The 62013-nt window shown below is 49.0% G+C and overlaps 2 protein-coding genes across 2 annotated transcripts; one reads left to right on the forward strand and one right to left on the reverse strand.

The window, feature by feature from the left end:
* The first annotated feature begins 889 nt into the window (after positions 1-889).
* MRPL45 (mitochondrial ribosomal protein L45) lies at positions 890-34687 on the forward strand. Its single transcript, XM_039476735.2, has 8 exons — positions 890-997; positions 2524-2701; positions 3868-3985; positions 13276-13374; positions 29249-29297; positions 31411-31560; positions 33588-33761; positions 33975-34687. Exons 1-8 carry the CDS (start codon positions 932-934, stop codon positions 34059-34061), a joined length of 921 nt encoding a protein of 306 aa, XP_039332669.2. The 5' UTR covers positions 890-931; the 3' UTR covers positions 34062-34687.
* Positions 34688-36557: 1870 nt separating this feature from the next.
* GPR179 (G protein-coupled receptor 179) lies at positions 36558-56771 on the reverse strand. Its single transcript, XM_003931199.3, has 11 exons — positions 55808-56771; positions 51789-51897; positions 50245-50332; positions 49589-49824; positions 48722-48790; positions 48267-48376; positions 47391-47629; positions 47064-47202; positions 46000-46105; positions 45323-45469; positions 36558-43460 (listed from the first exon to the last, which is right to left on the reverse strand). The coding sequence occupies exons 1-11, from the start codon at positions 56599-56601 to the stop codon at positions 38397-38399; spliced, it is 7101 nt and encodes a 2366-aa protein (XP_003931248.3). The 5' UTR covers positions 56602-56771; the 3' UTR covers positions 36558-38396.
* Between the last annotated feature and the right edge of the window lie 5242 nt (positions 56772-62013).

Raw genomic sequence — 62013 nt, forward strand, 5'->3', positions numbered from 1 at the left:
TTTTTTTTTTTTTTGAGACGGAGTTTCGCTCTTGTTACCCAGGCTGGAGTGCAATGGCGCGATCTCGGCTCACCGCAACCTCCGCCTCCTGGGTTCAGGCAATTCTCCTGCCTCAGCTTCCTGAGTAGCTCGGATTACAGGCACGCGCCACCATGCCCAGCTAATTTTTTGTATTTTTAGTAGAGACAGGGTTTCACCATGTTGACCAGGATGGTCTCGATCTCTCGACCTCATGATCCACCCTCCTCGGCCTCCCAAAGTGCTGGGGTTACAGGCTTGAGCCACCGCGCCTGGCCTTTCTTTTTTTTTAAAGATGGGGTTTCCCCATGATGGCCAGGCTGGTCTTGAACTCCTCACAGCAGGTGATCCATCCGCCTCGGCCTCCCAAAATGCTAGGATTACAGGCGTGAGCCACCGCGCCCGGAAATTTTTCTTTAATTTTTCTACTTTTAGTAGAGATGGGTTTCGCCATGTTGGCCAGGCTGGTCTCGAACTCCGGACCTCAGGTGATCTACCCGCCTAGGCCTCCCAAAGTGCTGAGATTACAGGCGTGAGCCACCGCGCCTTGCCTCCTTCTCATTTTTTAACAAATGGAATAAACAGCAATGTGCCAAGCATACAGCAATGCCCATTTCTCGGCCGCCAGAACGCCTCGCGCGCAGGCGCAGCTCGCGTTCAGGCGCTCTTCTGCTGGCGCGTGACAGCGGTGCGTTCCACCCTGCGCCCTGCGCCGTTTCCTCGCGCACGCGCGGCCGTACTCCACCCTCCTCCACTCCCGCGAGCACGTGCGCGTCCTCGCTGCTCACATTTCGGCGGTGGGCGCGCTCCCTGGAAAATTCCACCCCTGCGCTAGCTCCACCCTATGCGGCTTCTCTTCTACCCGACGCTCTTCAAGCTCAGCTCCCTTCCCGGTAACCTTTGCGGGAACAAGATGGCTGCCGCCATAGCTCAAGGGTTGTCGCGTGTATCGAGGGTTTTGGGTTGGTGGTCTCGGCAGGTGGGTAGGAACGGGGCCGATAGGACCCTAGGGGCTAGAGGAGGAGGACAAAGTCGAGGGAAATATTATCTGTGAATTTTCTTTGGTGAGCTGGGACAACACAAGTGAGACCTAGGCCGGGGAAGAGACTGAGGTGGACAGGACCCAGCTACGGAACTCAGTGGCTGAATGGGGAGAGCTTAGAGAGGACCGTGAGAACGGGTGAATTAACGGTGATTATGTTTTTCCCGTTTGGTTTGGGTCTGTCCGTCGAGGAGATGATGAAAGGGAGACAAGTAATGGCTTGGAAGGTGGACTCCCTAATCTTGTAAATGATCTACATTGAACAGTAGCTGAAAATTCGCGAAGTTCCATATTGTTACTGCCTCTGTCTGAGCAAACCGAATGATCAGAGAGAAAAGGCCTCCTGGTCATTCAAGAGTTTATTGGTCAGTTGGGTGATAAAACGGCAAAATAAAGTTTACAGCAAGACTCATAATAGAATGAGCAAAATAATGAGGAATAAATATGGAGCAGATGCCCACAAGAGGACTTTACTTATGCTTTAAGAATAATATTCGGGGCCGGGCACAGTGGTTCCCAGTTGTAATTTTAGCACTTTGGAAGTCTGAGGCGGAAGGATGGCTTGAGCCCAGCAGTTCAAAATGAGCCTGGGCAACATAGTAAGACCCTGTCTTTACAAACAGTTTAAAAATTATCCGGGTGTGACGGCACATTTCAGTTGTCCCAGCTACTTGGGAGGCCGCTGTGGAAAGATAGAGCCCAGGAGGTAAAGTCTGTAGTGAGCCGTGATGGTGCCACCACACTCTGGGCTGGTGATCTGTCTCAAAAAATAAAAATAATGGGCCGGGCGCGGTGGCTCAAGCCTGTAATCCCAGCACTTTGGGAGGCCGAGGTGGGTGGATCACGAGGTCAAGAGATCAAGACCATCCTGGTCAATATGGTGAAACCCCCTCTCTACTAAAAATACAAAAAATTAGCTGGGCATGGTGGCACGTGCCTGTAATCCCAGCTACTCAGGAGGCTGAGGCAGGAGAATTGCCTGAACCCGGGAGGCGGAGGTTGCGGTGAGCCGAGGTTGCGGTGAGCCGAGATCGCGCCATTGCACTCCAGCCACTCCAGCCTGGGTAACAAGAGCGAAACTCCGTCTCAAAAAAAAAAAAGAAATAAAAATGAAACAATGAAGAACAGTGTTCTGCTCATTTCAGTATTGGGTTGATGTTTCCCCATCAGTTCTTTGAAACTTGCTTTAATCAACTCAGTATCTGTAGGAGTTAGCATAGTCCTGTACTGTAGAAAGTTCTAAAAGAAAGCCCTTAGTAAATGTGATGTTAATAAAGTTTGCTGTCTTCTATTAGAAACACCCATAAGTATTAAGGTCCTAATGCATTTTTCCCTGTGGTTATTGTTTTATGATTGTTCCTGAAGCATTCTTTGCATATGCCCTTTCTATATTGCTTTGCTTAAAGATTGTTCAAGAAAGTAGATCTTTATTCTAAGTTCCTAACCTTTCTCTCACCTTCCAGCCAGTTCTGGTGACTCAGTCCGCAGCTATAGTTCCAGTAAGAACTAAAAAACGTTTCACACCTCCTACTTACCCACCTAAATTCAAAACAGAAAAGGAGTTTTTGGAACATGCCCGGAAAGCAGGAGTGGTTATTCCTCCAGAACGTTTGGAGCGTCCTATACATTTGGCCTGTTCAGGTGAGATATTTCTGGGACCCTGACCCAGGATCCTTCTGTCAGAGAGCTTCTGGAACTTGGGATGACTTGTACTGTGATTGATTATTATTATTTTTTTTTTTGAGACGTAGTTTCGCTTTTGTTACCCAGGCTGGAGTGCAATGGCGTAATCCCAGCTCAGTGCAACCTCCGCCTCTTGGGTTCAGGCAATTCTCCTGCCTCAGCCTCCTGAGTAGCTGGGATTACAGGCACGCGCCACCATGCCCAGCTAATTTTTTGTATTTTTAGTAGAGACAGGGTTTCACCATGTTGACCAGGATGGTCTCGATCTCTTGACCTCGTGATCCACCCACCTCGGCCTCCCAGAGTGCTGGGATTACAGGCTTGAGCCATCGCGCCCGGCCTCAATTTTTTTGTATTTTTAGTAGAGACGGGGTTTCACCATGTTGACCAGGTTGGTCTCGATCTCTTGACCTCGTGATCCACCCGCCTCGGCCTCCCAAAGTGCTGGGATTACAGGCTTGAGCCACTGCACCCGGCCAATTGATGATATTTAATTAAGCATGAAGTTAGTGTGACCTCAATAATAATTAACCTTATATACACTATATATCATGAAATTGTTCTTTTTTTTTGAGACAGAATTTCGCTCTCGTTACCCAGGCTGGAGTGCAATGGCACGATCTCGGCTCACCGCAACCTCCCTCACCTGGGTTCAAGCAATTCTCCTGCCTCAGCCTCTTGAGTAGCTGGGACTACAGGCATGCGCCACCATGCCCAGCTAATTTTTGTGTTTTTAGTAGAGACGAGGTTTCACCATGTTGACCAGGATGGTCTCGATCTCTTGACCTTGTGATCCACCCGCCTCGGCCTCCCAAAGTGGTGGGATTACAGGCGTGAGCCACTGCGCCTGGCCTTATGAAGTTGTTCTTTGAACTTACTTTCACACTGTCCCTGGAAGGCAAGAGTGAATTTCCCCATTTTGTGGCAGTAGAAACAGAGGCGCTGAGAGAATACTTAAATTGTTCTGTTTTTGTCTAGGGTAACATAGTTCTCTCGACAAGGAAATCTGTTTCATTAGTCTGCTTTATATCCACAATCCTTCCCAATTTTATGTTACTTCAATTTTATATGACTTTTTCTCAATCTTTCAACTCTTTCTTAATTTTTTTCTTCCCTCATTACAGCTGGTATCTTTGATTCCTATGTTCCTCCTGAGGGTGATGCTCGCATATCATTTCTTTCAAGGGAAGGACTGAAACAGAAAACTGAACGAATGAAGAAGACTATGTCATCACAAATGGCGTAGGTGTCTGAGACAATCGGGAGTTGGTATTAGAATAACAATTCCTTGTTGCTACTTTATCCCAAAGAGAACTTTCTGGATTAATTGGATTGGGTATCACTCTCTTAATAACCTGATGGTATTTTTTCCTTTGTAGTAGAGTCTTTATTTAATGCAGAATAATGTGGGTCTTCTGATTCTTAGCATCCCTGCCTTTATTGATAATTTTTGTCACATCAGTTAGGGAGTTGACTTTGGAATGTGTAGGATCCTTTTTTAATTGTATATTTAAAATAATAAGAGACTATATTTATGTAAGAAGTACCTTAGAATTTAAACTTCAGAGAGGAATAAAGGCCAAAAAGAGTCAAGAGGAAAGACCTGTTCTAGGGAGCTAACTGGGTCTTAGCTAAGGAGCTGAAACCTTAACCTTTTTTTTTTTTTTCTGAGACAGAGTTTCTGTTGCCCAGGTGCAATAGCACGATCTTGGCTCACTGCAACCTCCGCCTCCCAGGTTCAAGCTATTCTCCTGCCTCCGCCTCCTGAGTAGCTGGGATTACAGGCATGCACCACCATGCTGGCTAATTTTTTTTTTTTTTTTTTTGAGACGGAGTTTCGCTGTTGTTACCCAGGCTTGAGTGCAATAGCGCGATCTCGGCTCACCGCAACCTCCGCCTCCTGGGTTCAGGCAATTCTCCTGCCTCAGCCTCCTGAGTAGCTGGGATTACAGGCACACGCCACCACGCCCAGCTAGTTTTTTGTATTTTTAGTAGAGACGGGGTTTCACCATGTTGACCAGGATGGTCTCGATCTCTCGACCTCATGATCCACCAGCCTCGGCCTCCCAAAGTGCTGGGATTACAGGCTTGAGCCACCGCGCCCAGCCATGCTGGCTAATTTTATATTTTTAGTAGAGATGGGGTTTCTCCATGTTGGGCAGCCTGGTCTTGAACTCCTGACCTCAGGTGATCGGACTGCTTTGACCTCCTAAAGTGCTAGGATTACAGGCGTGAGCTACTGCATCCAGCTCAACCCGGGTAATTTTTAAAATAATTTTTTTTTTTAGAGATGGGGTCTCACCATGTTGCGCAGGCTGATCTCGAACTCCTGGGTTCAAGCAGTCTTCCCACCTCAGCCTCCCAAAGTGCTGTGATTATAGGTGTGAGCTGCCACACCCAGCCTGTCTAGCTCTGATTGTATCTTTTTTTTTTTTGAGGTAGAGTCTCACTCTCGCCAGGGTGGAGTACAATGGTACGATCTTGACTTATCACAACCTCCGCCTCCTGGGTTCAAACAATTCTCCTGCCTCAGCCTCCCAAGTACCTGGGATTACGGGCATGTACCACCATGCCTGGCTAATTTTGTATTTTCTTAGTAGAGACGGGGTTTCTACATGTTGGTCAGGCTGGTCTTGAAGTCCTGACCTCGTGATCCACCCACCTTGGCCTCCCAAAGTGCTGGGATTATAGGTGTGAACTGCTGCATCCAGCTGGGTCTATCTTTTTTAAAAGTTTGTAGTGTTCCTTGCAGAGCAGGGCTACCCCATAGGCCAGTGTGCCCAGAGTAGCTGCTCTGAATATATCTAAATCATAGGTTTCTTTAGTATTATGTATAGGTTTATGTGCATAAGTATATTGAGTCAGTGTTAATTCTTCACATGACCATGACTTATTTCTCTTCATATACTATCACATCACCTTCTCTGCTTAGAACTCTTTTATGGCTTCCGGTGCCCAAAGAATAAAATCCAGATATCTTCAATGGTATGCAAGGCTTTTGTAATCTGGTCCTTGCCTTTTTCTTCACCAACATCCTGTGTTCTCTTTTTTTTTTTGAGACGGAGTTTTGCTCTTGTTACCCAGGCTGGAGTGCAATGGCACGATCTCGGCTCACCGCAACCTCTGCCTCCTGGGTTCAGGCAATTCTCCTGCCTCAGCCTCCTGAGTAGCTGGGATTACAGGCACGCGCCACCATGCCCAGCTAATTTTTTGTATTTTTAGTAGAGACGAGGTTTCACCATGTTGACCAGGATGGTCTCGATCTCTTGACCTCGTGATCCACCCGCCTTGGCCTCCCAAAGTGCTGGGATTACAGGCTTGAGCCACCGCGCCCGGCCGTCCTGTGTTCTTATTCCATTTTTCTCATCCTAAATTTTAGTATTTCCAAACTAATTGCCAGTTCCTTGCAGTACTATCCCATCCATGCCTCTTTGTCTTTGCACATCCTTTCCTTTGCCTGAAATATCTCTTCCCCCCGCTTCTTTTCCTGGTAGCTCATTCCTCAAGATCCAACCCAAACATTATGTTTTTTTTTTTTTTTTTGAGACAGAGTTTCACTCTTGTTGCCAGGCTGGAGTGCAATGGTGCGATCCTGGCTCACCACAACCTCCGCCTCCCAGGTTCAAGTGATTCTCCTGCCTCAGCCTCCCAAGTAGCTGGGATTACAGGCACGTGCCACCACACCTCGCTAATTTTGTATTTTTAGTAGAGATGGATTTTCATCATATTGGTCAGGCTGGTCTGGAACTTCCAACCTCAAGTGGTCCACCCGCCTTGGCCTCCCAAAGTGCTGGGATTACAGGCGTGATCCACTGTGCCCAGCCATCATGTTTGTTTTTAAGCCCCCCCTGACTATTTTTCATGCTGCCTTTGCTATAATTGTAATTGCACACTTGTATTTATTATTTCTAATACTCTGTACGGCAATGTTTTCTTTCATGCATTTCTCTCCTGGACTGTGAGTAGGGTCCATGGTGATGATAAACAAAGCGTGTACAGTTTTACCATGCTGTTCTCTTCTAGGGGAGGAAAACAGTCATTAAATACTGATTGCACACAATTAAGTAATTATGGGTGTAGTGAAGTAGGATTTCCATGGGAGCATATAATAAGGAAAGATAACTTGGCCTGGGAGATCAGGGAAGACTCCCCTGAGGAAATGACATTTAAAGTTGGGATTGTGGCTGGGCACAGTAACTCATACCTGTAATCCCAGCACTTTGGGAGGGCAAGGTGGGCAGATCATCTGAGGTCAGGAGTTCGAGACCAGCCTGGCCAATGTAGTGAAACCGTCTTTACTAAAAATAAAACATTAGTCAAGTGTGGTGGCGCATGCCTGCAATCCTAGCTACTCGAGAGGCTGAGGCAGGAGAATCGCTTGAACCTGGGAGGCCAAGATTGCAATGAACAGAGATCATACCACTGTACTCCAGCCTGGGCGACAGAGCAATACTCCATCTCAAAAAAAAAAAAAAAACGAAGGGGGAGATTGTTTTGTTTGGAGTTAGACAGGTGGAGATATGTAGTGAGGAATAGCATTCTAGGAAGCAGAACAGTACAAGCAAGCCTTTGAGGTTAAAAGAGTATAAAGGGGTGTCAGATTTTGTCAAATCCTTTTTCTGTGTCTATTGAAATGATCATGTGATATTTGTTCTTTATTTTGTTGATATGATGACATATATTGATTTTCTTTTTCTTTTTTTTTTTTTTTTTTGAGATGGAATCTTGCTCTGTAGCCCAGACTGGAGTGCAGTGGCTCCATCTCGGCTCACTGCAACCTCCACCTCCCAGGTTCAAGTGATTCTTCTGTCTCTGCCTCCTGAGTAGCTGAGACTACAGGAGCACACCACCATTTTTGTATTTTTAGTTAGGGTTTCACCATGGTAGCCAGGCTGGTCTTGAACTCCTGACCTCAGGTGATCCATCCTCCTTGGCCTCCCAAAATGCTGGCATTACAGGTGTGAGGCACCGTGCCAGGCCTTATTATTAATTGATTTTCAAATGTTAAACCAACCTCACATTTCCGGGATAAATTCTTTTAATATACTTAAATTAACATTTTGCTTAAATCAAATTATCTATTTACATTTTTTTTTTTTTTTTTTTTTTTGAGACGGAGTTTCACTCTTGTTACCCAGGCTGGAGTGCAATGGCGCGATCTTGGCTCACCACAACCTCCGCCTCCTGGGTTCAGGCAATTCTCCTGCCTCAGCCTCCTGAGTAGCTGGGATTACAGGCACACACCACCATGCCCAGCTAATTTTTTTATATTTTTAGTAGAGACGGGGTTTCACCATGTTGACCAGGATGGTCTTGATCTCCTGACCTCGTGATCCACCTGCCTCGGCCTCCCAAAGTGCTGGGATTACAGGCTTGAGCCACCGTGCCCTGCCTTACATTATTGTAACTTGGAAAATGCTGTTGACAGCTGAGTTACATAGTAGTACATTATGAATACTTTTTCTTTCCTGCATAATGTTTCCTGAAGTGTGTTATTTTGCTGGTTTGCTTATGGAACTATTGTTTATGTAATTTCCTCTCTGTGCATTCAAAACATTGTTTTTTGTTTATTTCTTGAGATGGAATCTTGCTGCATTGCCCAGGCTGGAGTGCAGTGGCTTGATCTCAGCTCACTGAAACCTCTGCCTCCTGGGTTCAAGCGATTCTCCTGCCTCAGCCTCCAAAGTAGCTGGGACTACAGGCATGTACCACCATGCCTGGCTAATTTTTTATATTTTCAGTAGAGATGGGGTTTCACCATATTGGTCAGGCTGATCTTGAACTCCTGACCTCATATTCCACCTACCTTGGCCTCCCAAAGTGCTGGGATTATAGGTGTGAGCCATAATGCCCAGCAACATTAAATATTTTATTAATTTCATCTTTTTCAAGAAATCCCTCCTGGAGTCTTCTTGCCTGTTCTGGTCTGGACTAGTTAGTTGCTCTTTGGGCCAACTGTACATCTTAGGATGTAATATTCCTCTTGCCTTTCCTTTTTTTTTTTTTCCTTTTTTGAGACAAAGTTTTGTTCTTGTTGCCTAGGCTGGAGTGCAATGGCGTGATCTCAGCTAACTGCAACCTCCGCCTCCCAGGTTCAAGCAATTCTCCTGCTTCAGCCTCCTGAGTAGCTGGGATTACAGGTGACTGCCACCACGCCCCACTATTTATTTATTTATTTATTTAGTTTTGAGACAGAGTCTTGCTGTGTTGCCAGGCACCAGGCTGGAGTGCAGTGGTGTGGTCTCAGCTCACTGCAACCTCAGCCTCCCACGTTCAGGCAATTCTCCTGTCTCAGCCTCCAGAGTAGCTGGGACTACAGGCATGAGCCAACATGCCCAGCTATTTTTTTTGTATTTTTAGTAGAGATGGGGTTTCACTATGTTGGCCAGGATAGTCTCGATCTCTTGACTTTGTGATCTGCCCATCTCGGCCTCCCAAAATGCTGGGATTACAGGTGTGAGCCACTGAGCCCGGCCCCGTTTTTTTTTTGTTTGTTTGTTTGTTTGTTTGTTTTTTGTTTTTGAGACGGATTTCCACTCTTGTTACCCAGGCTGGAGTGCAATGGCGAGATCTCAGCTCACCGCAACCTCCGCCTCCTGGGTTCAGGCAATTCTCCTGCCTCAGCCTCCTGAGTAGCTGGGATTACAGGCACGTGCCACCATGCCCAGCTAATTTTTTTGTATTTTTAGTAAAGACGGGGTTTCACCATGTTGACCAGGATGGTCTCGATCTCTTGACCTCGTGATCCACCCGCTTCGTCCTCTCAAAGTCCTGGGATTACAGGCCTGAGCCACCGCGCCTGGCTTTTTTTGTATTTTTAATGGAGATAGGGTTTCGCTATGTTGGCAACACTGATATTGAACTCTTGACCTCAGGCGATCCACCTGCCTTAGCCTCCCAAAGTGCTGGAATTACAAGCATGAGCCACCAAGCCTGGCCTTGCCTCCCTCTTATGATATATTCCCTGTTGCTTGGATCCTATGTCTTTATGTTTTCATGATTTATTTCATTACTTGGGTGGAGCACATTCTCTAGCAGCTACCTGAGAAAGGCTGCATGATGGATAAATGAGATCTTGCAAGTCTAAAAATAAGTCTGTCTTTTGTTCTCCCACTTCATTTATAATTTTCCCAGGTATCCAATTCTGAGATAGAAATAATTTTTTTCTCAGGCCGGGCGCGGTGGCTCAAGCCTGTAATCCCAGCACTTTGGGAGGCCGAGGCGGGTGGATCACGAGGTCAAGAGATCGAGACCATCCTGGTCAACATGGTGAAACCCCGTCTCTACTAAAAATACAAAAAAAGTAGCTGGGCATGGTGGCATATGCCTGTAATCCAAGCTACTCAGGAGGCTGAGGCAAGAGAATTGCCTGAACCCAGGAGGCGGAGGTTGCGGTGAGCCAAGATCGCGCCATTGCACTCCAGCCTGGGTAACGAGCAAAACTCCGTTTCAAAAAAAAAAAAAAAAAGAATTTTTTTCTCAATTAAAAGTATTGCTCGGCTAGTTGCCTGAAACCAGATTTCAAGGTGGCTCTACCTTAAAAAAAAAAAAAAAGAAGAGCCGGGCGCGGTGGCTCAAGCCTGTAATCCCAGCACTTTGGGAGGCCGAGGCGGGTGGATCACGAGGTCGAGAGATCGAGACCATCCTGGTCAACAAGGTGAAACCCCGTCTCTACTAAAAATACAAAAAGTTAGCTGGGCATGGTGGTGCGTGCCTGTAATCCCAGCTACTCAGGAGGCTGAGGCAGGAGAATTGCCTGAGCCCAGGAGGCGGAGGTTGCGGTGAGCCGAGGTCGCGCCATTGCACTCCAGCCTGGGTAACAAGATCGAAACTCCGTCTCAAAAAAAAAAAAAAAAAAAAAAAAAGAAGAAGTAGTATTGCTCAAAGTCTGGACGTGGTGAATCATGCCTGAAATCTGAACACTTGGAGGCTGAGGCAGGAGGATCACTTGAGCAGGAGTTGAATACCAGCTGGGCAACATAGTGAGACCCTGTCTCTACAAAAACTTTAAAAAAATGTGAAAATTGGCCAGGCACAGTGGCTCACGCCTGTATTCCTAGCACTTTGTGAGGCCATGTTGGGTGGATCACCTGAGGTCAGGAGTTCAAGACCAGCCTGGCCAACATGGTGAAACTCTGTCTCTACTAAAAATACATAAAAAATAAGCCAGCCATGGTGGCAGACGCCTGTAATCCCAGCTACTTCAGGAAGCTGAAGCAGGAGAATCACTTGAACTTGGGAGTTGGAGGTTGCAATGAGCTGAGATCATACCACTGCACTCCAGCCTGGGCAATGAGCAAAACTCTGTCTCAAAAAAAAAAAAAAAAAAAAAAAAGTGAAAATTAGCCAAATATGGTAGTGCACACCTATAGTCCCAGTTACTTGAGAGGCTGAAGTGGAAGGATTGCTTGAGCCCCAGAGGTCAAGGCTGCAATGAGCCCTGATGGTTCCACTGTGTTCTATCCTGGGCGACATAGTGAGACCCTGTCTCAGTGAATGAATGAATGAGTGAATGAATAATAAAAGCACTGCTCTGTTGTCTTTGTAACTTCTAATGTTGCTGTTAAGAAGCCCAGTGTTATTCTGACTCTGTTTTTTGAAATGGAGTCTCTCTCTGTTGCCCAGGCTGGAGTGCAGTGGCGTAATCTTGGCTCACTGCAACCTCTCCCTCCAAATTCAAGTGATTTTCCTGCCTCAGCCTCCCGAGTAGCTGGGATTACAGCCATGCGCCACCAGGCCCAGCTAATTTTTGTTATTTTTGTTGTTGTTGAGATGGGGTCTCGCTCAGTCATCCAGGCTGGAGTGCAGTGCCGTGATCTTGGCTCACTGCAATGTCCGCCTCCCAGGTTTGAGCAGTTCTCCTCCCTCAGCCTCCCGAGTAGCTGGGATTACAGATGTGCATGACCACACTGAGCTTATTTTTGTGTTTTTAGTAGAGATGGAGTTTCACCATATTGGTTAGGCTGTTCTCAAACTCCTGACCTTAAGTGATCCACCTGCCTCAGCTTCTCAAAGTTCTGGGATTACAGGTGTGAGCCACCGTACCTGGCCTATTCTGACTCTTGAGCATTTGTATGAAACCTGTTTTTTCTTTTTTTAGTGCATGTAAGATGTCATCTTTCATTCTCGAATTCTAAAATTTCACTATGAGTAGTCTTGGTCTTTTTGTTTTTTTTCCTTAAAGAACTTGGAATTCAGTCTTGGTCTTTCTTTTTTTTTTTTTTTTTTGAGATGGAGTTTCGCTTTTGTTACCCAGGCTGGAGTGCAATGGCGCCATCTTGGCTCACCGCAACCTCCACCTCCTGGGTTCAGGCAATTCTCCTGCCTCAGCCTCCTGAGTAGCTGGGATTACAGGCACGTGCCACCATGCCCAGCTAATTTTTTGTATTTTTAGTAGAGACGGGGTTTTACCATGTTGACCAGGATGGTCTCGATCTTTTGACCTCGTGATCTACCCGCCTTGGCCTCCCAAAGTGCTGGGATTACAGGCTTGAGCCACCGCGCCCGGCTTTTGTATTTTCAGTAGAGACGGGGTTTCACTATGTTGACCAGGATGGTCTCAATCTCTTGACCTCGTGATCCACCCACCTCGGCTTCCCAAAGTGCTGGGATTACAGGCTTGAGCCACCGCGCCCAGCCTGGTCTTTCTTTAGAGGGCTTGGTTTAAGAGAGAGAAAGTTGAACTTCCAGGACTTGACACATAAAAAATCAGTTATTGAGTAAGTGGGTGGACATGAATGTAGGCTGTTAATTATGGAATTGTATAGCCGGGCGCGGTGGCTCAAGCCTGTAATCCCAGCACTTTGGGAGGCCGAGGCGGGTGGATCACCAGGTCGAGAGATCGAGACCATCCTGGTCAACATGATGAAACCCCGTCTCTACCAAAAATACAAAAAATTAGCTGGGCATGGTGGTGTGTGCCTGTAATCCCAGCTACTGAGGAGGCTGAGACAGGAGAATTGCCTGAACCCAGGAGGCGGAGGTTGCGGTGAGCCGAGATCGCACCATTGCACTCCAGCCTGGGTAACAAGAGCGAAACTCCGTCTCAAAAAAAAAAAAAAAAAAGCCTGGGTAACAAGAGCGAAACTCCATCTCAAAAAAAAAAAAGGTTTTCCTCATGAGACATTTCTGAAAAAGTCTCCAGTTAAAAAGATACTTATGCCAGGCGCGGTGGCTCAAGCCTGCAAACCCAGCACTTTGGGAGGCTGAGGTGGGTGGATCACCTGAGGTCAGGAGTTCAAGATCTACCTGGACAACATGGTGAAATCCTGTCTCTAGTAAAAATACAAAAGCTTAGATGGGTGTGGTAGCAGGCACCTGTAATCTCAGCTACTTGGGAGGCTGAGGCAGGAGATCTGCTTCAACTCAGGAGGTGGAGGTTGCAGTGAACTGAGATCATACCATTGCATTCTAGTCTGGGCAACAAGAGTGACTGTCTCAGAAAATAAATAGATAAGTAAATAAACAAACTTATTTCACTAAAAAAAAAAAAAAAAAAAAAGAAGTAATAATACTCAGGCTTAATTTTACAGAATCAAGAGGATAAAACAACATGATGCCAGTTTTAAAATAAAGGACTTCCCTGAAAAAGCTAAGGATATCTTTATTGAAGCTCACCTTTGTCTAAACAAGTAAGTGAACTCCCTGTCCTGTACCCATTCTGTTCTCAGCAGGTAGCTATTATTTTGGGCACAGTTTTTTTTTTTGTGTGTGCAGATTTGTTTTTTGCCTTCAAGTAAGAGATCTAGAGTGAGAGAGTGAGAGAACTTCCTCTGTTGGAAGTAGTTAATGACTGAAGCTGTCTTTCACTCCCATCTCTGCTTCTGGGAATTTCTACCACCTGCAAGTGTTGGGACCTTGTGCTAGAATGGCTGCCTTTTTCACCCCATCTCATCCCTGAATTCATCCTGATCTTTTTTGTGTGTTTGTCTTATGTATCTCCGTTTCCCTTTCCTAAGTTATAAATATATTATTTTTGTGAAAATTTCCAGCTCTCCCTCCTTTTTTTTTTCTTTGAGGATATCTTTATTGAAGCTCACCTTTGTCTAAACAAGTAAGTGAACTCCCTATCTTCTGCCCATTCTGTTCTCAGCAGGTAGCTATTATTTTAGGCACAGTCTTTGTTTTGTTTTTGTTTTTTTTTACACAGATTTGTTTTTTGCCTTCAGTTAAGTAACTGAAGTAACCTTCAGGCACAGGCCACCATACCCAGCTAATTTTTTTCTTTTTTTTTATGAGACAAGAGTTTTGCTTTTGTTGCCTAGGCTGGAGTGCAGTGGCACGATCTCAGCTCACTGCAACCTCCACCTCCTGGGTTCCAGCGATTCTCCTGCCTCAGCCTCCTGAGCAGCTGGGTCTATAGGCGCAGGCCACCATGCCCAGCTAATTTTTATATTTTTAATAGAGATGGGGTTAGCCGGGCGCGGTGGCTCAAGCCTGTAATCCCAGCACTTTGGGAGGCCGAGGCGGGTGGATCACGAGGTCAAGAGATCGAGACCGTCCTGGTCAACATGGTGAAACCCTGTCTCTACTAAAAATACTAAAAATTAGCTGGGCATGGTGGCGCGTGCCTGTAATCCCAGCTACTCAGGAGGCTGAGGCAGGAGAATTGCCTGAACCCAGGAGGCGGAGGTTGCGGTGAGCCGAGATCGCGCCATTGCACTCCAGCCTGGGTAACAAGAGCGAAACTCCGTCTCAAAAAAAAAAAGAAAAGAAAAGAGACGGGGTTTCACCATGTTGGCCAGGATGGTCTTGATCTCTTGACCTTGTAATCCACCTGCCTTGGCCCCCCAAAGTGCTGGGATTACAGGTGTGAGCCACTGTTCCCGGCCTGTTTTTTCTTTTTTTGAGACAATTTCACTGTGTTGCCAGGCTGGAATGCAGTGGTACAATCTTGGCTTACTGCAGCCTCCACCTCCTGGGTTCCAGTGATTCTCCTGCTTTAGCCTCCCAAGTAGCTGGGATTACAGGCACCTGCCACCACACCCGGCTATTTTTCGTATTTTTAGTAGAGACAAGGTTTCACCTTGTTGGGCCAGAGTGGTCTTGATCTCCTGACCTTATGATCTGCCCACCTCGGCCTCCCAAAGTGCTGGGATTCCAGGTGTGAGCCACTGTACCTGGCCTCCAATTTTTGTATTTTATTTTTTATTTTATTTGTTTATTTTATTTTTATTTTTATTTTTATTTTTTTTTTTGAGACGGAGTTTCGCTCTTGTTACCCAGGCTGGAGTGCAATGGCGCGATCTCGGCTCACCGCAACCTCCGCCTCCTGGGTTCAAGCAATTCTCCTGCCTCAGCCTCCTGAGTAGCTGGGATTACAGGCACGCACCACCATGCCCAGCTAATTTTTTGTATTTTTAGTAGAGACGGGGTTTCACCATGTTGACCAGGATGGTCTCGATCTCTCGACCTTGTGATCCACCCGCCTCGGCCTCCCAAAGTGCTGGGATTACAGGCTTGAGCCACCGCGCCCAGCCTTGTTTATTTTTTTAAGACAGGGTTTCACCATGTTGGTCAGGCTGGTCTTGAACTCCTGACCTCAGTAGATCCGCCCGCCTTGGCCTCCAAAGTGCTTGGATTACAGGCATGAGCCACCACGCCCGGCTTTATTTTTTATTTATTTATTTATTTTCTTTACTTATCATCTTGCTTTGAAGACCAACAATTTCTGTATTTTTTTTTTCTTTTTTTTTTTTTTTTCTTTTTTGAGACGGAGTTTCGCTCTTGTTACCCAGGCTGGAGTGCAATGGCACGATCTCGGCTCACCACAACCTCCGCCTCCTGGGTTCAGGCAATTCTCCTGCCTCAGCCTCCTGAGTAGCTGGGATTACAGGCACGTGCCACCATGCCCAGCTAATTTTTTGTATTTTTAGTAGAGACGGGGTTTCACCATGTTGACCAGGTTGGTCTTGATCTCTTGACCTCGTGATCCACCCACCTCAGCCTCCCAAAGTGCTGGGATTACAGGCTTGAGCCACCGCGCCCGGCTAATTTCTGTATTATTTTTTTTTTTTTTGAGACAGAGTTTCGCCCTTGTTACCCAGGCTGGAGTGCAATGGCGCGATCTCGGCTCACCGCAACCTCCGCCTCCTGGGTTCAGGCAATTCTCCTGCCTCAGCCTCCTGAGTAGCTGGGATTACAGGCACGTGCCACCATGCCCAGCTAATTTTTTGCACTTTTAGTGGAGACGGGGTTTCACCATGTTGACCAGGATGGTCTCGATCTCTCGACCTCGTGATCCACCCGCCTCGGCCTCCCAAAGTGCTGGGATTACAGGCTTGAGCCACCGCGCCCGGCCAATTTCTGTATTTTTAATAGAAATGGGGTTTCACCATGTTGGCCAGGCTGGTCTGAAACTCCTGACCTTAGGTGATCTGCCTGTGTCAGCCTCCCAAAGTGCTGGGATTACAGATATGAGCTGCTATGCCCAGCCTTGTTTTTTTTTTTTAGACAGAGTCTCCCTCCATTGCCCAGGCTAGAGTGCAGTGATGCAATCTTGGCTCACTGCAATTTCCGCCTTCCAGATTCAAGCAATTCTCCTGTCTCAGATTCCTGAGTAGCTGGGATTACAGGTGCCTGCCACCACACCCGGCTATTTTTTATATTTGTGTATAGATGGGGTTTCACCTTGTTGGACAGACTGGTCTTGAATTCCTGACCTCAGGTGATCTGCCCGCCTTGGCCTCCCAAGATACTGGGATTACAGGCGTGAGCCACCATGCCCGGCCCACCTCGTTTTATTTCTCAAAACATTTTTTTTTTTTTTTTTTTGAGATGGAATCTTGCTCTATTCTAGGCTGAAGTGTAGTGGTGTGATCTGAGCTCACTGCAACCTCTACCTACCGGGTTCAAGCAATTCTCCTGCCTTAGCTTCCCAAGTAACTGGGATTACAGGCACATGCCACCACACCTGGCTAATTTCTGTATTTTTACTAGAGATGGGGTTTCACCATGTTAGCCAGGCTGGTCTTGAACTCCTGACCTCAAGCAGTCCACTCACCTCAGCCTCCCAAAGTGGTGGGATTACAGGCGTGAGCTACCGGGCCTGGCCAAAACGTTTTTTAAAAATTTATTTTGGCCGGGCGTGGTGGCCAAGCCTGTAATCCCAGCACTTTGGGAGGCTGAGCCGGGTGGATCACGAGGTCAAGAGATCGAGACCATCCTGGCCAACATGGTGAAACCCCGTCTCTACTAAAAATACAAAAATTAGCTGGGCGTGGTGGCGTGTGCCTGTAGTCCCAGCTACTTGGGAGGCTGAGGCAGAAGAATTGCCTGAACCCAGGAGGCGGAGGTTGCAGTGAGCCGAGATTGTGCTGCTGCACTCCAGCCTGGCACCTGGCGACGGAGTGAGACTCTGTCTCAAAAAAAAAAAAAAAATTTATTTTATTTTATTTTTTGAGAGGGAGTTTCACTCAACACAGGGAGACCTTCCAGGCTGGTCTCAAACTCCTGAGCTCAAGCAGTCCACCTACGTTGGCCTTGCAAAGTACTGAAATTGCAGGCATGAGCCACTGTGCCTGGCCCCATTTTGTTTCTGAAGGATGCTCTATTTGGGTAGAGAATTCCTGTTCAGTAGTTATTTTCCATCGGAATTCGAAGAGGTCATCTCAATGATTTCTTCTTCTTCTTCTTTTTTTTTTTTTTGAGACGGAGTTTCACTCTTGTTACCCAGGCTGGAGTGCAATGGCGCGATCTTGGCTCACTGCAACCTCCGCCTCCTGGGTTCAGGCAATTCTTCTGCCTCAGCCTCCTGAGTAGCTGGGATTACAGGCACGCGCCACCATGCCCAGCTAATTTTTTGTATTTCTAGTAGAGACGGGGTTTCACCATGCTGACCAGGATGGTCTCGATCTCTCGACCTCGTGATCCACCCGCCTCGGCCTCCCAAAGTGCTGGGATTACAGGCTTGGAGCCACCGCGTCCGGCTCCGTTTTAATTTGAGATGAAGCCTTGCTCTGTCACCCTGACTGGAGTGTGGTGGTATGATCTCGGCTTGATTATTTCTTCTTTTTTTTTTTTTTTGTCTGGGGATCATAAAAAGGTTAGGTTATTGTTGTTTCTTTCTTTTCTTTTTTTTGAGACGGAGTCTTGCTCTGTCGCCCAGACTGGAGTGCAGTGGTACCATCTTGGCTCACTGCACCCTCCATCTCCCAGGTTCAAGTGATTCCCCTGCCTCAGCCTCCCGAGTAGCTGGGATTACAGGCATGTGCCACCACATCTGGCTAATTTTTGTATTTTTTAGGAGAGACAGGGTTTTCCCATGTTGGCCAGGCTGGTCTTAACTTCTGACCTCAGGCGATTTGTCCGCCTCAGTGTTCCTGTTGTTTCTATTGAGAAATTAGCAGTTAAAAAAAAAATGTTGTTAAAGTTTATTTTTACTGGGGAGCAGAGGCGAAAAAACAATTTACTTTTACTTTGTGTGCTTTTAAGATTTTTTCTTGGGCTGGGAGCAGTGGCTCACACCTGTAATCCCAACAATTTGGGAGGCTGAGGCAGGCAGATCACGAGGTCAATAGTTCGAGACCAACCTGGCCAACATGGTGAAACCTCATCTCTACTTAAGAATACAAAAATTAGCTGTGCGTGGTGGCGCATGCCTGTAATCACAGCTACTCAGGAGGGTGAGGCAGGAGAATCGCTTGAACCCGGGAGGCGGAGGTTGTAGTGAGCCAAGATCATGCCACTGTACTCCAGCCTGGGTGACAGAGCAAGACTCCATATCAAAAAAAATAAAGATTTTGTTCTCTCTCTTTAGTATTCCGCAATTTACTGTGATTTAGCTATGGGTGTCTGCCTTCTTAAATTTTTATTTATGTTTTAGTTTTTTGTAGAGACAGGGTCTGGCCATGTTGCCCAGTCTGGTCTTGAATCCCTGGCTTCAAGCGATCCTTCCACCTCAGAAGACTCCCAAAATGTTGGGATTATAGGCATGTGCCACCACACCGGGCCATGTGTATGTTTTTTATCCTGCTCTGGGTTCATATTGCTTCTTAAATCTTTGGGTGCTTTTTTTTGTCAGTGTTGGAAAATTCTCAGTGAGAACTCATCTCTTCAGATGCTGCTTCTGCTCCACTTTTCTCGTCTCCTTGTATAGTTCTGAATACACATATGTTAGATCTTTCACTGTGTGCCAAATGTGTCTTCAGCTCTTTTCTATATTTTTCCAACCTTTTTTTTCCCCTCCAGCTTTAGTCTGGATATTTTCTGATCTGTCTTCCTGTCCTCTTTTCATTTGTACCTAATCTGCTGTCAGACCTACCTATTGAGTTCTTAATTTTATATTTATTTTCCATTTTTCACTTTTAGAATTTTCATTTTTTTTTTTTTTCAGTATGTCCAATTCTCTGGTAAAATTCTCCATTCTGACATCTAATTTCTTGAACATACTAATCACAGTTATTTTAAAATCTGTGTCTGATAACTTTAAAATCTATATATTCATTGGGTCCACTTTCTCTTGTCTAATTCTTTTTGTCTGGGTTTTGGTTCTTGCGTTTTGTTTGTTTGTTTGAGACAGTCTCTCTCTGTTGCCCAGAATGGAGTGCAGTGCTTCAATCTTGGCTCACTGCAAACTGGTCTCCTGGGTTCAAGTGATTCTCCTGCCTCAGCCTCCTGAGTAACTGGGACTACAGGCAGGTGACACCATGCTTGGCTAATTTTTTCTATTTTAGTAGAGACAGGGTTTCACCATGTTAACGAGGATGGTCTTAGATTTCCTGACCTTGTCATCCACCCACCTCGGCCTCCCAAAGTGCTGGGATTACAGACGTGAGCCACCATGCCTTGCCTGTTTTTGTTTTTGAGATGGAGTCTCTCTCTGTTGTGCAGACTGGAGTGTAGTGGTGTGATTTCAGCTCACTCTGTCTCCCAAGTTCAAGCATTTCTCCTGTCTCAGCCCCTCGAGTAGCTGGGACTACAGGCACATGCCATGACACCCGGATAATTTTTGTATTTTTAGTAGGCATTTCACCTTATTGGTCAGGTTGGTGTCAAACTCCTGACCTCAGGTAATCTACCCACCTCAGCCTCTCAAAGTGCTGGGATTACAGGCGTGAGCCACCACACCTGGCCTTGTTTTTGTTTTTTGAGACCGGATCTTGCTCTGTCACCCAGGCTAGAGTACAGTGGTGCAATCATGGTTCACTGTAGCCTTGCCTCCCAGGTTCAAGTGATCCTCCCATTTCAGCCTCTCAAGTAGCTGGCACTTAGTACATGCCATTATACTTGGCTAATTTTTTTTTTCTTTTTTTTTTTTTTGAGACAGAATTTCGCTCTTGTTACCCAGGCTGGAGTGCAATGGTGCGATCTCGGCTCACCGCAACCTCCGCCTCCCGGGTTCAGGCGATTCTCCTGCCTCAGCCTCCTGAGTAGCTGGGATTACAGGAACGCCCCACTGTGCCTAGCTAATTTTTTGTATTTTCAGTAGAGACGGACCAGGATGGTCTCGATCTCTTGACCTCGTGATCCACCCGCCTCGGCCTCCCAAAGTGCTGGGATTACAGGCGTGAGCCACCGCACCTGGCTTACTTGGCTAATTTTTAAATTTTCTGTAGAGACAGGGACTTGACATGTTGCCTAGGCTGGTCTCAAACTCTGGCCTCAAGCGGTCTCTCACCTTGGCCTCCCAAAGTGTTGGTACAGTTTTCTTGTCATTTTATATTCCTGCATTTTTTTTTAACAAATAGATATTTTAGAAAAATCAAAGACAATCATTTATCTTAAAAATTATAAGATTAAGAATAGCTTTTATATATTTGTGGTAAAATACACATAATATAAAATTTACCATTTTAATCATTTTGAAATGTGTAATTCGGTGGCATTAATAAGTACATTCACGATAATGTACAATTCTTACCACTATCCTTTTCCAGATCGTGTTCATCCCAAATAGAAATGTTGCCCTCTTCCCTTATTACCTGGTAACCTCCATTCTACTTTCTTTATGAATTTACCCATTTTGATGCTATGGTCTGAATGCTTGTGTCTCCCAAAAATTCGTATGTTGAAATCCTAACCCCCAAGGTGATGGTATAGGCTGTGGGGGGACCTCTGGGAATTGATGAGGTCATGAGACTGGAGCCCTCGTGAATGGGAATAGTGCCCTTATAAAAGAAACCCCAAGGAACTTGTGCTCCCCTTCCACGCTTTGAGGACACAGCAAGAAGTCACCTCTATCAGGAATGGGCCCTTACCAGATACCAAATTTGCCAGTGCCTTGATCTTGGACTTCCCAGCCTCCAGAACTATGAGAAGTAAATGTTGTTTATAAGTCACTTGGTTTATGGTATTTTTATTATAGCATCCAGACAGAGGAAGACATCTAGGTACTTCACATAAGTGAATCTTGTTTTTGACCTTTTGTGATTGTTTAGTTCACTTAGCATGATGTCTTCAACATTCATATATATTGTAAAATGTGTCAGAATTTCCTTCCTTATTGAGGCTGAATAATATTCCGTTGTATATATATACACCACATTTTGTTTATCCATTCATCTAGTGATGGACATTCAAGTTGTTTCCACCTTTTTTGTGACATAATGCTCTTTTGATTGTTGGTGTCCAAGTATTTGAGTTGGTGCTTTCAATTCATTTGGGTATATACTCAGAACTGAAGTTGTTGGATCACATGGTAACTCTATGTTTAACTTTTTGAGGGGCCGAGTGGTGGCTCATACCTGTAATCCAGCACTTTGGCAGGCCGAAGTGGGAGGATTGTTTCTGGGCAACATAGTGAGACCCAATCTCTATAAAAAAATTTTAAAAATCAGTGAGGCTTTGTGGCGCATGCTTGTAGTCCCAGCTATTCAAGACGCTACAGCAGAAAGATTGCTTGAGCCCAGGGGTTTTTGAGGCTGTAGTGAGCTATGATTGCACCACTGCGCTCCAGCCTCAGTGACAGAATGAGACTCTGTTTCAAAAAAAAACCCAGACTTTTTGAGGAACCACCATATGGTTTTCCATAGCAGCTATACTGTTTTATATTCCTACCAGCAATGCACAGGATTCCAGTTTCTCTACACCCTCACTGATACCTATTACTTTCCTTTTCTTTTTTTTTTTTTTTTTGAGACGGAGTTTTGCTCTTGTTACCCAGGCTGGAGTGCAATGGCGCGATCTCGGCTCACCGCAACCTCCGCCTCCTGGGTTCAAGCAATTCTCCTGCCTCAGCCTCCTGAGTAGCTGGGATTACAGGCACATGCCACCATGCCCAGCTAATTTTTGTATTTTTTAGTAGAGACGGGGTTTCACCATGTTGACCAGGATGGTCTCAATCTCTTGACCTCATGATCCACCCGCCTCGGCCTCCCAAAGTGCTGGGATTACAGGCTTGAGTCACCGCGCCCGGCTATTACTTTCCTTTTCTTAAAAAAAAAAAAATTGTATATATATGTATATATATATACATATGATAATGTGTGTGTGTGTGTGTGTGTGCATGTGTGTGTGTGTATGATGAAGTCTCACTATATTGCCCAGCCTGGTCTCAAACTCCTGGGCTCAAGCAGTCCTCCTGCCTAAGCCCATGACTATAGGCATGAGCCACCGAGTCCAGCCTTTTTCTTTTTATAATAGGCATCCTCATGGGTGTGAAGTATGGTATCTCTTTTTGTTTTGTTATTTTTTTTGAAGTATGGTATCTCATTATGGTTTTGCTTTGTATTTCCCTAATAGCTAGTGATACTGAGCATTTTTTCATGTGCTTATTGGCCGTTTGTACATCTTCTTTGAAGAAAGGGCTATTTTTTTTTTTTTTTTTAGACGAGTCTCACTCTGTTGCTCTGGCTGGACTGCAGTGGTGCAATCTCACCTCATCATAACCTCTGCCTCCCAGGTTCAACTGATTCTCCTGACTCAGCCTCCCAAGTAGCTGAATTACAGGTGCACACCACCATTCCCAGCTAATTTTTGTATTTTTAGTAGAAAACGGGGTCTGACCATGTTGGCCAGGCTGGTCTTGAACTCCTGACCTCAGATGATCCACCTGCCTCAGCCTCCCAAGTAGCTGAATTACAGGTGCACACCACCATTCCCAGCTAATTTTTGTATTTTTAGTAGAAAACGGGGTCTGACCATGTTGGCCAGGCTGGTCTTGAACTCCTGACCTCAGATGATCCACCTGCCTCAGCCTCCCAAGGTGCTGGGATTATAGGGGTGAGTCACCACACCCAGCCCAGAAAGGTCTGTTTTTTTCATTTTGTTTTATTTGTTTGTTTGTTTCTTTTAGATGCAGTCTCACTCTGCCTCCAGGCTGGAGTGCAGTAGCACAATCTTGGCTCACTGCAACCTCTGCCTCATAAGTTCAAGCAATTCTCCTGCCTCAGCCTCCTGAGTAGCTGGGAATACAGGTGCGTGCTACCGCACCCAGCTAATTTTTGTATTTTTAGTAGAGACAGGGTTTCACCATGTTGGCCAGGAGGGTCTTGATCTCTTGACCTTGTGATCTGCTCGCCTCGGTCTCCCAAAGTGCTGGGATTACAGGTGTGAGCCGCCGTGCCTGGCCATGTCTATTTTTAAATTTGGTTGTTTGTTATTTTGTTGTTATAGGTGTTTTTTTATGTATTCTAGATATTAATCTCTTATCAGATATATGCTTTGCTAATATTTCCACCCATTTTATGGTTTTTCTTTTCACTTTTTTTTTTGAGACAGATTCTTGCTCTGTCAGGAGTGCAGTGGCGAGATCTTGGCTCACTGCAAACTGTGACTCCCTGGTTCAAGCTCTTCTCCTGCCTCAGCCTCCGGAGTAGTTGGGATTACAGGCATGCGCCACCACAGCCAGCTAATTTTTGTGTTTTTAGTAAAGAAAGCATTTCACCGTGTTGGCCAGGATGGTCTCGGTCTTCTGACCTTAGGAGCCACCATGCCTAGCTTTTTTTTTTTTTTTTTTTTTGAGGTGGAGTCTGGAAAAGCCATTTTGCCCTGGCTATAGAATACAGTGGCGTGATCTTGGCTCACTGCAACCTCCGCCTCGTGGGATCAAGTGATTCTTTTGCCTCAGCCTTCTAAGTAGCTGGGATTACAGACGCAAGCTACCATGTGTGGCTAAATTTTTGTATTTTTAGTAGAGACAGGGTTTTGCCATGTTGGCCAGGCTGGTCTTGAACCCCTGACCTCAGGCGATCCACCCACCTTGGCCTCCCAGAGTGCTGGGATTACAGGCATGAGGCATGAGCCACCACTCCAGCCTTTTTTTTTTTTTTTTTGAGACGGAGTTTCGCTCTTATTACCCAGGCTGGAGTGCAATGGTGCGATCTCGGCTCACCGCAACCTCCGCCTCCTGGGTTCAGGCAATTCTCCTGCCTCAGCCTCCTGAGTAGCTGGGATTACAGGCACGCACCACCATGCCCAGCTATTTTTTTTGTATTTTTAGTAGAGACGGGGTTTCACCATGTTGACCAAGATGGTCTCGATCTCTTGACCTTGTGATCCACCCGCCTCGGCCTCCCAAAGTGCTGGGATTACAGGCTTGAGCCACCGCGCCCGGCCTTTTTTTTTTTTTTTTAAAGATGGAAACTTGCTGTTGTTGCCCAGGCTGGAGTGTAATAGTGTGATTTTGGTTTACTGCAGCCGCCGCCTCCTGGGTTCAAGCGATTCTCCTGCCTCAGCCTTCCAAGTAGCTGGGATTACAGGTGCCTGCCACCACACCCAGCTAATTTTTGTATTTTTAGCAGAGATGAGGTTTCACTATGTTGGCCAAGCTGGTCTTGAGCTCCTGACCTCAGGTGATCCACTTGCCTTGGTCTCCCAAAGTCCTGGGATTACAGGTGTGAGCCACTGTGGGTGGCTATTTTTTTTCACTTTTGAAAGTATCCTTTGATGCAAAAAAGTTTTTAATTTTTAAATTTTTTTAAAATTTTTATTTATTTATTTATTTATTATTATTTTTTTTTTGAAACAGAGTTTCGCTCTTGTTACCCAGGCTGGAGTGCAATGGCGCGATCTCGGCTCACCGCAACCTCCGCCTCCTGGGTTCAGGCAATTCTCCTGCCTCAGCCTCCTGAGTAGCTGGGATTACAGGCACGAGCCACCATGCCCAGCTAATTTTTTGTCTTTTTAGTAGAGACGGGGTTTCACCATGTTGACCAGGATGGTCTCGATCTCTCAACCTCGTGATCCACCCGCCTCGGCCTCCCAAAGTGCTGGGATTACAGGCTTGAGCCACCGCGCCCGGCCTTTTTATTTATTTTTATTATTTTTTATTTTTATTTTATTTTATTTTATTTTGAGACGGAGTTTTGCTCTTGTTACCCAGGCTAGAGTACAATGGCATGATCTCGGCTCACCGCAACCTCCGCCTCCTGGGTTCAGGCAATTCTCCTGCCTCAGCCTCCTAAGTAGCTGGGATTACAGGCACACGCCACCACGCCCAGCTAGGTTTTTGTATTTTTAGTAGAGACGGGGTTTCACCATGCTGACCATGATGGTCTCGATCTCTTGACCTCGTGATCCACCCACCTCGGCCTCCCAAAGTGCTGGGATTACAGGCTTGAGCCACCGCGCCCGGCCTTATTTTTATTTTTTAATAGAGATGGGGTTTCACCATACTGGCCAGGCTGGTCTCAAACTTCTGACCTTGTGATCCCCCCACCTTGCCCTCCCAAAGTACTGGGATTACAGGCATGAGCCACCGTGCCCGGCCAAAAAGTTTTTAATTTTGGTGAAATTCAGTTTATTGGATTTTTTTTCTTTTGTTACCATATTGGTTTTTTTCTTTTGTTGTCATATTCGAGAAGTCATTGCCAAATCCAGTGTCATGAAGTATTTCTCCTATCTTTTCCTCTAAGATTGTTATAGTTTTAGCTCTCACATTCAGGTCTTTGCCCCATTTAGAGTTAGTTTTTGTACATAGTGAAAAGTATGTGGTGCTATTTTTTCTTTCTTTTGCATGTGAATGTCTACTTTTCTAGCACCGTTTATTGAAGAGGCTGTCTTTTCCCATTAAGTGTTCTTGGCATTCTTTTTGTATTCCATTGGCCTATAGATGGTTTTTTTGTTTTGTTTTGTTTTTTTTGGGTTTTTTTTTTTTTTTTTGGCTGGTACCACATTTTTTATTACTGTTGCTTTGCAGTAGGTTTTGAAATTGGGAAGTATGAGTCCTCCAACTTTATTCTTCATTTTCAAAATTGTTTTGACTCTTCAGGGTCCCTTGAAATTCCATGTGAATTTTAAGATTTTTGTTTTGTTTTGTTTTGAGATGGAATCTCGCTGTCACACAGGCTGGAGTGCAGTAGCACAATCTCTGCTCAATGCAACCTCTGCCTGCCGGGTTCAAGTGACTCTTCTGCCTCAGCCTCCCAAGTAGCTGAGACTACAGATGCATGCCACCATGCCTGGCTAATTTTATATATATATATATATATTTTTTTTTTTTTTATTAGAGATGGGGTTTCTGGGCCCACAGTGTTAGCCAGGATGATCCCAATCTCCTGACCTCGTGATCCGCCCACTTCGGCCTCCCAAAGTGCTAGGATTACAGGCATGAGCCATGGCTCCCAGCCTTTTTTTTTTTTTTTTTTTTTTTTTTTTGAGATGGAGTCTCACTCTGTCCCCCAGGCATAGAGCGCAGTGGCCCTATCTCAGCTCACTGCAACCTGCGCCTCCTGGGTTCAGGCAGTTCTCCTGCCTCAGCCTCCTGAGTAGCTGTAGTTGCCCACCACCATGCCTGGCTAATTTTTATATTCTTAGTAGAGACAGGGTTTCACCATGTTGACCAGGCTGGTCTCAAACTCCTGACTTCAGGTGATCTACCCATCTTGACCTCCTAAATTGTTGGGATTACAGGCTTGAGCCACTGCATCCGGCCCCAGCAGTGTTTTTTGCAGAATTAGAGAAAGAAACACAGCTGGGCTCGGTGGCTAGTTCAACCTACTTTGAATAATATCAACTCAGTTTCAATAATATACAAATACTCTGCTCCTACATGTCTCTCTCTCCCACTTTATTATGTCTCTCGCAGTTCATTATCATAGATGACAGTTTTATACCGTGGGTGGCCATTGTATCAATTCATAATTATTGTTTTATGCATTTGCCTTTTAAATCACATAGGATGAAAAATGAGGAATTATAAACCAAAAGTAGAATACTACAGGCTTTTATATTTTGTATTTACCGTGACTAGTGTCTTTTGTTTCTTCTTGTGGCTTTGAGTTACTGTCTGGTGTTTTTTCATTTTAGCCTGAAGGATTCCCTTTAGCCTGTTTCTTTCTTTTTTTTTTTTTTTTTTTTTTTTTTTTGAGACGGAGTTTCGCTCTTGTTACCCAGGCTGGAGTGCAATGGTGCGATCTCGGCTCACCGCAACCTCCGCCTCCTGGGTTCAGGCAATTCTCCTGCCTCAGCCTCCTGAGTAGCTGGGATTACAGGCACGCACCACCATGCCCAGCTAATTTTTTTTGTATTTTTAGTAGAGACGGGGTTTCACCATGTTGACCAGGATGGTCTTGATCTCTTGACCTCGTGATCCACCTGCCTCGGCCTCCCAAAGTGCTGGGATTACAGGCTTGAGCCACCGCGCCCGGCCTAATTTTTTTAATGCTCTACCAGGTGAGCCTTTGTTTCTTTCTTTCCTTTTTTCTTTTTTTTCCCAAGAGTCAGGGTCTCGCTTTGTCAGCCAGGCTGGAGCGAGCACAGTGGTGCAGTCATAGCTGCACTGTAGCCTCAACCTGCTGGGCTCAAGTGATCCTCCCACCTCAACCCTCAGTAGCTGGGACTACAGGTGTATGCCACTGCACCTGGCTAATTTTTTTTTTTTTTTCTAATTTTTTGTAGAGACAGGGGTCTTGCTTTGTTGCCCAGGTTGATCTCGAACTCCTGGCCTCAAATGATCCTCTTGCCTCTGCCTCCCAACGTGCTGGGATTATAGGCATGAGCTGCTGTGCCCAGCTTGTTGCTGTTTTCAATATTCTTTCTTGGCTGGGCGCAGTGGCTCATGCCTGTAATCCCAGCACTGGGAGGCTGATGCAGGTCATTAGGTCAGGAGTTCGAGACCAGCCTGGCTAGCATGGTGAAACCCCGACTCTACTATAAATACAAAAATTAGCTGGGTGTGGTGGTGGGCACCTGTAATCCCAGCTACTTGGGGAGGCTGAGGCAGAGAATTGCTTGAACCTGGGAGGCAGAGGTTGCAGTGAGCTGAGATCGCGCCACTGCACTCCAGCCTGGCTGACAGAGAGAGACTCTGTCTCAAAAAAAAAAAAAAAAAGAAAAGAAAAGAGAAGAAATTCCTTTGCCCTACAGGCACCATAAATCACCATGTTGGCTAGGATGGTCTTGATCTCCTGACCTCATGATTCACCTGCCTTAGCCTCCCAAAGTGCTGGGATTACAGGTGTGAGCCACTGCACCTCCCCCATTTTATCCAACATTTCTAAATATTTATAGTGGGGATGACTTTACATTAACTTGGTCTATTATGTTGGAGAAGCAGATGTCTACCTTTTATTTTTCAGAGTAAATTATATTGCAAAATAGTAAGTGAACTTATGGAAAATGGAGTTTATTCCCACTGAAGACTTCTATGCCAGGATAGTGAGGAGGAGCAGTTCACTGAGAAGTGCCAGTGATGGTCATCATGGTAGTTGTCACCACAGCTCAGTCATCTAGTCTGTTCCTACAGTAGAGGAAATGACTCGGAATCTTTTCTATTAGGAATAGAGATGAAAGGGAAGCAGGTAGACATGTTAGAACTAATCCCTTACCCACTCTGGCTTAGAGAGCAAGATTTTTCAAAGGGGACAAAGAGTTAAACTGCTCATGCTAAACTGAGAAAAAGTCGTGTGTGTATCTGAAAGAAGCTAGTCTTTGGCCTTACTTTTGAGACTCATCAGTTAGGAACTGTCCTAAAATCTTGTATCTATAGGAGCTAGGGTTTGTTGTCTGTTTTGTGTTTTTTTAAACCATTGCTGTATAGAATCAGCATGACTTGGCCACTCACACAGCAACAAGATAAAGGAGAGAATATAGGACCAGGAAAGACATGATTGTCTTCAACTAGGTTCAAAGACAAGAATGTAAGATATAAGGCCAAGCCAGATGGTATTGATGCTGGGTCAGAGGCAAGAGGAGATAAGACAAGCTTTTGATTGTTACTTGTGTTGAACTTTGCTGCTCATACCAGCTTAAAACAAAAACCAGGTCCTATGTCCCAGTAAGGGTCCCCATCTTAAGGATGTATGGTAATTTTAGAGAAATTTCCTCCTACTCCTTAGATTTAAACAATTTTTTTGGTTTTTGTTCTGTTTTTTGAACATAATTTTTTAAAAATTTATTTTTTACTTCTAATTTTACTCTGCTATTAGATCTCAGGGTTTTCTGGTAACTCATATTATTGTTCATCTTTGTGTCCCCAGAACTTAGCATATTATATACCTGGCTTACAGTGGATGTGCAGAAAACATTTGTAAAAATGAATTGTTTCCATTTTCAGGGCCATTTTCAATTTTCATACAGGGTATTATAAGGACAGTAGTCAATGATATTTATTGCTTTCTTTTCTAGCTCAGACCATGACCGACTTCATACCTTGGTAACCGAACACTGTTTTCCTGTAAGTTCTCATCCTTAGAACTGTGGGGTGCCCGATGGACAGATTCTAGATATTATCTCTGGTCTTATCTTCTTTTTTTGCTCACTTTCAACTGTCTTGATAGAGTTATATCTTTCTTTTTTTGAGATGGAGTTTTGCTCGTTTCCCAGGCTGGAGTGCAATGGTACGATCTCATCTCACTGAAACCTCCGCCTGCAGGGTTCAAGTAATTTTCCTGCCTCAGCCTCCCGAGTAACTGGGATTACAGGCATGAGTCACCAAGCCCGTCTAATTTTATATTTTTAGTAGAGCCAGGGTTTCACCATTTTGGCCAGGATGGTCTTGATCTCTTGACCTTGTGATCTGCCCGCCTCGGCCTCCCAAAGTGCTGGGATTACAGGCATGAGCCATCATGCCCAGCTTGTATGCATATTTAATGTAGCTTTAGAATTTCCATTGTGTTGTTTATTCCTTCACTTGTTCCCATATGGGATGTTGAGGTTTTTGTTATTAAAACAAATGCTGGGCTGGGTGTGGTGACTCATGCCTGTAATCCCAGCACGTTGGGAGCCTGAGGCAAGCAGATCACCTGAGATCAGGAGTTGGAGACCAGCCTGGCCAAGATGGTGAAACCCCGTTTTATTGTTTTGTTTTCATAGAGTTTCCCTCTTGTTGCCTAGGCTGGAGTGCAATGGTGTGATCTCGGCTCACTGAAACCTCTGCCTCCCAGGTTCAAGAAATTTTCCCGCCTCAGCCTCCTGAGTAGCTGGGATTACAAAGGCATGCGCCACCACACCCAGCTAATTTTGTATTTTGAGTAGAGACAGGGTTTCTGCATGTTGGTCAGGCTGGTCTCAATGTCCCGACCTCAGGTGATCCAACAGCATTGGCCTCCTAAAGTGCTGGGATTACAGGTATGAGCCATCATGAGCAGCCTGGTTTTTCTTGAGAAGGATCAGTTTTGAGAGTGCAGGAAGTTTAAGGCACAGGCTTAAGTTCCTTTGCTTGTAGCTGAATGATAATGTCTTGACACGGACTCTGGTAAGGGCCCTGACAAATGAAAGAAGTCCCTCAATAAGCAGTAATGACACTGCAGGAGGATAGGTCCTGAGGCCAGGATAGGGGCCACAGTAGCCCACCGCTCCATATGCCTGCACTATCATGAAGGATTAACAAGAGTTCATGAGGCTTATATTGAGTGATAACAGGAGTATGAGGTACTTGGAGGGACCCCCAAGGATAAGAACTTTGTGGTTTAATTAGAGATTCAAGAATAAGAATTTGGGCCGGGCGTGGTGGCTCTCGCCTGTAATCCCAGCACTTTGGGAGGCCGAGGTGGGTGGATCACGAGGTCAAGAAATCGAGACCATCCTGGTCAACATAGTGAAACCCCGTCTCTACTAAAAAAAAAAAAAAATACGAAAAGTTAGCTGGGCATGGTGGTGCATGCCTATAATCCCAGCTACTCAGGAGGCTGAGGCAGGAGAATTGCCTGAACCCAGGAGGTGGAGGTTGTGGTGAGCCGAGATCGCGCCATTGCACTCCAGCCTGGGTAACAAGAGCGAAACTCTGTCTCCCAAAAAAAAAAAAAAAAAAAAAAAAAAAAACCAAGAGAATAAGAACTTGAGTTTCAATCAGTAGAACTTGAATTTCTATCCATTTTCCCGAGTCTTAGTTTAGCCCTCATGGCCCTATAAAATTCCCACTTTTCACTGTTAATAGCTGAGTGGCGGGGGGAAAAAATATATATATATATATATATATATATATATATATATATATATATGTGCAGTGAACACAAGTACATGCAATAATTGCCAGATTATTAAAGTGTATGGGAGGGATGATGGTGTATGGGGCATGCTGGCAGTTTGGAATGTGGTTTTCATTGATTTGGAGAAGGCCTCCAAGAGGAGGGTGGGTCTGAAGCTCTGATTTAGATGAAGAGAAAGTTGTCAGGTGAGCTTGAACAATAGCCTAAACAAAACGGGAAGGTGAGAGAGAAAATAGGCACTAGAGAGCACATGGTGTGCTGCCTGTTGGCTGTAGTCTTGCAGGAAGTGAGAGTGTGGCAGCACCAGCTTCCCTAAAGGGATGGAAAAATCCAGTTGAACTTGTTCTCCTTTGCCCTTAGGACATGACCTGGGACATCAAATATAAGACCGTCCGCTGGAGCTTTGTGGAATCTTTAGAGCCCTCCCATGTTGTTCAAGTTCGCTGTTCAAGTATGGTGAACGAGAGCAACGTGTACGGCCAGGTCACCGTGCGCATGCACACACGCCAGGTAGAGGCACTAGTCTGCCTTCCTCCCAGCTTTTCTCACTCTCAGCTTGGGCACCTCCCTCTAGAGTGCTGGGTATCATTGCCCAGGACTGTAGACACTAACAAAAGGTACACTGTGGTCTGTCTTCCTTGCTGTGCCACTGTCCCCTTCCCACTGTTACATGTTGGCTCTACTAAGACATGTGTGAAGATATTCTCTTCCGCCCTTCCCGGTGGTTTTTTTTCTTTCCCTTTTTTATTTTTTGGCATCAGAGAGAATGACATTTTTAAAAAAAATTTTCTAAGACATGGTCTCATCCTGTCACCCAGGCTGGAGTGCAGTGATGCGATTATGGCTCACTGCAGCCTCAACCTCCTGGGCTCAAGCAATCCTCCCACTTCAGCCTCCCAGGTAGCTGGGACTACAGGGGCACACTACCATGCCTGGCTAATTTTTGAATTTTTTGTAGAGACAGGGTCTTGCCATGTTGCCCAAGGTGGTGTCAGACTCCTGGCCTCAAGTGATCCGCCCACCTTGGCCTCCCAAAGTGCTGGGACTATAGGCATGAGCCATCATGCCCGGCTCCTTCTTGGTCTTGACTCCCCACTCTCTTTGCTGCCTGTCAAAGAACTTGTAAGAGTAAAGTGTCAAAGCCGGGCATGGTGGCTCATGCCTGTAGCACTTTGGGAGGCCGAGGTGGGTGGATCACGAGGTCAGGAGATCGAGACCATCCTGGTCAACATGGTGAAACCCCGTCTCTACTAAAAGTACAAAAACCTAGCTGGGCATGGTGGCACGTGCCTGTAATCCCAGCTACTTGGGAGGCTGAGGCAGGAGAATTGCCTGAACCCAGGAGGTGGAGGTTGCGGTGAGCTGAGATCGCGCCATTGCACTCCAGCCTGGGTAACAAGAGTGAAACTCGGTCTCAAAAAAAGGAGTAAAGTGTCAGTAGTTGATTAGATAGGCCTAGATTCAGAATTTTGAGATAATTTTTTTTCTACCCATTAAGATTTTTTTTTTTTTGGCCGGGCGCGGTGGCTCAAGCCTGTAATCCCAGCACTTTGGGAGGCCAAGGCGGGTGGATCACGAGGTCGAGAGATCGAGACCATCCTGGTCAACATAGTGAAACCCCGTCTCTACTAAAAATACAAAAAATTAGCTGGGCATGGTGGCGCATGCCTGTAATCCCAGCTACTCAGGAGGCTGAGGCAGGAGAATTGCCTGAACCCAGGGGGCGGAGGTTGCGGTGAGCCAAGATCGCGCCATTGCACTCCAGCCTGGGTAACAAGAGCGAAACTCCGTCTCAAAAAAAAAAGATTTTTTTTTGGTTGGGCACAGTGACTTATGCCTGTAATCCCAGCACTTTGGGAGACCATGGTGGGCAGATCACTTAAGGTCAGGCGTTCAAGACCAGCCTGGTCAACATTTCGAAACCCTGTCTATACTAAAAATACAAAAATTAGCCTGCCATGATGACGTGTACCTGTAGTACCAGCTACTCAGGTGGCTAAGGCAGGAGAATCGTGAACCTGGGAGATGGAGGTTGCAGTGAGATGATATCATACCACTGCCCTCCAGTCTGGGCAATAGAGCAAGACTCTGTCTCAAAAAAAAAAAGAAAAAAAAAAAGATTTTTTTATGGTTGTTTGTTTCAAAAATGGTTGTGTGGCAGGCTGGGCCTTGTGGCTAGCACCTATAATCACAGCACTTTGGGAGGCCAAGGTGGGTGGATCACCTGAGGTCAGGAGTTCGAGACAGGCCTGGCCAATATGGTGAAACCCATCTCTACTAAAAATACTAAAAAAAATCAGCTGGGCATTGTGGCACGTGCCTGTAATCCCAGCTCGCAGCTCCTTGGGAGGCTGAAGCAAAGGAATTGCTTGAACCCAGGAGGCGGAGGTTGCAGTGAGCTGAGATCGAGCCACTGCACTCCAGCCAGGGCAACAGAGTAGGACTCTATCTCAAAAAAAAAAAGGTTATGTGGCAATAAAATGAACAACTCACACACCGAAAAAATTAAGAGGCCAGCTTTGCTTTCATCCTTGTAGACTCTGGCCATCTATGACCGGTTTGGCCGGTTGATGTATGGACAGGAAGATGTACCCAAGGATGTCCTGGAGTATGTTGTATTTGAAAAGCAGTTGTTAAACCCCTATGGAAGCTGGAGAATGCATGGCAAGATCGTTCCCTCATGGGCACCCCCTAAGCAGCCCATCATTAAGGTAAGGTGGCTTGAGTCCTTTAAGAGAGCTGAGGCCGTACTCATGGTCTCCTAAGCCACTCTGTTAGGTTCCACCTAGTGGTGAGAGGGCGTGATGTACCACTGGGAAAGGGAAGGCTTGGTGGGTAGGTGGCTGGGTAGGAGCGAGAGATGAAGTTCTTCTGGGTTAGCCATGGACTTGTTTGGTGGGTAACTTGGCATCCTGCTCTTTCAGACGGTGATGATCCCTGGCCCTCAGCTAAAGCCAGAAGAAGAATATGAAGAGGCACAAGGAGAGGCCCAGAAGCCTCAGCTAGCCTGATGGCAAAAATGACTTCTGGAGTGAAGCCTGGGTAATGAGGTTGCTGGAAGCTTTGAAGTCTTCCAGCCCTATCATGCAATAGAAAGAACTACCTTTGTTCTCTCCCATCCTGCTCAGGTCTTTTCAGCAATCTCCTCAACAACCATGGCTAATGGCTGGGCCCTAGTAGGTGGCAGGTATAACAGGGCCATGGACCTGGTCCTATTATACCTGTTTAAATTGTATGTCTAGCTTCTGAGTCTAGATGAAAGACAGCATGTTTCAGAGAACATTGGACACCAGTTTTTCCCACAGCAGGGACTTTGAGAGAGAACCAGCAGCATCTTCTTTGTAATCACAGGGCAGGGATTAGAGTTTGAAATCAAACACTGTCAGAGTGTTCGAAAAATTTTGGTGAGTTCTGTACATTTTCCCTGGTTCAGGCTGGGAGTAGACCAGCCTTCAAATGGTAGAAGTGGAAGGTTAGCCTACTTGTGAGTGATGGGATTTTAAGTTTGGAAATCCAAACTTGGAAGGAATAATTAGTGTTTATAAGATATTTAAGAGGGCCTTTTTCACACACTGACTCACTGATGAATCAGCATTTGGGTTTTATGGAAAAATATAAAGAAATAATTTATCCCTCAGCCTTTGATTGTGTTCTTAATCATTGACTGTTATCAGGAAGCGTCGGGGGAGGCAGGGGCCATGGACAGGTTGTTACATTTGGAAAATTCATCTGCAGTACTTGGTTCCCTGATTTCTAACACTACTTGAAGATGGGGACTGTTCTTTCCCGCCCAGTATCGAAGGTGAATGTACAAGAGTATGAACTTGTGTAGAGGAAAATAGGCCAGCCCCTCCTTGTTTCTTAGCTCCAGATGGGCCGTTAGAAGGGTGTGGGACCTCACATGGCCGTGTGTCCTGGGTCATCTGAACGTGACAAGAGAAATAACTTTGTTTTGTTTTTTAGAGATGGAGTCTTGCTTGTTGCCCAGGCTGGAGTACAGTGACACAATCTCAGCTCACTGCAACCTTTGCCTCCCAGGTTCAAGCTGTTATTTTGCCTCAGCTTCCCAATTAGCTGGGACTACAGGCATACGTCACCACGCCTGGCTAATTTTTGTATTTTTTTTTTTAGTAGAGATGGGGTTTCACTATGTGTTGGCCTGGCTGGCCTCGAACTCCTGATCTTAGGTGATCTGCCCACCTTGGCCTCCCAAAGTGCTGGGATTACAGGCGTGAGCCACCGTGCCCGGCCATACTTCTCTTTCTCAAGCTTAGAATTTTCTTTGAAGCAGTCTGTCACTTGAAGTAAAGATTAATCTGTACTGACCTTGTCTTGAGAGTAGAGTCCAAAGAACCTGGAATCTGGTCAAGGATAAATAACCTAACTCTCCAGTCTCTACAAAGCTACTATCAGCAAAGTAGCAAACCAGGCTTCACTAGGGAAGATTGATGTTTTTATAGCAACTGGTAAGTGGTTTTTTGTTTATTTGTTTTTGAGATGGAGTTTCACCGCTGTTGCCCAAGATGGAGTGCAATGCTGCGATCTCTGCTCACTGCAGCCTCCGCCTCCCAGGTTCAAGAGGTTCTATTTTCCTGCCTCAGCCTCCCAAGTAGCTGGGATTACAGGCATGTACCACCACACTGGCTAATTTTGTATTTTTAGTAAAGACAGGGTTTCACCATGTTGGCCAGGCTGGTCATGAACTCCCGACCTCAGGTGATCCACCTGCCTAGGCCTTCCAAAGTGCTGGGATTACAGGCGCAAGCCACCACTCCTGGCCTTTTAAGTGTTAACTATGGAAATATAGATATATATGCTTAGGGAAGAGACAGCCCTGCTGTCTCTCGTCAACCACTCTCATGCTACTTAGTTCCAACCCTTTTGGCTTAAAGTGTGTATTAGTTTGCAGCATTACTGCCCAAATGAGGTTTGGCCACATCCTATTTGCCTGAGTCCTGGCTTAACGGCAAAATGAGAAGGGACGTGCTTTGAGCAGGACCCACATCCAGGGAGGATGGAGGAAGGGGAAATAATCCTCACAGGGTAGGGAAGCAAAGAAACAAAAAAACACACACTTAGGAGGCAAATGATACATTGATTCCTTTAAATATGTAAAAACAGTACTTCAAATAAGCTGTTTCATCCCACTCCCCTGGATATCTCAGGGTTCTCTAGATAATCCTAAATAGCAGCTAAGCAGTAGCTGCCACCAGAGAGCCAGAGGATGAGTGCCATTTCCATTTCCCCTTTGGGATTAAATCCAGCTGAGCAAACGGGCCCCAGATGTGAGGGGCTGGCTAGAAGGACCAGGCACAGACCATCTGCAATGTCAGCACTGACCTGGGTGCTGGCAGAGCATTAGCCAGCTAACCCAAAGTTCCCAGACTGCAGTGTTAACAGCCTTCAGCTTTGGAACAGGCATTGTTCTTTCCTTATCTGTCTTCTGTTACTGTTTAGAAATGTTAAAAAAGATAATCATTATGAATAAGCTGGAGCCAACTGCAGTGTCAAGAAAAAGCTTTATTTCTGCCCCCCCTCCAACCCCCCCCCCAACATGGTTTATTTCACAGGAGTGGGTTTGGCAGTAACTTTGCTGTTTCCGGCTAGACCAGACTCAATGGGATTGTTTTGGGGTGCACAGCAAAATCCACATTAGCTCGGAAGCTGTAAGGCTAACTAGCCAGAGCCCAGGACACCACCACACTTCAGTTACTGCCCTAAAAGCCCAGAATAAGGGCCCTAAGTAAGGGAATGAGGACATCTGGTCCCCAAAGGAGAGTGGGTTACTCCATTCCTCTGTTCCCTTTTGGAAATGGAGTACTTCGTTACTCTGTGAAGTCCCAAACCACCCGGCATATTTACATGCAGACTAGATGTTGCAGCTCTTTTTCCTTTGAGTATTTGGTCTCCCTGTTTCGTCTTTTTCTCCCCATGAATGACCTCAACGTCTGTACTGTTAGAGGGTGTGACTTGCTGCCATCTTTAGTGCCCCCGTCCAGCTCTGCCATCTCTAGCTGCCACCTTCCCCTCCCCCACCTCCCTTTGCCAATCTTGGGACTTCTTTGTATGTTTTCTCCTTCGTCATTTCCCTCTGGTATTATCATCTAATCCCAGCACTTTGTAATCTAGTACTGCTTAAGCAAGGGTAGCCTGAACTGTTGAGCGAAGGGAGTTGAGCCAAGAGAGAGCTCCCTAAGAAAGAAGCTTTTGTCTTCACACAGTGCCCTTTTCCCGCCCTCAGGCTTCTAACCTGCCCCACTGCACGCCTTTTTCAGAGGGCAGAAGTGGAGTTCTGGCTGTATACAGGACTGCCTTTCTCAAGCTCCTCTGAAAGGAGATTGATGTGTCCTCTTGTTACTGAACAAGTGATTTGGGTGGGGGTAAGGGAGATTCTTGCATCAGAACCAGAGATTCCCCTTGACTCCAATTGCATTGACAAAAGAGAGGGGTCCTGTTGATGGCAGTGCTGAAAAGCTAGGGGGAGGCAAATGAGCCAGTGAGATGAGCTGGAGCAGGAAGAGGGGGAGGCCCCCTAAAAAGCTAGCAGGAGGCGTACACGGATGTCTGGAAGGAAGAGCTCCCTTGACTGTGGGGAGGACCTGGGGAAATTGCTTTCTTCCGTGTTCTCTGTCTCTGATGCGGCTTTGGATGCCAGGTGCTGAAATGGCTGTCCGTGCGCCTGATTGTTTCTGCTTCAGCAGTCAAGCAGGGCAGGTATGAGAAGCCATAAAGCAGAAACAGGAGATTCAAAGTCAAAATGACAGGGTCCTTAAGGCATTTCAGGCACCTATTTTGAGTCATTTTAGCTTTTCCTCCAATTCATCTTCAATTTAATGGCTCCTCAGCTTCCTATGGTGGACTTTATAGCCGCCTGTGGTCCACCGTCCCTATGTTGTCAACACCTTGTGTTGTTTAGTTTCTTCTTAAAAAAAAAATGCTCCATCGTAGACTTCAGAGAATTCAGGGTCTCCCCGTGAGAGAAGGTAGGCTGGCCACAGCTGACTTCCTTTCATCCCTAACACTGGCTTTGCGGTAAGTGTCCAGACTCGGGTGGTTTGTGTTGTGAGTACCGTAGATGGATGGAAGGAGTCCTTAGAAGCAGTGTCCAGTCCTTGTTTCCTCCAACAGGAAGAAAAATTAGAAGTAAAGACAGGGTGGGCCTTCCCATTGGGGTCCAAACTGTACCCTTGTCATACGGTTCGTCTTTGGGATGAGTTGACTTCTGGTCTCAAGGAGGGGAAGTGACCAAGCTTGTTTTTGATACAGCTCTTTGGGAACCCTTGGGCTTGGGAAGGGCCTTGGCTCCTGAAAGCTAGCTCTGTGTTTGACCTCACCTAAGAAGGCTGTTACTCCCAGTCCCAAGGATAGACCGTTGGAGGGGTGAATTCTTCACGCTCAGCTTCCAAAGCCATTTGGCCTGGGTCTTCAGTTAATGAGGAAGACTGAGCCTCGGCTTCCTGGAGACTTGGCTCTGGGGCTAAGCTGGTCCTTGACTCAAGCCCTGAAGATCCTTGTAGTTCTCCGACACCTTCTAGAGTGGAAGTACCGGCTGGCCTGCTTACCTTGGGGCAAAGGATTTTGCTTTCTGGAAGGAAGTGGTCCAGAGGCCCATGGACTAAAAGGCATAGTCGTTTTTCAGGAGCTGTGGGGAAAAATTCTGTCCGAGTTGCTGTTAAAGCCAGGAGGCCAGATTCCTCAGATGGGACTCCGGTTTCCTCCCCAGGACAGATGTCTGCCATGGTACCCTTTATTTTATTTCCTTCTGGATCTGTGATTTCCCATTGGCACAGCTCTGCCATCCTGCTCCCCACGCTGCCTGCTCCCTGAAGGCTGACTTTGAGTTGGTCGGGGTCCAGAGCACCTGACTGGAGCAAGAGCCGCCCTGAGCCTGTGCCTTCCCCAGGGCAGACTGCCTCCTGTTCTCTGGGCTTTGCTGCTGCTTTTGAGAAGTGTTCTTCAGTCCCTCCAGGGCCTGCCTTCTGAAGGAACATCTCTCCCTGCCCTTGTAATTCCTGTTCCAGTCCCCCTTCCTCTGCTGCTCCTCCACCTGCCTCCCAAGGGCAGATCTCTGCTTCCTTGGCGGAGGGAGCCTCTTCCACTTCCCACAGACACGCTTCCGCCACGCTGGTCTCCACACTGCCTGCTGCCTCAGAACTGCTGCTGTCAGAAGCATCTGGGGCTGGCTGTAGGGACAGTCCCCTGCCATCCTGACTCTCCCAGGGACACACAGCCTCCTCCTGCCTGAAGTCTGCCATCTCTGTCTTTTTCTGAACTGGCACACCTTTGGGTTCTGAATTTTCTGGGGCTCTGCCTTTCTCTTCTTGAGAGTCCCCTTTTCCATCCTGTCTTGACACCTCTTTGACAGGGATTCTTTCAGTCACTTCCCAGGGATAGGTCTCAGCCCTGGCACTGCTGTCAAGTTTACACACGCTTGCATCAGGAACATCCCATGGACCCACATCAACGGCTCTGCCCTCCGTGCTGACCGGTCTCTGGGAGCTGGCTTTAGGTTGGTCAGGGCACTGTCTGTCTGGGTAGGAGAAGGAACCTGCTGGGGCACTGCTCTCCCATGGACAGACAGATTGTAGCTCATTGCTTGTTTTTTCCCCATCTTCAGGAGTGGATTTTTCTGCGTTTGAAGCTGGAGCTTTTTCTTGGGTTAGATGTTCTGAGAAGGAGCCTGTCTTTGCGTCTTGTCTCAGATCCCCCTTCTCTGTTGCTTCCAAGGAATGTCCCTCTGCCACTTCACTACTCATGCTGGTGGGCAAGTCTGAGATCTTGGGGGCCTGAGCAGGGGATTCCCTCAAGTCCTGGCTCTCCCAAAGACAAATAGCTTCCTGTTCTTGACACAGTTTTGTCATCCCTTTTGATAGGTCTTCTCCCAGGGAAGTGAGTCCCCCCTTTTCTAGAGCTTTCTCCCTCTGCCCTGCTGATTCACTCCCTTTCTCTTCGTCCAATCCTTTCACAATAGTTCCTTCATTCAGCTCCCAGGGATAGATCTCAGCTTTTTCACTGGCAGCAGCTTCCTGCACTTCCCAGGGACAGACCTCAGCAGGCCTGCACCCCACATGGTCCAGTTCCTGCAACTCAGCTTTTGGTCCATCAGCATCCAGAGTATCTGAATGCTGAGAGGAGGCCCCTGGACCCACACTCCCCCAGGGACAAGCCACCTCCCACTCTGGGGTTGGCTTCTGTGGCTTCTCTGGAGCAGTAACAGCTGTCTCCCTGGGTGGAAGAACTGCAGAAGCCTTTACTGTATCATTTGGGGATTTCCTAATGTCCTTGACTCCCGCAGTGCTTTCCTCCCCTGCCCCAGCACCCACCTCCCAGGGACAGATTTCTGCCTTCCCAGCAGTCAGGATTTCCTCCACATCCAAAGGGCAAATGTTGGCAGCGTTGCTTCCTATGCTGCCTGACATCTGGAGAAGTGTTTGGGGTCTCTCTGTGTCTTGAGGACGTGGCTGTGGTGAGAAGCTGCCAAGGTCCATACTCTCCCAGGGACAGACTGCTTCCTGCTTTTGGATCTGCCCTGCAGGCTTTTCCCAAGCTGTGACAGCTTGTATTTCTGATTTTCCAGGCATTTTCTCCTTGTCCTTTTGAGATTCTCCTCCTCTTGGTGCCTGTGCTGATGTCCATTCCTCTCTTGTTCTTTCATTTACCTCCCAGGGACACATTTCTGCCTTGGCAGGTGTTGCTTCCTGTGCCTCTGGCCTGAGATCTTCCTGTGGACACACCTTCGTTGCTCTGCTTCCTCCATTGCATAGGAACTGGCCACCAGCTTTGGATGAGGAATTGTCTAGACATGGGCTGGAGTGCCCAGGGACCGTCCTCTCCCAGGGACACACCGACTCCTGCTGTTGACTTAATTTCTGCCCTGCTTTCATGGTTTGTTCCCCCATCTCTCCAAAGCTTCCTTTTCTGGAGGCTTTTTCCTTTTCTTGGAGAGATTCTCCACCTGTTCCCAGATTCAGTGTTTCCTGCCCCATCACCTTATCAGCCAGCTCCCAGGGACAGATCTCTGCTTTCCCGACAGCAGGAGCATCTCCTGCCTCCCAGGGACACACTTCAGCAATGCCACTGCCCAAACTCCCTGAACACTGTGAGCTTCCTGGGGTCTGAATTGAGACTGCTGAGGGGCCCCGGAAATCTGTACTCTCCCAAGGACAAAGAGACTCCAAGTCTCCACCCAGTTTCTGTTCTCTCCAAAAGGTTGCTTTCCTGGTTTTCTGCTTTTCCTGAGAGAGATCCTTTACTACCTCTTGAGCTGGTTTCCCACCCTCGCCTCTTTCACTTGCCTCCCAGGGACACAGCTCTGCCCTGGCGATGTCAGGTGTATGAGTGTCTGGGCCAGCAGCTTCCCCCGCAGGCTTCTCCACCTTCCTGACCTCCACACTGTCCCCCGCCTCAGATCTGTCTCTGATTCTGCCGGGGTCTTGAGGAGCTGACCCAGGGAACAGACCTCCATGATCGGCACTCTCCCAGGGACACACAGCTTCCTGCTCCCTCACCAGCCTCTCTGGTCTTTTCCTCATCGTGGCAGCCACATCGGTGGGCTCCGATTTTCCTGGGGCCCCCACCCTCTTTTCTTGGGAGTCACCTGGGTCTTGTCTTAGTGCCTTCAACTCAGGGGCTCCTTCACTCATCTCCCAGGGGCAGATTTCGGCCTTGCTACCACTGTCCAGCTGATGGGTTTCTAAATCAGTGATCTCCCAGGGGCATACCTCTGCCACCCTGTGGTCAGCACTACCAAGGGGCTGGAGGCCAGCTTTGGGCAGTTCCTGCCCCCTCACAGGGGCTCCTTTTGATTGCTCGACATTTTTGTCCCTAGAAACTTGCCTCAGCGTGGCAAGCCCTGTTTTAGCCGCTGTCTCAGCTTTCCGCTCCCCTAGACCCTGGGGCGTCCTCCCGTCTCTGTCCTCTTGTTCCCTGCTGCCCTCCCGTTGACAGACTTGGAGCATCCTGCTGGTGTGAGCGTTCTGTTGGTTCTGGAGAGACTCCTCGTCATCGCAGGGGGCAAGAGCGGCCTGCTTACTCACCGCCTTGGGCCGGCCTAGCCTGGGCGATCGGGAGGGTGCCCCCACACTCTCTCCCACAGCCCTGCCATTCTGCCCCTCAGGACTCTCGTCCACACTCCCCTTCTCTCTGTAGGTACTCCGGGAGCGGGTCAGAGCTCTAATTGCCAGCCCCAGGCTGTGCATGGAACCCTGCTGAACAGGGGCCTTGAGGCTGTGGGATTTCGGGAAGATCTTGGACCGGTCTTCTCCCACGTCGTTAGCTTCCCTCTGGAGGTGCGCGTCCTCAGTGTCCATCTCATTCTCCCCAGCCCTGCTTTTCTCTACTGCAACCGAGAGGGCCCTCCAGAGCCTGGCTCGAGCGGGGGCAGGGGAAGGGTGGCCTCGCTCTGGCCCTGAGGGGCCTTCCTGGGCCACATTTTCTTTCTTGACCGGCAGTTCTGCGTTCTCCCAGGGGCAGATGTAGGTGAGTAAGTTGGGGCTTTGGGGGGCTACTGGGACTGGTGCCAGGGCGGGGGCTGGGGTTGGAGCCAGAGCTGGCAGCAGAGCTGGAGCCAAGGTGGAGGTGGGAGAGAGCATCCTGGGCTCTCCCAGGCAGGCCCCAGACAGGGCCAAGATGGGGGTGGAGACCTGGTGCCGGATGGGTGGGTGAGGCAGCCTCCTCCCGGCCTCCTCGTGAAGCCTCCCAGAGGCGTGAGAGCTGTCCATGCTGCTGCTCTTGGCAGGGGAAGGTGGAGCTGACAGGGGAGGCCCTCGAGGCTGCTCCAGCCTCCGGGCCGATGGCCTCCGCACCAGGCTGGCCATGGCTGCCTCGGCTTTCTTCCGCTCCTCCCGCTCCTTTGCTTGCCGGTAGGTCTCCTCCAGGTAGGCCTGGCTGGCCATGAGCAAGGCCTTTTCCCTGGAGCCGGCCACGCTGAGCGACTTCTGCAGAGGGGCGGGCCGGGCTCTGGGGAGCCTCTCTCCCACTGTCAGGTTGTGGGCGCTGGCCGACCTGAAGCCCAGGGCAGGAGGCCCGTCCACCGCCTCCCGGCTCTCTGTCCGAGAGGCCTTCTTGGCCAGCTTCCTCCTCAGCAGTGAGTCAAGAAGAGGCGGGTCCTGCTCCCTGCGCTGGCCGTAGGTGCTGCGGGACTTGCGAGCCGGTGTCCCCTCGGGTTCCTGGAGGCTGGAGCTGAGAAGCCGGCGGCGGGAGGAGCCAGGCAGGCTGCCGCGGCCCGGGGAGCCCAAGTCCCGGGAGTGCCGCCTGGCCAGGGCCTCGGGGAATTCTGCCAGGTACCTGATGAAGGAGCGGCCCAGCCCCTGGCGTGAGCTGCCCCGCTTCTTGGGCAGGTGGGGGTTGTTCACAGCCATTTCCTTGGTCTTGTGGACCTCCAGCTGGGCATAGAGCTTCTTTAGCTCATTCTGCAGGGCGGCAGGAAGGAAAGCAGGCTGCAGGTGAGCTCCCTCCATTCCCTGGCTGGCTGGCCCTCCGCCCTTGCATAGACCATTTTCCCTGGGGGATCTCTTTCCATCAAGCTGTATCTCTTCCCTGCTTCTAAAACTCTCAGAATTCACCTCTTTGTTCACCCGTGAGATCAGTTGCCAACCTGAGTCCCAGCCGGACGCAGTCAGCTCAGAGGACTCAGGTGTACTACCTTCTCTGGGGCATTGTGGTCGGGTGGGAAGTCAGTAGCTTGGGGGACACTCAATATGCTGTGTGCCTGGAGGCTGTTTTCATGACCCCTCTGAGCCTCTGCATTTCCTGTAAAGCAGTGTTACCTGGGTGACCAGTGTTACCTTCCTTAAGAGCATTATATGAGATTGAGACTAGTTGGTACGAAATGTGGTGTTCAGGTGTAAATGATGGAACGGGACTTTAAAAGTCTTATGACCTGGGTTTCTCCCCAAAGCCAGACAGGGGCTGCAGATTGGCTTGTGTTCCAGAAAGTGGGGAGTTAGGGGTGGAGTTGCCGCTCCATACTCCCTGGGCCTTCAGCTGGATTGGGGTCTCAGGAGGCAGGACAGGCAGAGCTCAGAGGGTGAGGACACAAGGCGGAAATGGGCAGGGGCAGTTGGGATAAGGAAGGACTCGGGAGATGTAAGGACTCGCTTTGTGAGCCTGCAGACAAGTGAGGTGTGGAGGGAACCCCAGTAGAGGTGGAGGAGATGGAGAGAATGGCTTCTCACGATGGTTCCTAGACCCTGGATTGTATAAAACAATGGGCTTAGACTCAGCTCTCCTTGTATGTTACCCACTGAGCCTCTTATTAGGGTTCTGGTGACTATAATGATATCCTTGAGCACAGAAACGAGAATAAACATGCTCTTCCAGTGTAGACCCAGGAAGAACTTCCTCTCTCTAAGACCTGTCAGGTCCAGGGAAAGGGGATCCTGGTGGCTATTCACCGCCTGATCCACCGAACCCCACAGATGGCCCTAGGGCATGCGTCCCCCTGAGGCCATTTATCCGGTCCCCCACCACACTTCAGGAAGGGGCACCTCTTTCATTGGTGGTCAGTGAGAGGAGCACAGTACGTGGCGGCCCTCCAGCGGTCTGAGGGACAGTGAACTGGCCCCCTGTGTAAAAAGTTTGGGGACGCCTGCCCTAGGGTCACCAACCATCCTGCTTTGCTAGGGGCTAAGGTTTTTTTTTTTTTTTGAGACAGAGTTGTGCTCTGTCCCCCAGGCGGGAGTGCAGTGGCACGATCTCAGCTTGCTGCAGCCTTGACTTACGAGGCTCCAGTGATCCTCCTCCCACCTCGGCCTCCTGAGTAGGTGGGACCACAGACACGCACCACCACATCCAGTTAATTGTTGTATTTTTAGTAGAGATGGGATTTCGTCATGTTGGCCAGGCTGGTCTTAAACTCCTGGCCTCAAGAGATCCACCTGTCTCAGCCTCCCAAAGTGTTGGGGTTACAAGCATGAGCCACCATGCCCAGCCAGCTGAGGGGTTTCTTAGTCTGCCCCCTACTTGATGCTCCTGCTGAGTAAGAGTGGAGGACATGGGGTCTCCACTCTTGGACCTGCCGCTAGCTTGCCACATGGCCTGGGCTTCTGGAATCTGGTTCTGGGACTTTGGGGTTTTCCCACTTGGGTGTGTGTGGCCTCCTTTGCATAGAGTCAGGGGAATCAGTTTCGGGCAGTGGTGGAGAAGGGAGAGAGCAGGTCTTGGAGGGAAGAGGACTCGCAGTGGCACACCGCCCAGGTGGCAGGTCCCAGTGCTCCCTCTGCTCTGTTCCTAAAAGCTAGCATTAAAAGGAGGCAGGGAGGGTGACACATACCCGAATGTCTCCAGGGTCCAGGCTGCGCTCACTCCAGGCTGAGGCGATGCTGCTGCCGAAGTAGGAGCCTGAGTGCTGCAGTTCCAGCTCATCCTCGTACACCTCATCCACCATCTCCTCCCGAGGAGGAGCCCCCAGCTTCCAGAACTGGCAGGGGCGCATGTGAGTGGGAATAAGACTCACCCTGGTTCCCTGTCCACTCCTACTCTCACCTGCCCTGGGGAATGTGTCTTTACTTGGTGACGCTTCACCCCTTCTCTGATTTGGAATTCTAGGGGTCTTTAGAGTTTTACTCCCATCATCCTCCCTGACTGTAGCTCAGAGAGCAGGGTGGTTTCAAGCCCCCGACACTGCAATTCCTAGCCTGGTCCTTCAGCTCCCCCACCTCTCCCTGTGTACCTGCTTCTGAGTAGATTACCAGAGTGTGCCAACCTTCCAGGTGCAGGAGAGAGCCTCTCCAGCTCTAGTTCTTCTTTCCCTTGCCCAGGAACCGGAAGCAGAGAGCATCCCCACCCAAGTGGGCACCTAGCTTAGGGCCCCCCGGCACTCTGCTCACTCACCCAGGACCTCTGTCGTCCTCACCCTGGCCTGCAGAGGGCGCTGCGGGACAACAGAGCCACAGCACCCCTGACAGAGGGGCTGGGGTCTGCCTCACAGGCAGGAGGGGAAGGCCTCACCTTAGGGATGAAGATCAAAGCCAGCGTGGCCGTGACTGTGCTGTGGGTATGGAAGAAGAAGAGGAGGAGGGTCCAGTCCGGGTGCAGGGAGGGAACCAGCACAAACCTGGGGGCGGGATGGGGGATCATTACTGCAGGCGGGAGTGGCCTCTGCCGCTTCACCTTCTCACTAGCGTTTCACCCCAGCCCCAGCCCTGATCCCCTTAGGACAAGGAGGCGTTCTGCCCTCTCCTGTCCTCTCCAGGATTTAGGTCCCACCTCAATCCTGTTAACCCCCACCTCCAAGAAGCCTTCCCAGACTACTCCAGCTCACTTTCCTTTGGCTGTGTATATACAACACAGACGTGTGCTTCAGACTCTTAGGCCCACTCTGTGGGTTAACTCTGTCTCCACCACAGGGCCTGGTCCTTACTGACACACAGCAGCCTGCTGCTCTTATGGCTGAGGAGTGAGGGCAGAATGCAGGGAGGACTGAGCAAGTGTGGGAAGGAGTATGTTAAGTGCTGGAGAGGTGCTTGGGAGGGGTAAGGAGTTAGGAGAAAGGTACTTGTCTTCCTCTTGTGTGTCGGGGGCCTCCTCACCTGGGCCAGGCCTGGAGTACAGTACAGTATGGACATCTGGGCGGTAGGGAGAGAGCTAGAAGTGGGGGCCTTCCTCACCATGCTGAGGCATAGCAGTGTCACCAGGATGGCGTGGGATGGGACAGGTGAGGAGTGGTGTTAAGAGTGGAAGGGGGCCAGCCATGGTGACCCACACCTGTAATCTCAGCACTTTGGGAGGCCGGGGTGGGCAGATCACAAGGTCAGGAGTTCGAGACCAGCCTGACCAACATGGTGAAACCCCGTCGCTACTAAAAATGCAAAAATTAGCTGGGCGTGGTGGCAGGTGCCTGTAGTCCCAACTACTGGGGAGACTGAGGCAAGAGAATCGCTTGAAACTGTGAGGCGGAGGTTGCAGTGAGCCAAGATGGCCCCAAAGCACTCCATCCTGGGCTACGGAGAGAGACTCCATCTCAAAATATAAGAATGGAAGGGGCTGTGGTTGGTAGGCGGGTCGGTCCTCACCTGGCCGTGTGGAAGGCAGCGGAAAGCAGCAGCTCGTTGTGCAGGGCGATGCCCATGTAGCGCGGCTCGTGGAAGGTGGAGAGCACAGCCCGCGTGGCATAGCACAGGAAGCTGCCCCAGCACAGCAGCAGCAGCTCAGCTGCGAGGAGGCGGGAGGGAGAGAGTCGGCGCCGCCTCAGCACCACGCCACCCCTTTCTCTGAAGCATGTGCTACGGGTAGCCTGGGCCGGGGGTCTGGGGACAAGGCAGGAGAACCAGAACAAGAGGACCCTGGGAGGCTGAGAGTCAGGGACAAGCATGAGGCCAGGCTCAGCAGAAGCAGCTCACCCACAACCATGATGTAGTCCCAGCGGTCGTGGTGACAGAGGTAGAAGTGGCGGCCAGTGGGAGTGTGGCCTCGGATCACCAGAGGCGCGTGCTGGATGCCTCGCTCCAGGGCGCCTACGGTCCACACAACCAGGAAGCCCAGCACAGGTAGCAGGAGCAGCCCCAGGCGCCGCAGCAGCCGCCCGCTGCTCAGAAGGGTGCTCCGCTGGGCCGTTCGAGACAGAAACAGCTGCAGCACTCTGTGAGGGTTAGGATACATAGGGTTGGTCTTGCATGGTGGCTCACGCTTGTAATCCCAGCACTTTGGGAGGCCGAGGGGAGCGAATCACGAGGTCAGGAGTTCCAGACCAACCTGGCCAACACAGTCAAACCCCGTCTCTACTAAAAATACAAAAATTAGCTGGGTGTGGTGGCCTGTAATCCCAGCTACTTGGGAGGCTGAGGCGGGAGAATCCTTGAACACGGGAGAATCCTTGAACTGGGGAGGCAGAGGTTGCAGTGAGCAGAGATCGCACCACTGCACTCCAGCCTGGATGACAGAGCTAGACTCTGCCTCAAAAAAAGGAAAAAAAGGAATATACAGGGTAGATTGCAGGAACCTGGGAGGACCACGGAGAGGGAGCCAGTGCCCTGGCTTCTGTCCATTGCTGCCCTCCCCTCCACACAGGCACTTGTCCTTCCATCCTTTTCATGGTTTGTGCCTCTTGCTACCCGCCCAAAAGTTACGTGGAGGAGAAGGCTATGGTGATGGGGGTTGTACTTGGGGGCACAGGGGAGTGGGGCTGGCAAGGGTCTGGCTTTGAAAAACGGCATTCCATGAGTGAGCTGGGGTGGTCCGGGATGAGCAGCATGAGAGCAGTCTGCCCCAGGCCATACCTGTAAAGCTTGAGTATGATGGTGCCGTAGACGATTGCAAAACCCAGCAGCCGCACCCAGCGAAGAGCGATGCAGCGGAATACACTGGGCTTGAAGTATAGGATGAAGACCTGGTGGGGAGGGGCAAAAGTCTCTGCTCTCCACGGTGCTTCTGCTGTGGGCAAGGCCCATGCTAAGCTCATTGTGGATCCTCCCAACAACCCTGAAATAGAGGCATCACCACCTTCATTCTGCAGAGGAGCTGCTGAAATGTTAAAGAGGTTAGGTAACTTGCCCAAGTCACAGAGCTGTTTTAAGCCTGGGGCTCCAGAACTCATAGACCAGCTTGCCATTTGTGGGTATGAGTAGGAGAAATCTGAGGTCTCTGAATCCCCTCGAAAGGGCAGAGAAGAGGAAGGGTTCTGGGGCTATAGGGGATGCTGGAAGGTAGGGCCAGCCTCTGGCCACAGACTCACAGGAAAGTAAAGCAGCAGGAATCCGAAAAGGACAGTTTCCAGCAGAACCACTCCAGATGCCCAGATCCTCTGTGAAGCAAGGAGAGAGGCATGTGAGCGGAGCCTGGACGATGGTGCCGGAGGCTCTCGGGCCCTGAGCTAAGGCTTCACCCTGTAACACTGGCTCTGCCCTCTCTGCCCACAGTCACACCCCCACTGTCACCACAGGCTCAGCTCCACTGGCACTAAACCTGGCTAAGGCTGAGGTTTCACATCATTCCCACCCACATCCCTGTGTTCTCCCGTTCCCGCTCAGGGCCTTGCTGCAGACCTTGGCTCAAATCAGAGGCTGCTGAAGCTGGAAGGGATCTCATGTGTTCCTCAAGCACTGGGTCAGGCTGCTCCCTTGCCTAGAATCAGGTACCCCTTCTGGGCCCAGTAAGTGTCCAGTTAATCTTCAAGCCTGGCTCATGTCATATCCAGAATGTCTTTCCCATGCCATCTAAGGCAGGATGACTTTCTGTGAGCTCCCACAGCAACAGACAGGCACCTCCATCTTTGCCCGTCTCACTGTACTGTCATTTTCTTTACATGTCTGCTTTCTCCATTAAACTGGGAGCTCTGTGCGGGCCCAGATCACTTCCTCTCAAGCCTAGGCAGTGTTTTGCTTAGAGTAGATATTCAACTAGCATTTATGAATCAAGTTCAATGCTCTTATTTTACAGATGAGGAAGCAAGTCCAAGGTGGAGAAATCGCTTGCATAATGCTGCATAGTGAGTTAGAATCAAGATTAGAACCCATTTCTTCTAAATTCTGGTCTTAGGTAGTCTCAGGTCTCCAGCTGAGACGGGTTGACTCGTGTGCATGAGGTGTGGGGCCTTCCTTGCCTTGTTCCGGCGGCAGCGGTAGGAGACCAGCATGCTCAGGAAGATGGCCAGCATGCAGCAGGCCTGGCAGGCCAGCACAGTGGCCCGCAGCGCCGCGGCCTCTTCCACCAGGCACGGTGTGGCATCCATGCAGCTGCTGCAGCCCTCAGGACATGGCAGGCACCGCAGCAGCCTCCCAGATCTGCCTTCGGGGGACCCGAATTGCCCGGTACTCTGGAAGGCACTGCCCTCTAACCCTATAAAGAACAAGATGGGTGCAGGGAGAGCGACCCAGCTAGAGCCTCCTGACATCCCAGCTGGTTCTCCTGATAGTTACCGCAGACCTCTCCCTGTTCTCCTGTGATCTAGGGCTCCAGGGACAAGTGGGAATGGGTGCTTCCTTGGGAAGGCAGAGTACCAGGAAGAGGTGATGCCAAGCTAGGGCTCCTTGGGAGGCCAACTTGCATCACATCTGCATGTTATGGGCTCACACTCAGAAGGTGCAGACACCCCCACACTGCACCCTGCTTGCCTCTCCTGCTTCTCTCAACCTTCTGCTCTTGCCCCACAAGTTTCCTCCCAGGGTCTTACCCCCACCTGCCTTTCTTCCTGAGATGTGCCCTCCTGTCCAGCCTCTCCTGTAAAACGCATGCCCAGCCCTAATCACACTTACATACCCCCAGAGCGGCTTGCCCCGTAGAATCCAGGTCGGCAGCGGCAGAGGTAGCGGCCAAGAACAAAGCCCTGACTCTCCAGGGGGACACACTGTGGGGATGACAAACACAATATGTGTTTATGTGGGGCTTTTCCCTGAGAGAGATGGAGGGTCCATCTACCTTCCTATCCATGGGACTTGAGTACACACTAGGGAATCCCTCTGGAAGTGCTCTCTAGTCCTTGCAAAGTCTTCCCTCTGTAGAAACTGTACCCTACCCTACCTCTGCTGTTGCCTCTCTTCCCAAAGAGACCCTGAGCAAAGAACATGGTGAGAAATCACCCTTTTGTTCAGACTGGCAGAGACAGGAGCCTCATAGGACCCATTTCCTAGTGCCCAGCTCTCGCTAGGGCAAGATACGAGTGGAGGTGGAAGCAGGGAAGGCTCTGAGCCCAGCCACACCTTGTGTGCCTACATCCTGCTTCAAAGGGTCCCCACCAGCTTCTCTCCTTGGCACATAAATGGACTGGAAAGGCCCCCACGGAGGAGCAGCTTCTTTCATCAGGGGCCATCTGGCTTTGGCACAGGGCTGTTTTTCCCAGCCTTAATGCCAGGCTAATGCCAGCCTGGTGGGATGCCAAGGCCAGCCTTTATTCCACCTCCTCCCATTGATGTTTGCCCAGCAGGGGCCAGAGTAGACCTCAGAGCCAGGCCAGGAATATGAGCAAATGAGGTCAGTTCTATTGCGGGGAATGGCTAGGAACAGACATCAGTGGCTCAAAGGAAGGGGTTAACCTTAGAAGAGTCTATATCCAGCCCCTGACCTCACCTAGAAGGGTTAGTGTGTGGTGCTTGTGAAGCTGTGGCCCAACTTCCCCTCATTCCTGGACCACCAGACTGCACTCTGTTGCTGCCACAGTCTGCACAATTAAACAAACATGCACCCAGAGAAGCGAATGTGTCTGGGTTAAACAGTGAACTGGATGGTGGGAGTCCTTTTATATCCCTCCACCTCTGGCTGCAGACATGTGTGCCCTGAAGAGCAGTAGGACCACCTGTGCACACAGAACAATATGCCTGCCAGCCCCAGCAGGCCACAGGACTTGCCCTGGCTTCAGTTCAGCTTAGGAACAAGTGTGCAGTCATTGTAACCACGGAGCGGATGAGTTCACTGGCCTCCCAGTTTCCCAGTGCTGGGCCTGCATGATTACCAACCAGCGCTCTCTGTCACTGTGAGTCACCTGCACCCAGAGCTTTGAATCCACCTGCATCTGGCCCAGGTCCCATAGCAGTCACTGGTCCCAGGCCTCTTTGAGCTCCTTTGTTGGTTAGATTCCTCCCACACCCCAACCAGCAATTCCATTTATTTCATCAAAATGGAATATCCTTTTGTAGAGAGACCAATGGAGCACCGTTTGTGGGCCAAGAGGAGCCCAGAGCTGTGTTACATGGAGAGTGTGGTTCCGGGAAGGAAAGGAGATACATAATGGAGGCTCAGGGAGGAGCCCTGGGGAGGGATCCTGGAGCACTGAGTTGTAGTGTCCCCCGCATCCTCCTCATCCTTACCTGGGTGCTGTTGAGATCACACAGGTGTGTGCTGGAGTACCAGCCTGGGCCACTTGCACACTGATTGACGTCCACGCTCTGGAGATCTATGGCCATCTGCACCTGCCCCCTACGGCAGTGAATCAGCAGTTAGGGGCACAGTGATGGATGCCAAAGTGGACATGTGTCCCTGGGCATTGTTGGGGCCCAGAAAACGATACTCCAAATTATGGCACTTTGGCATGCTGAGGACTTTGAACTGAAGGAGATGAGAAGGGCTCAGAAGTAAGGTCTCTCTGACCTTCTCCTGCCCTCTTATCTCCCACCCTTTCTTCTCCCCACTGAAGTGAGTTCTAGAAACCAGAATTCCCCTTCCCTAAGGCAGGTCATAGAAACTAGAATCTCCCTCCCCTAGAGCAAGACATAAAACCAAAAAGCATTATTCTCATCTTCCCCTGCCTTTCTGTGTAGGGGCTGGTCATAAAGAAATTCTCTGGCCTGCCTTGACTGGTAGTAAGTAGGTCATATGACCCTCATTCCAGAGGGATCCTGCCCTCTACCTGGGAGGAAGGATGCTACACAGGCCGAGAGGAAGCTGAACAGAGAGGGCCTGGCTGAGTTTCCACACTTGGTATGCCACCATTAGTTCATAGCCTCTTTTGTCCAATCACATTTCTACAGGGCTGACCATTCTTCACTGAAGCTAAGCATAACAATTAACAGTTTTCCCTGAGTCTATCTTTTTTTTTTTTTTTTTTTTTGAGATGGAGTTTAGCTCTTGTTACCCAGGCTGGAGTGCAATGGCGCGATCTCGGCTCACCGCAACCTCTGCCTCCTGGGTTCAGGCAATTCTCCTGCCTCAGCCTCCTGAGTAGCTGGGATTACAGGCACACGCCACCATGCCCAGCTAATTTTTTGTATTTTTAGTAGAGACGCGGTTTCACCATGTTGACCAGGATGGTCTCGATCTCTCGACCTCGTGATCCACCCGCCTCAGCCTCCCAAAGTGCTGGGATTACAGGCTTGAGTCACCGCACCCGGCCAGAGTCTATCTTTTCTGTCTTTCTTTTTTTTTTTTTTTTTTTTTGAGACGGAGTTTCGCTCTTGTTACCCAGGCTGGAGTGCAATGGCACGATCTCGGCTCACCGCAACCTCTACCTCCTGGGTTCAGGCAATTCTCCTGCCTCAGCCTCCTGAGTAGCTGGGATTATAGGCACGCGCCACCATGCCCAGCTAATTTTTTTTTTTTTGTATTTTTAGTAGAGACGGGGTTTCACCATGTTGACCAGGTTGGTCTCGATCTCTCGACCTTGTGATCCACCCGCCTTGGCCTCCCAAAGTGCTGGGATTACAGGCTTCAGCCACCGCGCCCGGCTCTGTCTTTCTTTTTTCTTAGACACGGTCTTGCTCTGTTGCCCAGGTTGGAGTGCAGTTGTATGATCATAACTCAAGTGATCCTCTCACCTCATGTGACCACAGGCATGTGTCACCATGCCTGGCTAGTTTTAAAAAATTATTTTTAGGCCGGGCGCGGTGGCTCAAGCCTGTAATCCCAGCACTTTGGGAGGCCGAGGCGGGTGGATCACGAGGTCGAGAGATCAAGACCATCCTGGTCAACATGGTGAAACCCCGTCTCTACTAAAAATACAAAAAATTAGCTGGGCATGGTGGGGCGTGCCTATAATCCCAGCTACTCGGGAGGCTGAGGCAGGAGAATTGCCTGAACCCAGGAGGCGGAGGTTGCGGTGAGCCGAGATCGCGCCATTGCACTCCAGCCTGGGTAACAAGAGCGAAACTCCGTCTCAAAAAAAAAAAAAAAAAATTATTTTTAGTGGAGACAAGGTCTGGTTATATTGCTCAGGCTGGTCTTGAACTTCTGGGCTCAAGCCACCTTCCTGCCTGGGCTCCCAAAGTGCTAGGATTATATATGTAAGTCACTGAGCCTCTGCCACTAGGTCTTCATTTCTGAAGGCTCCTGTGTCATGTAAAACTCTGATTAAATAGGCGGGGTGCAGTGGATTATGCCTGTAATCCTAGCACTCTGGGAGGTCGAAGCGGGTAGATCACCTGAGACCAGGAGTTCGAGAACAGCCTGGACACGTGGAGAAACCCTGTCTCTACTAAAAATACAAAAATTAGCCAGGTGTGGTGGCAGGCGTCTGTAATCCCAGCTACTCAGGAGGCTGAGGCAGGAGAATCACTTGAACTCAGGAGGCAGAGGTTGCAATAAGCCGAGATTGCACCACTGCACTCCAGGCTGGGCTACAGAGTGAGACTCTGTCTCAAAAAACAAAAACTTTTGATTAAATAAATTTGTTATGCCTTTTCTCTTGTCAATCTGTCTTTCGTTATAGAGTGTTGTGACCCTTATGATGAGTGAGGAAAGGGATAGGGATCACACTTTTCTGCCCCTACAGGCACTGGATTTGGGGACAATGCAGTCTTTGCAAACTTTAGCCCAGTGCCTGTGGTGTGTGTGAAGAGCATGCATGCACTCCGTTTCTCCAGTGTCATGCATGCTCACTGTCTCTGTGGACAACAGTCTCTTTCCTACTAGGTTGTTCTCTCCAGCCCTCGGCTTTTTGACATCCTATCATTTCCTGGTTTCTATCAAGGAGTAGAGGGAGGGCGCATGTCAAGACATGGCAGGAGCCAGGGCCCTGATGATCCTCTGAAGGGGATTTTCACACTTCCTCATGTATGTACACACACACACAAACAGAGATCAGCTCAGCTACACAAACAGAGAACCAGCTTCTCTCTCTGCCCAAGCCAGGTCTGAATTGATCACAGGAAAGGAGATATGAAATGGAGGAGCCCTGACTTGGACCAGCAGCTCCCCAGCCTCTGCTCTGGGCTGAGCTGGCAAGAAGCCAGGCTGCCTGCTGGCAGGAGGGGAACCCTGCTGGGAACAATGAATGGGGGCACGGAGCTGGAGAAGGAGTGTTGATTGTTGAATGCCCTGCCATCCCAGGCTCAGTTGCTGCTCCCTTCCCAATAGGACCCTCAATTCTTCTTTTCTGTGGTTGAGGGAGGAGGTCAGTTACTGGAAGAGAATCACAACCTTCTGCATCATCAAGACAGGCAGGACAGTGGGGCCTGCTCGGTGTAAGGAGATGGCCCTGGGGACTCACTCAGCCAGCTCCTTGGCAGAAAGAGCATTGATTCCAAGCCCCCTCAAGAGTTTTCCTTCAGCCAGGTGCGGTGGCTCATGCCTGTAATCCCAACACTTTGGGAGGCTGAGGTGGGAGGATCACCTGAGGTCAGGAGTTTGAGACCAGCCTGGCCAACATGATGAAACCCCGTCTTTACTAAAAATACAAAAATTAGCTGGGCTTGGTGGTATGCACCTGTAATGCCAGCTACTCGGGATGCTGAGGCAGGAGAATCATTTGAACCTGGGAGGCAGAGGCTGCAGTGAGCCGAGATTGTACCACTGCACTCCAGCCAGGGCAACAGAGTGAGACTCCGTCTCAAAAAAATGTTTTCCTTCTCCTGGAAAGCCTCCTTTTACAGATCTCAATAGCTAGAGAGCAGCAGGTTGAACTCCCGAAGTGCCCGCCCGGCTCTCCTCTGACAAGCCTGGTGCATGGATTGTCACTGTCATCCGCACCAAGACCTCTCCTGCCTCTTGCATTCACTCCTCAGGCCTGGGGACCAAGATCTCTGCCTGTCTCTACTGACACATCTCTACATATGTGTGTATACCTGGATATAGATGTATGCTGCATATGTATACCTATTTGTATATGCACAGGCTCACAGACATTCCTGCATGTGGTCGAGCACATAAACCCAGATAAATATGACTTAAATGGGTTGATTCACACACACGTACACTCACACCTGTATGTGTTAACAGATAGTTAGATTCCCAGAGCCAACTGCTGGTACACATAGCTGAGTGCAAATATCCATATCTGTGTGCCCCCCAGGCATACACATGTTCATGCCAATTGGCCCATGCGCAGCTGAGGGGACCTGTGCTTCCTTCCCCTACAGGCCCACACACGCATCCAATCCTGCACAAACCCACTTACCTGACCTCTGGGCTGAGGTCTGGCTTGAGTCCATAGAAGGTGGCAGAGAGTGTGATCAGCCAGCCAGGTCGGAGCCGTCCCTCCTGGCATTCCAGGAAAGGAGGAGACAGCCTCACCTGCTGCGTGTCCCCCACATAGCCATCTGCCTGCGGCCACTTGGGGCTGCCAAGGCTCCCTAGGTCATTGGTCAACACCCGCTTCTTCAGGGTCGGGGTGTCCAGGTCCCCAGGTGGGTTCTCCTCCTGTACCCAGTTCCTAGACAAGTCCTGAAGGATGGTTTCCTCCCCAGTCCGGGTGGCCTGCAGGGCCAGCTGTAGATGGCTGGCCCCTGGTGGAGAGTTAAAGGTCAGCAAAACCCTGTATGCTCTTGGGTCCCCCTCAGCCACGCTGCGGACCAGTGCCTGGTACCACTCCACATCCTCCTCCACACTGGACTCACGGATGTCGTTGGCTTGCAGCAACATGTTGAGAAAATTGGCGGCCTGGGCAAGAGTGCCCGCTGCCCCCTGTAGGGTTGGGGGGAGCCCTGGCATGGCTCCTGCCCCACGCGCTTCATAGCCCTCACTGCAATTCACCTGCGACAGCTGCTGGGCATCTCCAGAGTAAAGATAAGCGAGGGCGGCCTCGGCTCCCTCTGGGGGCACCTGCATGGGCACAGATCCTGGCTCAACTTGGGAAGACAGAGGGGGCAGAGAGCGGAGGGGCCGTGGACCCCCCAGAGCCCAGCCACAGATGAAATAGCAGCCTAGCAGCCCCCACACAGGAGGCGGCATGACTGCTCCCCTGGTGCCCATCCTTGGGGCAGCTCTCAGGACTCTGGGGTCCAGGCTCAGGACAGCTCAGGCAAAGGCTGCAGGCTGGGGGCTGTCTGCCTCCACACTTCCTATCCTGGTGTTCTCTCTTTCTGGCTCCCTCTCCGTCTCCTGCTGGTGCCTGGTGCCAGCTCATCTGCTTTTTTCTTCTCTCTAACGTCAGCAGCTGGCTTCTGGACGTAGGTATGAGGGCCCTGCCCCCTCCTCTCTCAGTGTGGCCCCCTATCTCAAACCTCTTAATCCTGGCACCCCACTCTTTCCTCCGCTCCTGTCCAGTATCCAGGCTCCCTCCCTCCCCCACCCACATCTGCTCCAGAGAGGGATGGAGGGAAGGGGGGAGGAAGGCACCAGTTGTGCTCGCTCTCCCTCTCTCCCTCCCTCTGTCTGCCCTTTGCTCCATTAGGAGAGATGGGCAAATCCAGGATGGGGCGCCATAGCAACCGCGGATGAGCTTGTGCCCCTGTCTCCACCCTCTGCTCCACTCAGGCTCCTGGCAGCAAAGGGCCAAGCTGCATCTCCTGGCAGTCTGCTCTGGCTGCCTGCACCCCCTGACCCCATGCTGCTGAGCTGGGATTTGAGAATGGGGATGGCGAGGGTAGGAAAGACAGCCTGATAGTATCATAAGCAGTCTTTGTACACACTGAGGCAGCTTATAAAGTGTTTTTCATGTGCCTTATCTGAATGAATCTTCCCCAAAGCCATGTACAGTGAATGTTCTTATCCCCATTTCACAGATGCAGACACTGAGACTCACCCAAGATCACATTGGAGACTCACACCAGAGCTCTGACTTCCCTACACCACCCACCCAAACCACCACCATCACCGTCACTCAGCCTCAGGGACAATAAACAAGCCTACTTGCAGAGGGTGAAGGGACTTCCTTAGCACCACAGTGTTTGTGACAGAGCCAGAGCTTCCACCCAGGTGTCTGTCCCCCCAACCCAGGCCTCTTTCTGCACCACAAAACTGACAAACACAGTGGCAATGGTGGCAGGGCAGGGTGTGGGAAGAGAGGTGGGCAAAGAGAAGACAGTGAACACAGTTTTGCCTCCACTCCTTCCACCCCTTCCGCCTTCATTTTGTCATCCTAAGTTCTATCTTCTCCTTTATTATTTATTTATTTATTTATTTTAAGATAGAATCTTTGTCCACCCAGGCTGGAGTGCAGTGGCACGATCTCAGCTTACTGCAACCTCTACCTCCTGGGTTCAAGTGATACTCCTGCCTCAGTTTTCTGAGTAGCTGGGCTACAGATGCCTGTCACCATGCCTGTTTCTCTTTTTTTGAATTTTTTTAGTAGAGATGAGGTCTCACCATATTGGCCAGACTGGTCTCGAACTCCTGACAAGTGATCTGCCTCAGCCTCCCAAAGTGCTAGGATTACAGGCGTGAGCCACCACACCTAGCCCCTTCTTTTGTTCTTCATGAAAACCGTGGCTACTCTTGTTCTTTCCCATTTTTTTACCCCTCACCTCCTTCCCGCTAGGCATAGTAACTTGGGGGCCCGGAGTCAGTGCTGTCTGAGCCAGCCTCCTTGGATCTGGAAGGGCATGGATTCTTGGGGAAGCCACAGAACAAAGCTCCTGCCTGCCTACCCATCACTTTCCATCGATGATGGGCTTCCTGCTTCTCCAGGCAATCTGGCCCCGCAGGTGCATGCTGTCTTTTGGTTTCTTCCCTTTGAACCCCCTCCAAACTCCCAATGTCTGAATCTTTGATGTCCAAGATCATTGAGTGTATGTAGGCAGGCATGGGTGGTGGTTGCTAAAAATGTTCCTTGCTTTCCAGTTGACCTCTGCAAATAACAATTTTTTTTTCTTTTTTTTTTAGACAGAGTCTTGCTCTGTTGCCCAGGCTGGAGTGCAATGGCACAATCTCAGCTCACTGCAACCTCTGTTTCCTGGGTTCAAGTGATTCTCCTGCCTCAGCCTCTCAAGTAGCTGGGAGTACAGGCATACACCACCATGCCTGGCTAATTTTATATTTTTGGTAGAGATGGTGTTTCACCGTGTTGGCTAGGCTGGTCTTGAACTCCTGACCTCAGGTGATCTGCCTGCCTCGACTTCCCAAAATGCTGAGATTACAGGTGTAAGCCACTGTGCCTAACCTTCCAAAGAATAATTCTGCTGTGCATCTAAAGTGGGAGTGCCCTGTGGGGAGAGTGGGGATAGAGGACAAGCCCCCAGGGGAATCTCTATGATGGCAAAACCAGCAGGGCCCACAGCCCAGACTGTTCTTTTTTTGAGACAGTGTCTCACCCTGTTGCCCATGCAGGAGTGCAATGGCGTGATCTTGGGTCACTGCAGCCGCCACCTCCCGGGTTCAAGCGATTCTCCTGCCTCAGCCTCCCCAGTAGCTGGGATAACAGGCGCCCACTATGCCTGACTAATTTTTGTAGTTTTAGTAGACAGGGTTTGCACAATATTGGCCAGGCTGGTTTCAAACTCCTGACCTCAGGTGATCGGCCCACCTTGGCCTCCCGAAGTGCTGGGATTACAGGTGTGAGCTACCATGCCTGCCCCCACCTTTTAAAAAACAAATTAGAAAACTAAAATGCTAGGCCGGGCGCGGTGGCTCAAGCCTGTAATCCCAGCACTTTGGGAGGCCGAGGCGGGTGGATCACGAGGTCGAGAGATTGAGACCAACCTGGTCAACATGGTGAAACTCCGTCTCTACTAAAAATACAAAAAATTAGCTGGGCATGGTGGTGCGTGCCTATAATCCCAGCTACTCAGGAGGCTGAGGCAGGAGAATTGCCTGAACCCAGGAGGCGGAGGTTGCGGTGAGCCGAGATCGCGCCATTATTGCACTCCAGCCTGGGTAACAAGAGCGAAACTCCGTCTCAAAAAAAAAAAAAAAGAAAACTAAAATGCTGAAAGGAAAGTGACATTCACGAGGCCACCCAGCCAGTTAGTGGTACTGCTGGGAGCAGAAATCTGTATTGCACATCCATAGCTCTTTCTTTGGCCTTTCTGTGAGTGACTTATTCCATTTTTTGGTATTTATTACTGGTTACTGTTAGTTGAGGGTCAATAAAACATACTGGATGAAGACAGTAGTAACTTACCATGGAAAGCTTCTTGGGAAAAAATGTATTGAGCTATTATCATGAAAACCTTCTTGGGAAAAAAATGTATTAATTATCATTTGTATAGCACTGTAGAATAGATCATTTATCTTTACATGTAAGTTTTCTTTTCTTTTCTTTTTTTTTAGATGGAGTTTCACTCTTGTTGCCCTGGCTGGAGTGCAATGGCACAATCTCAGCTCACCGCAACCTCTGCCTCCCAGTTTCGAGCGATTCTTCTGCCTCAGCCTTCTGAGTAGCTGGGATTACAGGCATGTACCACCATGCCTGGCTAATTTTGTATTTTTAGTAGAGATGAGGTTTCTCCATGTTGGTCAGACTGGTCTCAAACTCCTGACCTCAGGTGATCTGCCTGCCTTGGCCTCCCAAAGTGCTGGGATTACAGGCGTGAGCCACCAGCCTGGCCTACATGTAAGTTTTCATTTAATTCCCTGGAACAGCCATGTCAAGGGGGGATTATTAGTGACCCATTTTTACAAATGAAACACAGGTTCAGAGATGTTTAATTATTTGCATTTGCTCATATATTCAGAAAGTGGCATGATTAAGATTAACTAGACCAACCACAAAGTCCAGAGGGGCAGGGATTGTGTCTGTCTCTTTTATCACTGCATCCCCAAACCTAGCCCATTGTTGAATGACTAAATTACCTGAGAACTTCTTTTTTTTTTTAATTTTTTAATTTTTATTTATTTATTTATTTTTTTTTTGAGATGGAGTTTCGCTCTTGTTACCCAGGCTGGAGTGCAATGGCACGATCTTGGCTCACTGCAACCTCTGCCTCCTGGGTTCAGGCAATTCTCCTGCCTCAGCCTCCTGAGTAGCTGAGATTACAGGCACGCACCACCACGCCCAGATAATTTTTTGTATTTTTTTTTGAGACGGAGTTTCGCTCTTGTTGCCCAGGCTGGAGTGCAATGGCGCGATCTCGGCTCACCGCAACCTCCGCCTCCTGGGTTCAGGCAATTCTCCTGCCTCAGCCTCCTGAGTAGCTGGGATGACAGGCACGCGCCACCATGCCCAGCTAATTTTTTGTATTTTTAGTAGAGACGGGGTTTCACCATGTTGACCAGGATGGTCTCGATCTCTCGACCTCGTGATCCACCCGCCTCGGCCTCCCAAAGTGCTGGGATTACAGGCTTGAGCCACCGCGCCCGGCTAATTTTTTGTATTTTTAGTAGAGACGGGGTTTCACCGTGTTGACCAGGATGGTCTCGATCTCCTGACCTCGTGATCCACCCGCCTCAGCCTCCCAAAGTGCTGGGATTACAGGCTTGAGCCACCGCGCCCGGCTCTGAGAACTTCTTTAGATTCTAATACATATATTTGGTAGAGATGGGGTTTTGCCTTGTTGCCCAGGCTGGTCTCAAACTCCTGGGCTCTAGTGATCCATCCGCTTCAACCTCCCAAAGTGTTGGGATTACAGGCATGAGCCACTGTGCCCAGCTTATTTTCTATTTTTACTTTTTGAGACCGGATCTCACTCTTGTCACCCAGGCAGGGGTGCAGTGGCATGAACACAGCTTACTCCACCTCCACCTCCTGGGCTCAAGTGATTCTCCTGCCTCAGCCTCCCAAGTAGCTAGGATTACAAGTACATACCACCATGCCCACCTAATTTTTTGTAGAGATGAGGTATCACAACATCCTCACAACATTGGGTCTCTTTGTTGCCCAACCTGGTCACAAACTCCCAGGCTCAAGTGATCTGCCTACCTTGGCCTCCCAAAGTGCTGAGATTACAGGCTTGAGCCACCATACTCGGCCAAGAACCACTTTCATAGTACTCAGTGAAAGAGGTATATTTATACATAAAATCAGCTCAATAAACAAAAATTCGGCAGGGCACAGTGGCTCACGCCTGTAATCCCAGCACTTTGGAAGGCTGAGGCAGGTGGAGCACAAGGTCAGGAGTTTGAGAACAGCATGGCCAACATGATGAAACCTCGTCTCTACTAAAAACACAAAAATTGGGCTGGGCACTGTGGCTCAAGCCTGTAATCCCAGCACTTTGGGAGGCTGAGGTGGGTGGATCACGAGGTCAAGAGATCGAGACCATCCTGGTCAACATGGTGAAACCCCGTCTCTACTAAAAATACAAAAAAATTAGCTGGGCATGGTGGCGCACGCCTGTAATCCCAGCTACTCAGGAGGCTGAGGCAGGAGAATTGCCTGAACCCAGGAGGCGGAGGTTGCGGTGAGCCGAGATCCCACCATTGCACTCCAGCCTGGGTAACAAGAGCAAAACTCTCTCAAAAAACAAAAACAAAACAAAACAACAAAAACCCCCAAAACATTAGCTG

Source organism: Saimiri boliviensis, chromosome 17 (assembly GCF_048565385.1).
Source record: "Saimiri boliviensis isolate mSaiBol1 chromosome 17, mSaiBol1.pri, whole genome shotgun sequence".
Lineage (NCBI taxonomy): Eukaryota > Metazoa > Chordata > Mammalia > Primates > Cebidae > Saimiri > Saimiri boliviensis.

What these genes read in the sequence shown, in the direction of transcription:
- MRPL45 (XM_039476735.2), top strand. Translation starts at nt 932, where the DNA reads ATGGCTGCCGCCATAGCTCAAGGGTTGTCGCGTGTATCGAGGGTTTTG. An exon ending in TATACATTTGGCCTGTTCAG is followed by an intron (nt 2,702 to 3,867) that starts GTGAGATATTTC and finishes CCCTCATTACAG; the next exon opens with CTGGTATCTTTGATTCCTAT. An exon ending in TAACCGAACACTGTTTTCCT is followed by an intron (nt 29,298 to 31,410) that starts GTAAGTTCTCAT and finishes CTTTGCCCTTAG; the next exon opens with GACATGACCTGGGACATCAA.
- GPR179 (XM_003931199.3), bottom strand. Translation starts at nt 56,601, where the DNA reads ATGGGCACCAGGGGAGCAGTCATGCCGCCTCCTGTGTGGGGGCTGCTA. An exon ending in GCTGCCTTCCACACGGCCAG is followed by an intron (nt 46,106 to 47,063) that starts GTGAGGACCGAC and finishes TCCCGCCCCCAG; the next exon opens with GTTTGTGCTGGTTCCCTCCC. An exon ending in TGGACCCTGGAGACATTCGG is followed by an intron (nt 43,461 to 45,322) that starts GTATGTGTCACC and finishes GCCGCCCTGCAG; the next exon opens with AATGAGCTAAAGAAGCTCTA.